Source organism: Mauremys mutica, chromosome 2, assembly GCF_020497125.1.
Source record: "Mauremys mutica isolate MM-2020 ecotype Southern chromosome 2, ASM2049712v1, whole genome shotgun sequence".
Lineage (NCBI taxonomy): Eukaryota > Metazoa > Chordata > Testudines > Geoemydidae > Mauremys > Mauremys mutica.
In genome coordinates this window covers 191348348-191420436 of record NC_059073.1, presented here as the reverse complement: position 1 = coordinate 191420436, position 72089 = coordinate 191348348, and the positions used below count along the sequence as shown (strand labels likewise).

Below are 72089 nucleotides of genomic sequence, written 5' to 3'. Positions count from 1 at the left end.
CTAACCTCCAGACCCCATCTTTCTATTCAAATGCCACATGAAATTATGAAACACGAGAAAGAAGCAAATGATGAATGAGGGAACATGAAACACGGGTCAGCAAGCCTTGTGAACTGACTGAAGCATCACAGTCAAAGAAAGAAGAATAATTTGTTGTGCTTCTTCTGAGAAAGCTTTGATATGTACTAGCACCAGGGTTATTTACTCATTTCTAATAACATAGAAATGAAGAGATTTATTTACATTATTTTTCTGCTGCTACTGAACAAATAAGGTAACATAAACTCTTTAATTTAGTCAACTGTGACATAATTCAATAGTTCTGGTGGAATTTAATTATACAATGGTCTAATTGAGAGTAAATTAAACAAGACTATGACCAAGTGCTGTCACACTAAATTAGAGTTTAAATTGTGCCAGTGACAGGCAGCTCTGTACTGAGATTATGACTTAAGGAGTGTAACATTTTGTTTTCAGGTTAATCAGTAGAGGCTTTGCCAATATTTTGAAGCCATCCTTGATCTATTACAGGCCAAATTAAATCTAAACTCTTGGTAGGAGCTCTACTGGAAAGCAAAGCAGGCATGGCAGTTTGCTATGGAAAAGGGAGATGGGCTTTGAGGGGAAATGTGAAACTATGTGTTTGGAAGTCTTCATAACATTATAAAATGGCTTTTCTTAGTGCGTCCTGCAGTAGACAGGTCAATAACTTTTCTACTGTGCACTTAAAGTATCTGTTTATTTGTGGGTGGGGCATAGCTCCATGCATAGACAGTAGAGGACTGTTGGAGTTTTCTTGTCATATCCAAAATTGGATATTTTAAGTGACAGACTGGTTCTCTTTTGTCTCCCCACTTGGCCTCACTTTTCGCTTCACTGCCAGTAACCTTGACATTATACTTTCCCGATCCTCCCAGATCTTTGTCTGAAAACCCGTGGGCACCACTTCCACCACAATGTCCATGTAAACCATTGCCTTGACTTCACCTCTGATGAAATCATCATGTTTGTCTCTATGTTCTCTTACCTTGATCATTGCAGCTTCCTTTTTTATGGTCTTTTATGGTCTTTGGTCTCTATACATGCAACATGCACTGACCTCCTCTTACACAGAAAGAAACATGGTCTTATCACACTGTTCCTCAAACTACTGTACTGACTCTTCACTCTCTTTATGAGCCAGTTTGAAGTCACTTTCCTTGTTTTTAATCCTTTCTATGAACTCATACCAGCCTAACTAACCAAACATGTCAATCTCTCCTCTCCTTCCTGCTTCTTCATAGGTCAAGAGCCTGCCTCTGCAGAAAATAAGCACTTCACAAATGGAACTGACCAGCTGCTTGCTCCAGGGCTGCATTCTCCTGCTGCTTCAGCAACAGATTTTAATTCCTCTGTCAAAATCACTGCACCAATAACCACCTACATATGTCTTCCATATGTACATGCACAGCTAGTGCCCTTATAGGAGTTTCTGTTGTGCATATTCAGTCCAGCATTTTCAAATGTTCACAATAGTCCATATCATCTCCTCCAACAGAAAAACCTGTGGTAGGAACAAAGGATGCAGAAAACTCCGTTGCAGTGATCCTTGGGGTCCAGCTAAATTCAGTTGTGTGCAGGACTTTCCCTTTGCAACCCTTCTGTTCAAAAGGGATCCAAGAATCTGTTTAGCCACTGACATCAGAAAGAATAGCCTCAGAGCATCTGAAGTTTATAGGATTGTAACAGCCCCTAGAAGCTATTAACATAGCCAGGGACTGATGGCACACCATGAATTCTGGCCCATGCCCCTTTCCTCCCTATGGGGGCAGAGGCACTGAGTGAGGTGTTGTGGAGCTAGCTGTGCTGGCTCTTTGATCAACAAGCTTTCAGGGAAGTAATCCTCAATTTCCCAGTTAAGGGGTAGCTTAGTGGCCACCTAGCATGACCAGAGTAACACAAGGGTGGTATAGTTGGGCCCAGGATCTGATTTGACAAATTTAGCATTACCTTCAGTAGCACTGACTTTTTAAACTGGCTTACACAGTGCACTATATCTTTCTAGAAATAATGTACATAACTTGTTCCCATGGCAAAATTTTGCATAATTTCCCTCCAGAACGCTGAAAGGATTATCATGCTGTTTGATATTAGTACCCGTGGACATAATTTGACCATATTCATACCTGTTGATTTCAATGGGGCTAGGCCCATTATGTCGTAACTGAGATAACTCATGCCAAGTTTACTAACCCATTCTGATATGAAACATAAACTCATGTTTCCCTTGTATGTATAACTCCACCCTGGAGTTTGCATTGATTATAATTAAAGGCAAATAAAGAGCCCAACACTGTAGTCAATTATTTTTAAAATGGAACTTGTTAGAACTGCAACACATTACATTTGAAAAGGTTCTAATATTTCTGAGTCACCAGTTGCTGACACTCTGAGGTCAACTTGTTTCTTTTTTTAAATATGGGTTTTAAGTATGTCACACGTGGATGGCTAAACACAGTTTCGTCTTGGTTAACAAAGACACAGTCAGAGACCATCGGGGAACCAGTCTTCAGTACACATATTTTTTCTGAAAAAATCATACATCTAATGAAAAAAAAAAAGATTGAACTTTTTATTTCCTTTGTTTTTCTATTCATCACTCTACTGTTGCCTTTCTTGGCTCACTGGAGCCAAGACGTACTGAGTAAGTATGTTATATATGGGCATTTGAGACAGGATATCCATTGAAATCTGATGAAGTGGGCTGTAGCCCACGAAAGCTTATGCTCAAATAAATGTGTTAGTCTCTAAGGTGCCACAAGTACTCCTGTTCTTTTTGCTGATACAGACTAACACGGCTGCGACTCTGAAACCTGTCATTGAAATGATGTCATTTCACACAAATTAAAGCCTAAATGCCTGTGAAGAGTTTAAAAAAAAAGTTGGATAGCTTTGTCTTCATTTTAATGTTGAAACGCATTTATGATGTGTAAGAAAATTGGAGAAAAGCTCAATAGCACTCATACTTAAAGGGGGAAATCTATCCCCAGGCTTGTTCCTGTCATGATGGAAATGGTGTCCAAGTGTTTCACTGCTAGTTATGCTTGGTTGTGCTTATCATAAATAATCTCTGAGGTTGGTGGGTCTTGTCTTTGGTGAGCTTGGAAACTTCTGCTTATAGAAAACAATTAAAGCTTTAGGACAAATTCTGCTCTTAAGAGTTATCTCAGTGTTTTGCCATTGCCTTCAATGCAAGCAAAATCGGGCCCTCCATGCATGCTTACTGGAACAGAAGCTGGGCTGGTTCACACTGATATTGATTTTATGTTTTAGGTCCAGTGTGGCGAGAATTGGGTGACTGCAGAAATATTGTGATACATCATTTGAAAGGAAACAGATAATTGAGTAGTATAAAGTGTTGTAAACCCTGCAAGAAAGGGACTTAAGGCTTGATCCAGCCTCCACTGAGGTCTATGGAAAAACTCTCACTGACTTCAGTGATAGTTGGATTGGTCCCCTAAGGGTCTGATATAAATCCTATTGCAGTCAATGAAACTCAATGGGCTTTGGATCAGGCTCTAAATGTCCAGTGAAATATTAGCTAAAGATCATTAATGCAACAAATCTGCAATGGACACAGATGGCTGAAACACATTGAACAATTGGCATTAATGTAAATGTGTGGAGAATGCTCCAATGTATGTTGTGAAACAGGGGAAATAACTGCATAGTACGTGCACTTAAGTGTCATATACCCAGTACCAATGCATGACTCACCAGTAATCACTCATGGAGTAGAAGTATACATAGGTATCTGACTCCCTAGGGTCAGACCTATGTCTGAATTCATTAGTAACATTAATACCTGTTAATGGCTCACATGCTCATCACCCATTGTGTGCTTTGGTGATTCAGAGCAGTATAGTGCCATCTTCATGAGATAATATTTACAAGACTGATATAACATAACTAAGGTACAAGAGCCTGATTTTCTGAACATCTCCATTATACTCTTTTCTTCACTGTAACTCTTGGAAAAATAACATGGGCATTTACTCTTATTATATACACAACATGTGATAATGAAAGAGGAATTAAAACTGTCTACTACACTGGTGTTTGTTTAGCAATTAAAAAACTTGTTAGAGCTGACTGGTTATCAGAAAATTGATTTGTGAAATAAATTACTACAATTGTCAATAAATATTGTTGGGCTCTGTTCGTGTGTAAGCCAGGACTTGCATATATGTATTTGGGTATTTTTGTGCCTCAGCTGAATTTGTGCAAATGTGCACATGCACTTTTGCACGTGCATTTCTAAAACTTCAGCCCTGTGATTGCAAGGATATGGTCCATCAGTACATGTGTGAACTAATTTATGTGGACTGCTGCAGGGAACTGAGTGGTTAATGCTACTTAGTAGCAATTAATAAAGTATTACCATGATGCTTGTTAGATACTGTCAGTTAAGTATGGATGTTTTCCAGTAATCAGGTGTCTCCAGTTTCCCATTAGCATGTGCTTAATGAAAGCAAATTACAAATACAATAGCGATTGATGTCCCAAAAATGTTTTCTTAGTACGATTTATTCCTTTCACTGGTCTGAATCACAAGGTAGTGTTTGCATGTTATATATGTGCTAAATGACAATGAAATGCATAATGTGCCTTGGGCTCTGCTTTGCTTAAAGCTGCTGTTATTGCTTGTTAATGATTCCATTTCTTCCTGATCACTTTGGACAGCTTGATGAGAAGTGCCTCTGAAACATTTTGTGGGAGTATTCCCCTCCTCATCCAAAAGTCGAGATCCTACATGTTTCAGCTATTGGTCTTTCGGCCAAGGAGGACTGCAATGGATCTCATTCCCTTTCAAGCAAGTTGCTGTTGCTAGCTTTGTTTTTGACCAGCTACAATGGCCACTATTGGTACAGATAGTTAATTATCATTGCACAGTCGTAACGAATTTGTGCAAGGACATTGAACCAAGGTATCTTCATTTATGTTCACAAACCTTAAATGTTGCCTTTTGCAAAAATTCATCTGATGAAATATGTTCTGAAAGTGTTCATGGAAACAAATCCTCATATAGAAAATGTTTGTGTGACCATCTTAGAAATCTCTTGGTGGATTTGGGTGGTGGAAAGGCAACAGACAGAGGATGAAGAATAAACTAATACATTAAATGAGTTTAAACAGGGATAAGATGTAGTAGAGGAAGGGCATTGTGAATGTGATCCTGAAAAACTCCCATTGACTTCAATGGTGCAGGATTAGTCCCAGTAGCACCACCTGCTCCAGGAGGAGCAACAGTGGTTTATGCCTCATCTGGAAACACTTCTGGAAGTTGAAACATAGTCATGTACGTGGAGTATGGCTAGAATGTCCGGCAGAGTTAAATTCTTTGGGACTAGTGTCCTTTACACAATGGCACTGAATCATGTCCTGCATAGTATCTTGCATCCTTAGGAGCTGCCAGTGCTCAGGGTACATGGGGCCTCTCAGCCCTCCAAAATGTTGTAAATATCAGTAGCCCAGGAGAGGCTACAATATCTGGACATGATATAAGAGGACCTGCCGTCTGCATTTAACAGCATGTCTGAGGTACAGTTAGTCACTTGATACACTGTGTTTGCTCTCAGTGCCAGGGGGCAAGGATTTGGAGAGCGGGAGAAGCTCTTAAAGAGAGCCAGTAGGACCTTATGAGAGACCAACAGGTGGGGAAAGAGGAACAGTTTTACAAGGGTAGTAGGGTATGCAAAAAGCTCATGTGTGAGGTTTTTCCATTGAATCAAGGAGGTTCAACACTGGCAAATGTAACAGCTGCATTACTTTATTGGTGGAATGAAAGGATTAAAATAAAAAGTTAAAATCTAATATACCCATAGAACAATTTTATCTACAACTATTTTCAACCATATATGTCAGGGAGCAGGCAGTGGAAAACCAGCTTCTGAATTATATGCTCTGTGGCAGGACAGTGAACTACTGCATGGAATGTTGCTAGTGGAGCTGGATGAACAACAACTGACTTTTCTGAGGAAGTGCATTTTGCAGTGCAAACCCTGACACATCAGTCACACTGGAATTTTCTTTTGAGGAGTTGTACTAGGCAACTGCTCATTTAATTCATTCATCAGTTTAACCCTTCATAAACTGAGTGTCTGTAGATTTTGGAAACAGGACATGTAGGGAGCAAGCTAGAAGGTTGGGCCAGGGCTTTTTTCTTGGAGGGAGTCCTAATGTGTTCTGCTTTCCTTCTGCTGGGACATCTCCTTGATCCATGGCATGTGCATCCCATTTTATCTGTCTCTCTCCACTGTTTCCAACCTGTACAAGTGTTGGTCTGTTGGGAGTGCATGTCTACAAGGGTCAGAAAGGAAAGCAGTGGAGTGTATGACAGCTGAGGGTAAGAGTGATCACTGGGTTCAGTCTGGGGGGCTGTGAGGAAAGCTGAGGGTTGCGAGGTGAGAAGGAACAAGTGGGATGCATTTTAATGGGCATGCTGTTATGGGGCATGAGAAAGGATAAAAAGCAGAGAATAAGTATATTTCTCCTCTGAGGTTTATCCCAACTGACAGAAGTGATCCTCCTAATTACAGTGGCAAATGCTAGATGTAAAATACCTTTAATTGAGCAACTGGTTTTATATGATAACATTGACAGCCCCTCTCATATTACAAACCCTCTTCACTCTACTTCCTCATGACACTTCATTACTACAATGCTGACCTTTAATCACTTTGAATAAAACAGAGTAAACCTGGTAATTTATCAACAGCCTATCCAGACAGAGTATGACAAGGTTTTGGAACACTGTAGCACCAACCCATTCTTTATTCTGACTGTGCTGTTACTGAAGTCAGTGGGAGTTTTGCCTGGTTAGGGACTGCTCAGTCATAGCCTTAAAGTTTAGACTTAAAGTGGTCACCAATAAAAAGTCACCATTTTAATCAGATACCCTTCAGTGACCACACTTCTTTCTTTCTCTAAGTAAATCACAATAATAACAACAATGAAGCCTCTAGTCAATGGTTGCAAACCATTCACTGAAATTGCTAGGAAGGTAATATGATCATCCTATCATCTCTTCTTTAATGGAGCAATGTATCAAGATTCATAATCACAGCAAGACCATGAAGAATTATCTAAATGATTAAATAATTGTTTTTTGGCACTTGGTTACTGATGTTAATGTGAACCAGCCTGAGGCTAATGCTGCTTTTACCAATCAGGCTTCTTACAATAAGGAATGCTGATTGATACATTTGGGATACACAAGTAATCTTGTCTCTGATTAGAGTGGTTGTAATTAAACATTCCCTGGAAGTGTGTAAAAGCCATTTGCCATTAAATTGAATGTATTTACATTCCAAGCTGGAACACTGCTTTGGAATTTGAGGGAGTTTGGCTCCAGATCCAACTTTTGCAACTTGGGCTCATGGCTAAAGGGGGAGAGGGAAGCAAAGTAACAGTTTAGAAAGACTTTGCACTATGACAAAGTTCAAATCACAAGCCAAGCTTTGCAGGCATGGCCCATACCTGTGAGGAACAGAGGTCTGACAGTGGAATTACCTAACAATGGTGAATCAGGCCCAGGACTTAATCATTAATTGTTGATATCTGACACATTCAAGTCCATCCACTGAAAAATCTGTTCAATATCTAAGAGAAACTGGATCATGCTTATTATAAATAGAAAATGTGCACTTTGACATCACAGCCCAAATTTCAACCTGGTCGCTACTCTATTTTTTGGTATGCAAAACTGCATGCACACCAGCACAAACACTTCCATGCACAACCAAACAATTTCAACTCCTTCATGTAGAAGTTTTAGAATTCTTGCCTACAAATCTCCAGTGATATTCTCTTTTGGGATGAGTGCAAGTTCTATGTATTATGTATATATGCAGGCTTTAGAATATTTCAAATATGTCTGCAAATGTGTCTGTACCTGCATGATGTGGGTGAACATATCATAAGCGTATGCAGTAATTGTAACATTGTGAGCATACAAAAGTGAAAACAGGAGGTAAGTAATTAGATCCTGTATTCACATCACCACTGTCATTTTTATCCATACACTTACAATTAAAAAAAATCCTATATAATGAGAATTGCATTCTGTCTGTATTTTTAAATCTTGACTTTGAGAAAAATGGATTAGCCATATGGCCAAACAAAAGTGGGGTGGGTTTTTTTTGTTTGTTTTTATGAAATCCCATCAAGCTATTAATTCAGAATAAATTTCCCATTTTCTCATGTTCTGAATCACAAACAAAATATTTTTTATATTGGGGAAAGATATTGAGTTTGACAGTTTTTAAAAATATTGCCTTAGAATTGTTTGTGGCAATGATGACATCTTTAAATCTGACAGATCAACCCATAAGCCCCTGGCTGCAGTAATGTTTGAACAAATAACAGATGGGGACAGTATCAGGGCAAATTATGTCTGTCTGCTTCTGGTAATGTTTCTGCTGCTTGGGAAACAATCACAGTCCTATTACAATGTTAAGAGAAATTGTCTAGTGTTACAAACTTACTTGCAGAATGCCAGTTGGATTAGCTAACAAAGGCAAAATGTGTGAATAGGTCTCTTACATACCTGCCTTCTAGTGTCCACTGAGATAAGTAGTGGGGCTATCATATTCAACAGCATAATCGTTCTGTCTTGCATCAATGCTATTTATAAAGGAGTCTCTCTTAAAATCAACATCTCACGGCTTTTCAGTTTATATGAACCTACATTCATTTAAAAGAAGTATGACCCGAGGTGGCTAGGGCAGCCCACAATAAAAATGCCAAGTCAGGCAAAAAAAAAAAAAAAAAGAGAGCAGATTCTGGTGGTTAACACTATAGTTGGATTCACCAACCAGTCACAAAACTGTACTCCTGATCCCCCACACTGGTTATCAACTCTCTTCTCTTTCTTTTCTTTTGTAATAAAGCCTTTAGTTTTGGATACTAAAGGATTGGCTGGCAGCGTGGTATTTTGAGTAAGATCCAAACTATTATTGATCTGGTAATGTGGCTGGCCCTTTGGGGATCAGAAGAGAGAGATCAGAATAGAGTTTTAAGTAACTTCTCACTTTACTGGACCTATTCGTTGATTGGGAGCCAGAGACTGGAATGCAATAAAGGGGTCTGTGTGATTTCCTTTTTCTAGTTTCTTGCTAATATTATAAATGTTCAGCCATATTCTATACAGCATCACACACAACATCACCAATAACTATAGCACAGCATCCCCAATATCTGTAGAACAAGATAATATTATAAACATTCTTTTATATTGGATGTAATGTGTACAGCATGTTAAAGGGTTTGCAATATGAAGCGAAAATCTGCAGGATAACTGAATAATTTTTGTCCTTATAGTGCATGAATATCATGCAAGATGATTAGAAGAGATGCAAAATATTCTATGGCTGCCACTGTCCTCTTTGAGTTGATTAGCTTTTTTCTTAAAAGCAGTAATTGTTTGATATGGCATAAACACTGAGCTGAGCTAAAATGTTTCAATTTGCCCTGTTAATAAATGTGAATTAAAATCTCATTTTTTACCTTTGCTTCACATGAACTTTCCCAACTATGCCCATTTGTCATGTTGCTAATGCAAGGCTAGAGTCTGATTACCTCACTCAAGCTGAATAGCACATTACTACATGAATGGTCTGATTGGCTTCAATTAGACTACTTGGAGTATAAAGTGCTACCCACTTGTGAGTAAGAGTGACTAGATCTGGCCCATGAGAAGTAGAAAACTTTGGAAGTAAGCTCACAGGTACCAGAGCAGTTTGTTCAATAATATGGAGGTGGTTAAAAAAGAGTCAATATTTTTTAAACAATGGATGTGTTTGAAAAAATATTATAGTTTTTTTTTCTAAATTTGAGTAATGTCAAAGTTTTAAAAATTCATTAGCATTTTTTCAAGTGTTGACAAATGTCAACCAGCTCTACAATGGTCAAAAAAAAACCCCAAAGCCAACTGACAACTTTTAATGACAATGTTTTGCTCTGCAGTGCCCAAAAGCACGGGAGGCTGGAAATTGTGGTAGTAAAACAGGAATAAAATGGAGGAGGTAGAAGCAGAGGGAGCCCACATGGGAAAAAAACACTACTGGAGAAACTTTCTTCCCTACCCACTCCATTTGGGGTATCCTTGTGCATCTGTGGACACTCAGGGCACACAAGGGGCCAAAACAATGTGCCAAGAAAAAAGTTACAGGAAAACAGGCACACTGCCTCTGTCGGCTGGCTCTCTGAACTCAGCAGTGCACTTCAGCAGTGGGGAGGCTGTGGTCACTCCAAAAAGCAAAACTAGGGCCACGTCTATACTTACCCGCCGGGTCGACGTGGCGAGTTCGACTTCTCGGAGTTCGAACTATCACGTCTGATCTAGACGCGATAGTTCGAACTCCGGAAGCGCCGCGGTCGACTCCGGTACTCCACCGCGGCAGGAGGAGTTGCCGGAGTCGACCTTGGAGCCGCGGAGTTCGCTTCCGCGGCGTCTGGACGGTAAGTCATTCGAACTAGGGTAGTTCGAATTCAGCTACGTTATTCACGTAGCTGAATTCGCGTACCCTAGTTCGAACCAGGGGCTGTTTGTAGACCAGGGCTAAGTCACCTTCTTCTCACCCCATAATAGAAAGTGTATGTTAAAGCATCCCTCTCACTCCGCACTCTAGTGTGCCTGTAGCAAATGGAGTTAGCCAGAAAGCCAAAAGGCAATCATGTAGAGGGATAACCCGCATCTGGGCGGAGCAAGAATCAGTATATGCTGCATGGACAAATAGTCATCAAGAAGGGAGGAGGAGACAAGGTGCACACAGGCCTTCTCAGAAACTTTTCTTGCTTAGATTTTTCTCGTATGGATTGCATGCTGGAGATCTGTCTATATCCTTTGCTGTTCATATATTTCAACTGTTACCCATACAATCTACCCTCCTCTTCAGCACCTTTAGCTGGAACGTCCCCTACGTGCAGCTCCCTTCATTGCCTTTACAATTAGTACAAATCACCACCTGAAATGGTGCCAATGTAAAAGCTTTGCTGATTTGGGTTGCCTCTCTGAGCCAACCCAACTAAGCGCTCATCCAGCTTAGTGCTTTTCTGACAGCTAGGGTGACCAGATGTCCCCCCACCCCCTGTCCTGATTTTTCACATCTGCTGTCTGGTCACCCTACTGACAACACTTTGCTATCTCCCTGGCCATGTTGGACAACAGAGCTAGCTGTGCAACTATCTATGTTAAACCTTTTAAGGGGGACATTCACTTGCAAGATCAACTATGTGAGTTTTGTATGATTCCTCCGGCCACCCTTGTGGTCTAGCGTGTTCAGAGCACACTGGGAAGACCTGAGGCAGAGAGTTTCCTTACTGTACCTCTCTAAGTAGGCATGGAGGAATACCGTTACCTAAATTTGAGTGTTCTGGAATCACAAAAGTTAACGGATGCTGTTGAAGTGGCTCATACATTCTCTTTTGATGTTTGCCCTTCTCTGTCTCCTGTTGATGGCTTCTGAAAGTTAAGGCTGTATTAAACAGTATAATAAATGAGAAAGAGGAAAGATAATTTTAAATCCAGTGGATGCTTATAAATGAAAAATGTATAGCTGTGATTAAGTGTGTAAGGTAGGGAAGTAGTATATTGAATGATAGCTGTCACATTTGAACATAAAGGCCACAGCAATGATATACAGACAGGGGTGGCTCTAGCTTTTTTGCCGCCCCAAGCACAGCAGGCAGACTGCGTTTGGTGGCTTGCCTGCGGGAGGTCCCCAGTCACGCAGATTCGGCGGTGTGCCTGAGGGAGGTCCCCGGTTCCGCGGCTTCGGCGTACCCACCACCGAATTGCCACCGAATCCACAGGACCGGCAGACCTCCCGCAGGCAAGTTGCCGAAGGCTCCCTGACTGCCGCCCTCGCAGGGACTGGTAGGGCTCCCCCCACGGCTTGTTGCCCCAGGCACACGTTTGGAGTGCTGGTGCCTGGAGCCGCGGCTGTATACAGAACTTTGCAAAGGAGCTCATTCATCAGCCAAACCACACAACAAAAATCCTGTTTTGTTTGACCCAAAACAGAACATTTTATTTCATTTGAGAGTTGATGAGGTTTTTTTTAGTAAAATTGAAAACAAAAAAATAATTGCAAATCCAAAAATGGAAGTATTTTGTTCCAAAAATGTTGAAATACGTTTCAAATTTTTCAAAAATTTTAACACTAATTCACAAAATGTGTCAGTCAATCCATATCTGCATTTTTACGGTGAAAAAAATGTTTCATCTGAAAAATTTTGCCTAGTGCTAATGACATACTTTGAAAATATACACAACATTTGATACTCAAAGGGAAAGACAGGTAAGAAAAAAATATGTATTAGTGTTGAGAAGCTCCAAAATGTGCATGTTGTTCTCTCTATGAAAGCACAGAAAGGATTGAAGCTGATTTTTGATTCTCTGCTGGGACACCTACATCCTTACATTACAATGAAAACTATTTTTCACACTGTGTTCTACCTTTCCTTTTGGAAGACCCCATGACTCTTTGGTTTACCTCTGGGATGTTCTGTGATATCTTTCAGTCTAGTGGGATGTCCAGAACAGAGTTGTTGTGGTGATAATGATAATAATAAATGATTTATAACTTCCAGTATCACTGATGCTGCTTTTAGTATCAATAATCTTTCTTGAGACGTACAGGTTATGCTTACATAGACAGTTATGGTAAAAAAAAAGTGAGGGGTACTAATAGTAGGGGAAAATATTAACTGAATGTTGAGATAATTGATGTTTTCTCCCGTGCCAAGTTGATGGACACTTTACAATAACCATTTCTCCTTGAAACATCTTTGTGGTGTTTTCCCATGTGAGGACTGGTGGCCTTGGGTGAATGCAAAACCCACTCCACCTCTCCAGCATTTGTTGCAGGGCATAACTCCTTCCCTGCAGTACAGGGCTGAAAATAATATATCCAAATTACTTTTGTTGACCATCCTGTGTGCATGGTGTTAGCTCTGTCAGGGAATTGTGTAACTGCCCCACGTGATAAAACTCAACGAAGCTAGCTCAAATGAATCATGGAACTCTGCACTAACATTTTTGCTGACATCCCAGATTATGTGGGAGGAGAGACGGGGAATGTTGGGACCAAATTTGATTAAATATTTTGCTGATGTGGTTATTTTTAAGGAAATACTGCATATTTACAAATGCTCATGAAAAAGGAGTATTTATCTTAACAGATAGAGGAACTGATCACAGAACTAAAAATTAATGGTAGCTTTGATGCAAGTGATCATGACTAGATTGCCTTTATAATATGCAAGCAGAATAAGATCCAGAAATTGATTTTAATATATCTATATATAGATACACACTTGATACTTTAATAAGGCCAATTTCACAAAGTTGAGTACAATTATGAGTCAAATCAGCTAACAGGAAGTACCTCATCAGAACAAATGTGAATGATACTTGGGAATAATTTAAGAACATCCTATTAAATGCCCCAAAAGCCACAATTGAGGGGAAAGGCCATACTGGATTTTAAAAAAAATAAAAAATCCTGAACTGGTTTAGAGGGGAAGTGAAGGCAGCTATAAAAAATTAAAATATGTATATAACAAATGGAAGAAAGGGAAAGCTGATGATAATGAATATAAATCACAAGATAGGAACTGTAGAAATTTGATAAGGAAAGCAAAAGGACATAAAGTGCACTCTCTGGCCAACAGAGTTAAAGACAAAAAAAGGATTTTTTAAAAATATATTAGGAACAAAAGTATTCTAACAATAGTATTGATCCATTACAAGATGGAAATGGTAGAATTACCAATCATAATGCAAAAGAGGCAGACATGTTCTATAAATACTTCTGTTCTATATTTTGGAGAATAACAAATGATTTAGTCAGATCATATGATGACGATAACAAACTTTCCATTCCACTGGTATCTCTGGAGCATGTTAAATAGCAACTACTAAAGTAAGATATTTTAAAATCAGCAGGTTCACATAGCTGAATCCCAGAGTTTTCAAAGAGCTTTAAACTTGCATCCCAGAATTTTAAAAGAACTGGATCATTCATAGTGATTTCCAATATGTCTTGGTGCACTGGGTAAGATCCAGAAGATTTGAAAGAAAGATAATGGTGTGCCAATTTTTAAAAGAGGGTAATTGGGAGGACTGGGTAATTATAGGCCTGTCAGCCTGACACTGATCTGTGGCAAGATAATGGAGTGGCTGATAAAGGACTTGATTAATAAAGAATTCAAAGAGGGTAATGTAACAAGTGCAAATCAACATGGATTTATGCAAAATCGATCAGGTCAAATTAACATGATAAAGGTAGTAGTGTTGACATAATATACTTAGACTACAGTAAGGAGTTTGACTTGGTACTTTAATCAACATTTTGATTAAAAATCTATAATGATATAAAATTAATATGGCACACTTTAAATGGATTAAAATTGATAGGTGTAATTGTAAATGTTTAACAGCAAACAGGTGTGTTTTCAGTGGGATCCTGCAGGGTTTGGTTCTTGACCATTCATTATGTAATAGAAAATAATTACTGATAAAGTTTGCAGATGACAAAAAATTGGGGGAATGGTAAATAATGAAAAAGATAGGCCATTGATTCAGAGTCATCTGATCACTTGGTAAACTGGATGCAAACCAACACTATGCATTTTAATGCTGCTAAATGTAAACATATACATCTATGAACAAATAATGTAGCCAATACTTACAGGGTCAAGGATTCTATCTTGGGAAGCAGTGACTGAAAAAAGATGAAGGGGTTGTGAATAATGAGCAGAACATGGGCTCCCACTGTGACGCTGTGGGCAAAAAAGCAAATGCAATTTTTAGATCCATAAACAGTGGAATCTCAAGTGGAAGTGGAGAGGTTATTTTTCCTCTATATTTGGCTTTGGCTTGACCACTACTGAAATACTATGTCCAATTCTGGTGTCCACAGTTCAAGAAGGATGTTGATAAATTGGGTTCAAAGAAAAGCCATGAGAATGATTAAAGGATTAAAAAACATGCATTATAATGATAGATTCAAAGAAGTCAATTTACTTAGTTTAACAAAGAGAAGGTTAAGGGGTGACTTGATTACAGTCTATAAGTACCTACATGAGGAATAGATGTTTGACAATGGGCTTTTCAATCTAAGAGAAAAAGATACAGCAGGATCCAGTGCATGGAAGTTAAAGCTAGACAGATTTAGACTGGAAATAAGGTGTAAATTTTTTAACAGTGAGAGTAATTAATTAATTGGAATAATTTAGCAAGGGTTGTGGTGGATTCTCCATTACTGAGAATTTTTAAATCGAGTGGATGTTTTTCTAAATGACATGTTCTAGGAATTATTTTGGAGAACTTCTATGGCCTGCGTTCTACTGAGCGTCAAAATAGATGATCAAAATGGTCCCATTTGGCCTTGGCATCTATGAAGCTATATGTTTTGGCTGTTTTTAATTTCAAGCTGGCTACTTTGCACATCTAAAAATAGGTGGTAAGTATATAGTCATTAATATATAAAACATTCGGAGTCCAACTAATCTAATTACTGACTTTTTGGGAGATCAGCTATTACAGGAGGAATATGTTTAAAATATAGACCAGGAGTTGGTAAATCCTCATTGTTCTTAACATTGTAACTGTGGCATACAAAAAAATGTAACAATTTATATATAACAGAAGCTATATAATTCAAATTTGATATTTTGTTGTTTGTGCCACTTCTATTCCCCGGAGGACACAGTCATATTTTTACATAGTCACAATAAATGTTGCCTCTGGAAAACATTTCAGTATATCTAAGAACATATGAGAAGCAGCTGAAACCCCCTTTGTGTATCATCAACATTATTGCAAGATCTGCCTGAAGTGCTGTAAGGAGTGATGTGCAGGCTAACTCCCAGCAGAGAAAATTAAGACTGAAAGAGAGAAAAGCTGAAAATTGTCAGACAAGATTGCCAGGTCAGGATGTCAAGGCACATCAAGAAATATTAATGCAGATCAGAGATTTCTGTACGAAGTCTAGACTATTGACTTTAGGGGAATTTTGTAGCACTTGAAAGTGATAACACATAAAATCATGCTGAAACAATATGTGGCCCTAGAAGTATAGTACTATCTCACTAGGGATATTTACTAACTGAAAACATAAGTGAATGATATATAGTAGTATGTGCTGTAAGGAAGAAGATACTAAATGTGTAGGTTCATAATATTCACTGCAGTACAAACAATAGTGTGCCATTATGGGAGCATTTTTTCTAGAGGTTCTTTTAAACCTAAACATCAGATGTGAATACCCCCAATGGGGAGCTGGAATCTGAAATAAGATATAGATACAAATTTAGGTAATATTCCCTGTCTTTATAGGTATTGATGCGAAAACCTTAAATCCACTCCCTGATTTCCTCTGAACATGGGATGCACCAAAGGTTCAGCCACCTTGTGTGAGCAAGACAGTCATATTCTGTGCCCAATTTTTCAATCCCTTGGTCATCTTGTCTCTCCAATTTGAGCAACTCTCTATTCTCCAATTGTTCCAAATAGCTCTAATACATTGGAATTCACTATTTTGAGGCATGCCGTTTCAATGGAAGACAGTAGAGTCAAGATAGAGCAGAAGCTGATATGCACCACTTTATTCTGATTTCCAACTATACTGATTTTCAACATAAACCACCTCCTGTTAACCAACCCAATGGGACCTTATTGGTTAAAAAAACAACCAGGTTTAGAGGGGAAGTGAAGGCAGTGATAAAAATTGTGTGTATATATAAAATTATATTGTACCTATCTACAATGATATATATTATATATATAAAACAAATGGAAACAAAGGAAATTTCATAGTAATGAACATAAATCAGAAATTAGGGATTGCAGAAAATTTATAAGGATAACAAAGGGACAGAGAGAGAAATCTCTGGCCAGCAAAGTTAAGAATAATATGTTTTTTGAATATATTAGGAGCAAAAAGTATCCTGACAATAGTAGAGGTCCATTACTAGATAAAAATGGTAGTTATAATTACCAATAATAATACAGAAAAGGCAGAAGTGTTCAATAAATATTTGTTTTGTATTTGGGGAAAAACATACAATATAGTCTCATCATATGTTATGATAACATTCCTTCCATTCCACTAGTATTTCTGGAGGATGTTAAACAGAATCTATTAAAGCAAGACATGTTTAAATCAGCAGGTTCAAACAACGTTCATCCCAGAGTTTTAAAAGAGCTGCTGAGGATTTTGCTGAACTGTTAATATTGATTTTCAATGAGTCTTTGAGCACTGGATAAGTTCCACAAGATTGGAAGAAAGCTGATGTTGTGCCAATTTTTAAAAAGGGTAAACTGGATGACCAGGTAATTATAGGCCTGTCAGCCTGACATTGATCTGGGGCAAGATAATGGAGTGGTTGATAGGCGACTTGATTAATAAAGACTTGCAAGAGGGTAATGTAATTAATGCAAATCAACATAGGTTTATGGAAAATAGATCCGGTCAAATTAATGTGATATCTTTATTTGATGATATTGCAAGTTTGGTAGATAAATATAATAAAGTTGGTGTAATAAGCTTAGGCTTCTGTAACACTTTTGGCTTGGTACCACATGATATTTTGATTAAAAACTAAAATTATATCAAAATAACATGGTACACATTAAATAGATGAAATAAATGGCTAACTGATAGGTCTCAAAATGTAATTGTAAATGGGGAATTGTCATTGATAGAGTGTGTTTGCAGTGGGGTGCCACAGGGACTGGTTCTTGGACCTTTGCTATTTAACATTTTTATCAGTGAACCTGGAAGAAGACATAAAATCATCACTGATAAAGTTTGCAGATGACAAAAAATTGGGGGAGTGATAAATAATGAAGCAGATGGGTCACTGATTCAGAACAAACTGGATCATTTGGTAACTGGGTGCAAATAAACAATATGTGTTTTAATATGGCTAAATGTAAATGTATCCATCTAGGAACAAAGAATGTAGGCAATAATTACAGGATGGTGGATTCTATCCTGGGAAGTAGTGACTCTGAAAAAGATGAAGGGGTTGTAGTGGATAATCAGCTGAACATGGGCTCCCAGTGTGATGCTGTGCCCAAAACAGCAAATGCAATTCTTGGGTACATAAACAGTGGAACCTCAAATAGGAGTGGAGAGGTTATTTTGCCTCTATATTTGGCATGTGTTTGAAAACTTCTGAAATACACTGTCCAGTTCTGGTGCCCACAATTCAAGAAGGTTGTTGATAAATTGGATTCAGAGAAGAGCTATAAGTATGATCAGGTCAGATGAGGGCCATGACTTTGAAAATAGCAGTTGATACAGTGAATGGAATGATGCTATCTTCACAGTTAGGATGGTTAACAAAATATCTGCTCTATGCATGAGCTAGCAAATACTTTTGTGTTCAGAAGTGCTCTGGAAATCCTATGATTATCTCAGGTTGTGATCTGGTAATATCTGTCAAGCTAAACAGCTGTAGCTGAGGTTATACTTGATTGGCATTTGGCTGAGAGATTTCCAAAGAAAATGTTTTTTGCAACAGGGAGTCGTGTTGGTGATTCAGTAGGCAGTATTCAGCATTGAACCAGAAGTCCAGAGTATTACTATGGGACAATGTAGCTGAACAGGCTTTCTAGTGAAGGAGCTATAAAATAAAACTGACCACTTGTGTTATTAAAGATTTCTTTGCACTGTTTACCAGAGTTAGGGGTATTAGCCCTAGTGCGCTATCCAATTTTCAATACAGATAGTTACATTCTTACTTACACTCACCTTGCAGTTGCTATTAGATTCAGTGTTCATCCTCACTTCCTGTGCTAAACTTTATGTTAGCTTTGCTATGTATTGTTAAACATCTACGGATTCTATCCATAGTATTTCTGCATTTCAGTTAGGGTGAGGTGATACTGTACATATACTTTAATGATTTGGGAATCCTTTCAGATGAAATAGGTTATTTAAATCTAAGATGATAATAGTACTATTATTTATTAACAAACAACATTTCCAGGATTAAGACATATTTCTGATAAATAGGAAAATTAAAGGGATGCTAATACATTGCTGAAGAACTGTAAATAAGCAAGTGCGAATGAAAAATGAAAGTTAAATGATGCAGAAGTTCACATCTAGTGCAAACAGCATTTTAGGAGTTTATGTGTAGTAGACAAATGGCAAAAGAAATAAGCAGACATTAAACTATTATATTTGTGCATCACTTAGGGTGAAAAATGATTAGAACAGGAATCCAATTTAGTGCATGGATCAGATTTCTTGAGACTGGATTAGAAGAGAGAGCCTGTCTTAGGTATCTAACCAACTGTACCCTTGAGCAGTCATCTGACATCAAACATTAGGGCCCACATGTCCAGTTCAGGCATCACTAAAAATAATAAAATGTCAAAATGACATTTTTAACCCAGAGTTAAGTTGTCTGATGATGGCTCATTTCCTTTCAGAATGTCAACTTGAGCAAAACTCAAACTTGTGAAAACCAGGACAGAGAGTGGTAAGGTACATACCCACACAACCATAACCCTGCCTCCCTCCACCTCCAGCCTGGATATGGCAATAGTCACTGGGAATTATCTGAGTGCATTCCAGCTGCATTCACATTAGGTGTTGCTGTACTGGATGATGGAGGAATAAGTTGGAGTTGTTTGGAAGAGCCGTGATTATGGTAGGAGGCATATGATTATGGTAGGACTGTGGCCCTCTGTGTGTGTGTAAGCCTCTATGCATGACCCCAGTGTGTGTGATATGTGTATGTTATGGGTTGCAAGTATGTGTTATGGACTTACTGGGTGCATCAAAGAGGGCAGAATTAAGGTTGTATGAGTGTGTACCTTAACTTGGAATTTCCTGGTTTTCACAAGTTTGAGGTTTGCTGAACTCATGGTTTGCTGAACTGGAAGGGCAACTGCTATTGCTGTGCAACCTTAATTCTGGGTTAACAAAGTTTTTTGCCAATCATTTCGAACAGATAGAGAAATGTTGTTGGTAGAAGTTAGTGGTCATTTAGGCAGTTGTAATTATCATGCAGGTGTGCAGTCCAGTTGCTCTTGTGGTCAGGTATTGATGCTAACACCTCGCCCTTGCATAGCACTTTTCATCAGTAGATCTCAAGGACCAAAACGTCATTATTCAGATGGGGAAATTAAGGCACAGAGAGATGAAATAACTAGGTCAAAATCACTCAGCAGACTAGTGGCAGAGCCAATAATTAAGCCCAGGTTATCTGAGTGCCTGTCTGTTGTTCTTTCTGCTAGGTCACATGATTCCTATGTGATTGCTAAGTACCTCCCCACCCCCCACTTCACCATACATTTTGTTGTAATGGAATGGGGATAATGGCCATATTTTGAAATGTTTGCTAACAGAGCCTATGAGAGAAATCTCAGACATGGTCTACATCTCAAGAACTTGACAGTTTTATTAAATGGTGGTTATAATAACCTTAAACATGTGAAAGGAGACTGATGTTTCTTTCTCCTTCCCACACTCCCACTATTTCTCAGAACATATAACCTCTCCCCACCACCATTTCCAACTCACTCACATTCCTGTCCCATGAAGCCATTTGCATTTTAGATGCTAGGTGTGCATTGATGCAATATTGATAGAATCTGTGAATTTGAAGAAAAGGGTTCATTTTATTTTTGTTTTTTTTCAGGGGGCTGTAACTTGGAAACTTCTCAGTCAAGTGACCCCCAGATTTGGATGACTAATCCTATCCCATGTCCCCATAAGGTACATCACATTTCACGATAATCCAGATATGAATGCAGATTTTAGAGCACTTAGAAGAATCATCCTTTAAACAGAAAAATCTTCTTAACCTTAACTGCAGCAGTGTTATTAAATTAATAATAAGCAACTGCTTTGCTATATGCAGATTCCCAGGATGGGATGATCCCCAAAGCATAAAAGGCTCAGAGAGGTTTGTAGTGTCCCATTCATCTCATCTCAGCTGAATTAGAAAATTCCATGGGGATGAATACAGACAAACAATAGCTCTGAGATGTGTGGACTGCTCCATTATGTCAGAAGGTGTCCCCATCCCCACTCTTCACTGCTGGAAAGTGTGTGGTACAGTTCTCAGCTTCTCACCCCAATGTTAGTAGGTTTTTGTTGCATACTCCCAGTATGTCTATTCTCAGTTTCAAACACAAATGGGCAGGGCTTCCCCAGATCCTGGCTCAGATGAGAGGGAGTAGTGAGAGGAGCTTAGATCCCCGCCCCCTCAATAGGGACAAGGTCCCTCAGATCTCAGCTCACATGAGAGGGCTAAAAGGAGGCCATTTTGCAAATGAGTCTTAGAACTGCTAGGCATGTGTCTAGCAGGAGAACCAAACTCTTTTTTCTAATAACATTGTAATCTGATTAACCTCACAGGACTAGTGGGTGGAATGCATTCAGTTTGGGTAACTCACAAGCCTTGGAGTCCCTGGTGTGATGATTTCAGCCTTGGTTTGATCTCAATCTGTGTACAAAAAAAGTTGCAAAAATATGTGAACCATTAGAAAAGCTGTTTTTTTTCCAGGAACCCTTGGTCAAATAACCCCAAATCTGGATCAATATCTGAACCTTGCACTGCCACGTGGCACACTGGACAATCAGAATAATTGTGCCGATTTTAGAGCATTTAGAAGAGTTGTGCTTTAAACAGAAATCTGATTGTAAGTTAACTGTAGCAGAGCTGATGCTCTGCTATAATAAACTAATGGTGTACAAAGCAAAACTTGAGCTGGCAACAGATATGTTTGGGTGGAGGGGGGTGATGTTATTAAACACTGTTTTGTGACATAATGTTTAGATCTTGGATCTAACCTTTCCCAAAATTTAGGAGGTGGTCAGATTGGGATTTTGGCTGGCATTGTCAGATTGGAATAATTGATTGAACTTTTTATGTTGCTCTCCACCAAGATTCATAAAGTTGCCACCTGACCCATTGCACCTCAGGTCAGGAAGTAAAAACTAAACTTGCCCTCAACCCTGGTTATCTGCGTTGGGAACTGATGCTGATATTAGCACAGAGACAAAACTTTAAAAATACATTGTTGCATTAGATACAATGTCCAAAGTGAGCAACAACCCATCCAATGATCGACAACAAACCCACCACTGAATTAGATCACAACATTAGATGCATTCTATGAAAAAGCAGCATGGGATTGCTTTTCCCTATTACTCATTTGATTCTTTGATAGTGCCTTTAATTAACTTCTGCTCAGGCCTTGGTCCCTCTGGCTTGTAAATGAGTATAGGCATGAGACCTCACCATCAAGCCCAAGACAAGAGGTTAAAAAAATTCTAGGGTTTGTAAAAAGAGAATCATTCCATTGACTCCAATAGGCTTTGGATCATGCTTGTAAAGAATAAAAATCAGATGAACTTAAATTTTGGCCTGCAATTGGATAAGTAAAGACATGTGGTATTACTAGTTTTTTTCCCCCTACGGTGACCTGGAATCCTACTTTCACCATTTCCAACTCAAGGAATATTTCCACCACACCACTGAACAGCACACTAACTCACAGAAACCTTCCTACCAATGCTACAAGAAGAAGGATTCTGCATGGACTCCTCCTGACAGTTGAAACAACAAACTGGACTCCTACATAAAGTGCTTCCGCTGATGTGCACGGACTGAAATTATGGAAAAGCATCTTCATTTGCCCCATAACCTCAGCCATGCAGAACACAATGTCATCCACAGCCTATAATGTCAGAAACAACTGTGACATTATAATAAAAAAGGTTGACAACGGAGATGCTGTAGTCATCATGAATAGGTCGGAGTATGAAAGAGAGGCTGCTAGGCAACTCTGACATAACATTCTACAGGCCATTACCCTCTGATATCACTGAGGGGTACCAAAAGAAACTGCACCATCTGCTCAAGAAACTTCCTGAAGAAGCACAGGAACAAATCTGCTCCAATGGGAGCTGCTGGAAGCGGCGAGGGCCGAGAGACGTACTGGCCGCTGCTTCCAGCAGCTCCCATTGGCCTGGAGCAGCGAACCGCTGCCACTGGGAGCTGCAATCGGCCAAATCTGCAGATGTGGCAGGTACACAATCCGGCCCGGCCCGCCAGGGACTTTCCCTGCACAAGCGGCGGAACAAGTTTGGGAACCACTGCTCTAGAGCCCCAACCAGGGGTATTCTATCTGCTACCCAAGATCCATAAACCTGGGAATCGTGGACACCTCATCATCTCAGGCATTGGCACCCTGACAGCAGGATTGTCTGGCTATGTGGACTCTCTCCTCAGGCACTACATTACCAGCACTCCCAGCTATCTTCGAGACACCACTGACTTCCTGAGGAAACTACAATCCATTGCTGATCTTCCAAAAAAACACCATCCTAGCCACTATGGATGTAGAAGCTCTCTACACCAACATTCCACACAGATATGGTCTACAAGCCGTCAGGAACAGTTTCCCCGATCATGTCATAGCAGACCTAGTGGCTGAGCTTTGTGACTTTGTCCTCACCCACAACTATTTCAGATTTGGGGATAATTTATACCTTCAAGTCAGTGGCACTGCTATGGGTACCTGTATGGCCCAACAGTATGCCAACATTTTTATGGATGACTTAGAACAATGTTTCCTCAGGTCTCGTCCCCTATGGCCTCTACTCTACTTGTGCTACACTGATGACATCTTCTGGACCCTTGGGAAGGAGGCCCTTGAGGAACTCCACCAGGATTTCAACAATTTCCACCCCACCATCAACCTCAGACTGGACCAGTCCACACAAGAGATCCACTTCCTGGACACTACAGTGCAAATAAGTGATGGTCACATAAACACCACCCTATACCAGAAACCTACTGACTGCTATACTTACCTCCAGCTTCCATCCAGACCACATCACACGATCCATTGTTTACAGCCAAGCCCTAAGATACAACCACATTTGCTCCAATCCCTCAGACAGAGAGAAACACCTACAGGATCTCTATCAAGCGTTCTTACAACTATAATACCCACCTGGGGAAATGAAGAAACAGATTGAGAGAGCCATAAGGGTACCCAGAAGTCACCTACCACAAGACAGGCCCAACAAAGAAAGTAATAGGACACCACTAGCCATCACCTACAGCCCCCAACTAAAACCTCTCCAGTGCATCATCAAGGATCTACAACCTATCCGGAGGATGATCCCTCACTGTTACAGACCTTGGAGACAGGACAGTCCTCAGTTACAGACAGCACCTCAACCTGAAGCAAATACTCATGAGCAACTACACATCACACAACAGAAACACTAACCCAGGAACCAATCCCTGCAACAAACCCTATTGCCAACTCTGTCCGCATATCTATTCAAGGGACACCGTCATAGGACCTAACCACATCAGCCACACCATCAGGGGCTCATTCACTTGCACATCTACCAATGTGATATATGCCATTATATGCCAGCAATGCCCCTCTGCCATGTACATTGGCCAATCCGGACAGTCTATGCAAAAGAATAAATGGACACAAATCAGACATCAAGAATTGTAACATTCAAAAAACAGTAGGAGAGCACTTCAATCTCCCTGGACACTCAATAACAGACTTAAAAGTCACCATTCTTCAACAAAAAAAAACCTTGAAAAACAGACTTTAATTCAGGCTCTGCAGTTTCTCATTAATTTGCAAACTTGAAACCATCAAATTAGTCCTAAATAAAGACTGGGAGTAGCTGGGTCACTCCAAAAAGTAATTTTCCCTCTCTTGATACTCACACCTTCTTGTCAACTGTTAGGAATGGGCTACATCCACCCTGATTGAATTGGGCTCGTTAGCACTGACCCCACTACTTGGTAAGGCAACTCATCTTTTCATGTGCTGTATACTTATACCTGCCTACTGTATTTTTCACTCCATGCATCTGATGAAGTGGGTTATAGCCCACAAAATTTATGCCCAAATAAATTTGTTAGTCTCTAAGGTCCCACAAGGACTCCTTGTTTTTGCTGATACAGACTAATATGGCTACCCCTCTGAAACCTGTTTTTTTAAAATGAGGCAACAAAAATGTGGATTTTCCTTATTTCAGTTTATGAAGAATGAACATAGTTGAACCTTGTGACATATCTATTGTACTTAATACATAAAGAGGCATAGCTGGTTCATTCCACTGGAATTACTGTTTTCACAGGCTTTTAAATCATCTGTTAACATATAGGGAAAGCCTGCATGAATATGAGATATGACCTGGACTAGAGCTAGTAATGCAATGTTCACCTGCAAGTAACATTTCTGACTGTAGATAAATAGTATGAAGAGTGATGACGTGAGCATCACTGACTACTGTGAGTTCATTACCACTTGCCATTATTTCCAAACACATTCCCTAAGTCAGCTATCACAGTTCTTCCCATTCAAACTCTGATAACATTGCAGCACCATGCTGCCTGCTTTTACCGAGCCTGAAGGAAGCATGAGAATTTCAGAGCAGTGCAAATAAAGTGACAAACCTGAGCAAATGTGGCTGATAGCTAATGAGATTTGTGCATTAACCACCTTTTGTGCAACTTTGATAAACACATCTCCAAAGCTACATGTGCATCACATTAGATCATGCCTGAACCCAGTGCTATTGCCTCCAAAATTTATTATCACAAGGTTTAATTGCCTTCCTTCTATGCAACCAAAAAACCCTTTGGACAGCACACAATATTACTATGAGACTATCAGAGCACATTTTAATCCAGAATATACTCACTACATATAATGCTTAGGTGCTATAAACAGAGTCAGAAAAAATAAGATGGCTTTCACTCCTCTCCTTAAACTCAACCTAGAAAAAAAAATTGTGCATGTGTGAAAATAGTTGATTAATATTGTTTAAGTCTTAAAACAAACCCTGAATATTGGGGATTATGAGAAAACCAGAACCAGGGACATCTTTCTCATAACTGCTGCTGCGGGTTTGCTTTTTTTCCTCTGAAGAGCCTGGCCACTGTTGAAGACAGGATATTGGACTAAATAGACTACAGGTATCATCCAGTATGGTAATTCTTATGGCAATTCTGTCTCCCTAACCCTCCTTCTACATCTCCAAGTTCTGGCAAAGAAGTGCGATGGCTTTAAAAGACCCACATAGGACTGACACAGAGGAGGGGTTGGAGAAGTACTGGGCTGGGAGAGTTCTGCCTATCAGGCACTGCTGAGCATGCTCCTGGGGAAAAGGCCAGTATAAAGAAAGCTCCAGTAGCCCTGGCAAGTGGGGGAGAGACAAAAGCTATTTCTTGGAGGAGTACAGCTCTGACAAGATGAAACCCCTACCAAGGAGCTCTGGCTGTGAGTCTTCCTCCCCAATCCCTTTTCAATGTTACCTTCAAGGAAGGGAAAACCCATGCACAGGGGCACCAGAGGGTCACCTGCATTGGCCCCTAGACTGTGGGGGTTTGACACTGCTACACTTTCAGGGCCTTGGTCGGGGACCCAGTGGAATGGGATGTCCTGGGTCACCCAACCTTCTCCTCCCACCAGGATGGACAGGACCAGGGCTTAATGGCAAGGAAGTTGACCTAGCTGGGACTTCATCCAGAGGAGGTGAGATCCATTGAACTGAAAGAAAGACTGGAATCAGAGGCCCAGCCACTAGGCCTGCTGACCAGGGAAATTATCTCACTACAAGACTGCCAAATATTTTCACAAGGACCTATTCTCACAAGACCTCAGGTCATTCTACTAACTTTGGAGATTCCAGAAATGATTCCCATAAACAGCCAATATTTTGCTCTTGCTGTTACCTGAAATTGGGCCAGCTAGTAAGCTTAGGGAGGACTAATGACCCACCAGAGTTTGGCATAAAGTAGCATGTTTATTATACTGATAGCTAAGCTCAAAAGGAGGGCAGGGGGTCACACTCACACTCGCATACTCATGCTCCCCAGCCAGGCACGGCACTGGAGATGTCAGGATCCTTGAAGGTAAGTATCCCACAGTGCAGTGATGGATAGTGTGATGAAGGTAAGTCTTCCTGAGGCATGATAGAATGCAACTTGGTGGACCACTGGCCAGGCAGTCCAGGCGAAGGGCCTTCACAGGAGATACAGTCTTGTGAGTGCACTCCCGAGCACATGGCCCCTTCCCCTTTTAAGGACCTGCTACTCACGGGCTGCAACTAGAGATGACTTGGCCATGTCTGGTTGGTCACACTCCACCTCGGGCAGTGTCCATACAGTGTCCATACATTGGGCGTGTGATTGCTGCCTAATCAGAGTGCCAGACACCTTGTGTATCTGGGAACTTTTCTGATCTGCCAGCTGCTCAAGCAGCCCATTCACCCCAGAAGTATTCCAGGAGGGAGGGGGAGGAGGAAAGCCACTTCATGGGTATTCAAAGAGGGAGAGGAGACAAAAGGAGGCAGGGGAAGGTGTAACAGACCTTTTGAACCTACAGGTTATATCGAGCATAGTCATACAGAGCATACAGATCACTGCTGCTCCTACAACACTTTCATGGATATGATTTAGATAAGTGTTCTTCTGTTTACCCCTGCATGGCTACCTTGGACCAGGCACAGGTTGAGAGAGGTGGGGTAGGGGGAGTAAGCAAGCACTGTGTTTGCTATCCCAATGAGTAAGCAGGAGCAGTATGGGCAAGCCTTGAATCTAACCCCCTTCCCCAAGGAGCAGGTGGTAATGTCTTACTGTTATGGGCCAATAGCAGATTACTTGCTCCAGGGAAGTAGTAAGTAGCAAGGAAGGAATCATACAACTCTCACAATTCCATCCCTGGGGTGTGACTGGAGGAGCACTGCTCTCCTCTACCACTTACATAGGTCAGATTATATCAGCACAGTCTAGCCAGGTATATATGTTACATTAATACAAACTACTTTTATCTCCAAAGGCCATCCTTTCTTATGAGCACCACATTAAAGGTTTGAGTAGTAGAGACCATGAACTCTGTTTTTTCCTTCACATGTCTTGGTTGACGAGAAATAGAGTTGCATCAGAGCCCTATATGCCATTACCCTGGTCTCACTGTCCATCATGGACATCCTTCTAAATTGGAAGTTAGTAACCCAATACATTTTTAAATTTAATTTTAGGCTGTGACTGGTCTGTGGCTGTATGCCAGCATTTAGTCCAAAGAAAGTATGGTAATAATTTTGATTAAATATAAAGGGCAGCATATTGGAAATATTCTTTACAATGAGACTTTGATTTATGCCACTGGCAATGTGATCTCTTCTAGTAGTGAGTTATTAGCAAATATTTAGTAGCTAAAAATATCCTGAAACCAAACAACTAAATCCATTTATTAAATGTCTTCATATATTTGTGAGGAAGCATTGTTAAATGTCTCATGGCTCAGTTCCTAGCATGTATGGGCCAATGCTGTTTTCTGTACGCATCTCCTCCTATTTTTGCATGTTATATTTTATTAACCCTGCATACAGAATTTTTTGATAGTTTCTAAATTAAAATTTTAAAAAATCTGAATTTTTAAAATATTTTGCTAGATGTTTTGAAGGGCAGACAGTATTATTTTTAATATATTATTGTAAGTGGTGGACCCAGTGCTGTCATTGCTCATTAGCTTCATTGCTCTAGTTGTATCCCCATAATACACTTCTCTTCCAGATGATAATCCATAGTAGTTAACACAGAAACACCGATAATAATACGACTAAATGAATGAAGGCTCTATAAAGAAATTTTCCAACCAGCCCAGATTACCATCTGAAATGAGAACAAGGCTAGAAGGGAAAAGGAAGACTTTATTCCCAGATCTAAACAGAGAAGGAAACATGGTAAGAAGCTGTCATCAGTGGAAAGAGCCGTGGCCTAGGGGGAGAGGTATATGCGCTGCAGAAGAAGACAGCTTTTATAGACATAAGTAGTTATGTAATGTGATGAGATGAAGAAAGGCATTGCTCCTGGGGACAATCATCCTAGCTGCTTGCCTGGTCATGCAAAAACATTTCCAAACAACAAATTAGCCCAACAGGAATTGCAGTTGGAAAGAAAAAGAAAAAAAAGCATGCTCAGCAATAAGCGTATCCTGGCTGAAGCGAAGGGGAAAAAAAACCCAGAATCCAACAACTCACACTTACTCAACATATAGAAACCTCCTAAAGCAGATACAGGAAAAGGCCCATGAATATCTTTGGCATTACAATCTATATTTTCTGTCTTCCTACCCCTTTTTTTCAACCCCACATACCACTCTAAGGTCCCAATCCTGCAAAGATTTATGCAAGTGCTTAACTTTATGCGTGTGTGTAAATCCACTGACTTCAATGGGAGTTCTCAGTACATAATGTTACACATCTTCTAAAGCCTTTGCAGGATCAGAACCTTAGTAAAGAAACCTGCACATGAATCCTTATTTGGAAATAAAATACACAATATACCCAGGGCCTGATTTTTTCAGTATAATTTAGGCGTGATTTTGTGGTATAATAAATAGAGCACTAGACTGGGACTCAGGAGATCTGGATTTAATTCCTGGCTCAGTCACTTACTTATTATGTGACCCTGGCCAAGTCACCTCACATCTCAGTTACTATTTCCCCTCCCAAACTTTATCCATCTTGTATACTTACCTTGTTAGCTCCTCAGGGCAGAGACTATATATCTTACTATGTGTTTGTGACGTTTCTAGCATAACGAGGCCTTTATTTCATAATGGGGCCTTTTATTTGGGTTTCTGGACACTACTGTACTATAAATAATAAGTGTGCACCTACTTTGCACATGCATTACCTAAAGGCTGCATGTAAATCCCTGATTTGCATGTGCATGTGGCTAGATAGGCACCAGAATAGATAATAGTAGAGACCATGAACTCTGTTTCCTCTTTCACATCTCTTGGTTGATGAGAAATAGAGTTGCAGCAGAGCCCTATATGCCATTACCCTGGTCTCACTGTCCATCATGGACGTCCTTCTAAATTGGAAGTTAGTAGCCCAATAAATTTTTTAATTTAATTTTGGGTTGTGTCTGATCTGTGGCTATATGCCAGCATTTAGTCCAAAGAAAGTATGGTAATAATTTTTATTAAATATAAAGGGCAGCATATTGGAAATATTCTTTATAATGAGGCACCAGAATAGATAAAGAGATTTTTGTGTGCTTTTTCATTTGCAAAGTGTACATGCTGTTGCAATATTTTCCTCCTTACCTTCCTGTTTGTCAAAAACCATAAGGGAGACTAACAAGACTCTTTGGTCAAGGTTCTTCAGGGTATTTGTAATAAAAAGTGCAATCTGGCCAGCCTGATCTCTGACATGTCTGCACTTCCCTGTTGTCCATGAGCAGATAAGCCTTACTTGGGGTTCCAGACAGTAGGAGAGTGCAAGGTTGGTACTGATACACAAGTGCACCAGAATCTCTTTTAAATTAACGGATGGGGTATACCCACAGTATCAAGATGTATTTTCAGAAATGAATGGGAGGATTTCTGAGTAAGAACCAAAAGACTGAATGCTTGGGTGGATGTGGGAGATTGTCACGATGAAGTGAACCAAGGAAAAAGTAATAGGAATTGATGATAAATTAAAGTTAAATATGGCTAGCTTAGGGTCCTAAGATGTCCCATAGCTATGTGGGGGAGACAGCAATTTGTAGGTATTTGGCATGTGTAAAGACCAGCGAAAGAGAGAAATTAATTATATTTAGCACAGTAAGAAGCAAGTATTACTGGAAATATTGGGATTAAATTCAAAAGGTTAGGTTGTGTATCAGGGAAAACCTCCTGACAGTGAGATTCATTAAGCTGTATCACCCAGGAGAAATGATGGAAGTCCTGCCTGATGATTAGAATTAGACTAGACAAAGCAGGAAACCTTCTTGCATTAGCACAGAGAGAGAGAGATGTGATCATCTGTACATTCTGTGAATATCAGCCTTGATGCTGTGCACTCCTTTTATATAGTCAAGCCTTCCAGTAGTCCTATGCAAACTGGACCCAAATTCTACTGAAAGATTTCTTGTTTACTCAGGGGTAAGCTATAGTTAATGGCAGCTGGATAGGGATCAACTACTGCCTTTCGCGCCTTGAAAGCAATGGGAGGCATTTGGGGACTGTGGATATGCACTTTAGCTGGTTTTTTGTGTTTGTTTGTTTTTTTGCTAAAATGATCAGCAGTGGAATTGTTAACTGTTAAATAGTCATCCTTAAATTTCAGAGTTAATAATCCAGTAAGAAGAATGGGAGAAGTTCAAATAGTTATGGTGTCAGGCTGTGTGCAGACTCGAAGTCAGCACTACATTGCTTTACACCTGGTTTAGATCCCTAAAGTTTTCTTTGCAGCTATTAGGACTAGAAACATATCTCCTTTTAAAAAAGGATTCTGGAGCACAGTTTTACATTACTGGCTGGACTGTGCAACAAATTTGGCAGCTATAGACTGCACAGACCGTACGCTATTACACTAGTCTTCTTTTTTAATCATTTTGTGACTTCAGTGCTAACGGGCAGTGCCTATTTGACAGGCCTGGAAACTGAAATCCTCTTTACTTACAGATCAGTTACAACAAGGGCAGCAGCAGTGCATGCTTCTCTAGATGTCTTGCCAATGTGCCTCAGCTTATGGCCAGAGTTGATGAACAGTTTGTTCAGCATCTGCATCTACTAATTCTTTGATCTTTCTCTCAAGGATGTCTAACAAGGTGCTGATTATAGTGGTAACTTTTGTGATATGAATATTTAACTACTGGGAACTGGACCAAGACCACTTGTGTACTTCATGCTGGCCACCAAACTTCCATCAAAAGGTAATAAATGTCCCTCACCGCTGTCCTGGGCTGGATTTCAGTCAGCTGTTTTCTGTAGTGGCACAAGACTCAATGTCCGCTATTAATCCCACAAACCACTCTTAAATGTCTCTGCATCTTTTCTTTCTCACACTCAGCATTTTTACCAGGACAGCAGTTTGTATTGTTGTGATTGCAATTTCAGTCAGTGCATTTTTGGAGAGTGCAGTTGAATGCCATATCATATTTCTCATGCCTTTTGATTCCATTTATTTTGAGGGAAACTTTACTTTTTTAAAGCTGAATTTATTATACATGTACAGTTTGTCCAGCAGGGATCTTGAAAAAAAGAATTGCAACAGTTCAATATCTCATACTCTGGGATATTCCTCTCTGTTGGTGCCAAAGTCCAGGTTCTCAGCTGCACTGCTTTTTATAAGCTCCCCACTGTACAGTTCCTCTCCCTGAAAGTTATGATGACCCAGCTATGTTGCTCAGGGGTGTGAAAAATCCACACACTCCCCCATTAGCGATGTAGTTAAGACAATCTAACCCCCGGTGTAGACAGCGCTAGGATTCTTCCTTCAATCTAGCTACTGCCTCTTGGGGAGGTGGATTAACTATGCCAAGAGGGGAACCCCTCCTGTCACTGTAATGAGTGTCTACACTGAAGTGCTACTCCGCCGCTGTAGCATGTGAAGTGGAGACGAGCTCAGAGCTTGTTCAGAGATCCCATTCTCACTCAGTAAGCTTTCCTTGAACTCCTTCCAAGTCATTGTCTGCACATATTGAAGCAGGGCCGCCCAGAAGGGGGGGCAAAGGGGGCAATTTGCCCCGGGCCCCGGGCTCCGCAGGGGCCCCCAAGAGAACAGCGGAGGCTCCCGCCTCCGCCCCTCTCCTGGAGCCTCAGCGCATCAAGTGCCGAGTCTCCAGCGGGGCCCCTGAGCCCCGCCCCGCTCAGAGCCACATGGTGAGGGGGCGGGGCTGGGAGCTCCGGGCTGAACTCAGCTCCCTCCGCTCGGCGTGGAGCTCACAGCCCCGCCCCCTCACCACGCGGCTCTGAGCGGGACGGAGCTCAGGCCCCGCCGGCCGCACGCTGCGGCTGTTCCGGCGAGGCGCTGAGACTCCGGGTGAGGAGGGAGCCGGGGGTAAGAGGCTGGGGCTGGGGCAGGGGGGAAGCGGGACCCGCCACCGAAGCGCAGCCCGGTCTTCGGCGGCGGGGGGCCCCTTCCGTTCCGGGACCTGCCGCCGAAGTGCCCTGAAGACCCGCGGCGGGGACCCCCCCCCGCTGAATTACCGCCGAAGACCGGGCTGCACTTCGGCGGTGGGTCCCGCTTCGGCGGTAATTCGGCAGCGGGGGGCTCCCGCCGCGGGTATTCGGGGCGCTTCGGCGGCGGGTCCCGGAACGGAAGGGCCTCCCGCCGCCGAAGACCCCGGGCCCCCGGAATTCTCTGGGCGGCCCTGTATTGAAGTCAATTATTTAAATGTGTTCAGAGTCTAGCCATGACAAAAATTAATGAGAGGAATTATATTTCTCCATGGCCAGGGTGTTGAGCACAGTTGTAACAAAGAAATGGTACCGCCATTGTTATCACTCTCACCACTAGACTAGCCTAAACTTGAATTTTGGCCCAAATTGCTTGCCCAGGGGCACAAAGTATGTCTACACTATAAAGAAAAACCCTCGGCACTGAGACTCAGATCCCAGGTCAGTTGACTCAGAATCGTGGGGCTTGGGTTGCAGGGCTAAAAATAGCTGTGCAGCTGTTCTAGCCAAGGCTCTGAAACCCCGCAAGTGGGACGAGCGTCTCCCGCCGACATAGCACCGCCAAGGACAATGTGAAGCTTGCGTCACTCTGGGGTGGGGGCTTTTTCAAACCTCTGAGCAACGTAAGTTAGATCATCTTAACCAGTAGTTTAGACCTGCCCCTGGTGCCACAGGTTTTTCTTTGCAGTGTATGTCCTATAGCAGAAACTTGTGGCAAATCTAGGAACAGTACCCAGGGTTTCATTAGTGAAGCAATGTAACAAACAGGCAGAGTTGTAAGAAAACAGAGCTTGAAGAAACATACTGAGAGGCCAGTGTTACATGTAAAGACTCTGTTTATCTCCATACCACAATTGGGAGCAACCCCCCAGGCTTACATTCCTGATCTTATAGCCCCACACCCAACTATCTCTCTCCAGAAACCTGTTCCTCTTTCTCTAGTTCTACTCATCATATTCCAGCCAGGTCTTTTGATGCTCCATCCCTTGTTCCATGCACTGGACCATGCTATCTCTCAGTTGTCATTCATTAAATAAGATTTTAAATTACCAAAAAAGTTTCCCTAATTACATATAATTCACCATAATAAAATTTTAAAGATTGACTCCTTCAGCAAATTGATACTTATGAAAATTTTAACTTAAATAAAATGTTGAACATCTGATGGGAATAAAAGAGTAGCTAAATATTTCATATGTATAAAATGCAAGTTATTTCTGTGAGGTATTGGGATCAAGTGGTCTAATTTCCATGTCTCATTTCTGCATAGAACAAATTTATCTTTATCAAATCACAATATTGTTGCAAAGGTGAAAAGACTATCAATAAACCCTGAAATACTCCCTAAATAGGTGTTTAATTGAGAAATTTGGAAACTCGTTGTAGAAAATGACAGAGTTGCCATGGAAGCAAGCCACCAGAGACAAAGAAAAAAAGGTATGAAAAGGGACCATGTTGTTCATTGTATGTTTCAACAAAAGCACAATCATGTATTAAAAATAAAACTGTGGATTATTATAGTTAGAGTTTTAGAATAATGAAACGAGTCCCTGATTGCTAGGAAACTTTCAGCAGATTAATGATTACTAGCAAAAATTGTAATAAAATCCATAAGTCTGCCTAACCACTTGATAAAATGCTATTAAATATAGTGATTTGAAATGCTTTGTTTTCATTAGCACTTTATCACTTTACTTACATTACAACTTGTGCTTGAAAGAAATTTGGTTTTCGTACTTCAATAAATTGCATAATGAGGAGATCTCCCGATTAAATGGGTCAAAGCCTAAGCTGAATGACTACCTTATTATACTTTTCCTTCAAATTTGCACTTTTGAAATGCTCTAGTAGCTTTTAGTAACACGTGCTAGTTCATAAGGACACTTAATCACAGGAATAACATGTGTGATGGGGCAGTGGTTGATGAAAGATATGATCTTAAACAGTTCTTCAGAAAATGAATGTTGAAAGTTTCATGATTTATGGCAGTCAGCACAAGGTTTACCATCAAAAGTTGCAGGCTATGGCAAGAAACACTGACAGGCTGGTGAAAAGCAGAATTCTCTTCCATTTCTACACTGTTGCATATATGAAGTGGCTAGAAACAAACAGGTTGTGCATTTGCAATGCACTATATAGCTAATCCAAATGGGGTGCGTGAAAACAATTTCTTGTAAAGTAAATTTTTAGTTTAAGTGGCTCACACTTAATATTGACTATATAATTCTTAAACTACAGAGACTTGCTTTCATGCAATTTTTGCTTTGCTAATGAGAGCTCTCAGTTTCACTTAAAAGGTTTTCAGTGGTGCTTTGCCATTATTGAAATTCATGGGAGCAAAAGTGTGCATTTTAAAAGTTATTTTCTTCAGTTAAATTGGGTTAAATCTCATTAACAAAGGCATTACTTCATTGCAAACAGATTCTATAGTACTGGCTAACCTCCTATTCCTTCGAGAGACCCAGACCAAATTGGTTGAAAATGAATGTAGAAACATACCCCTCTTCATTTGAAAAAGCAGCCAAAAGGCTTCATTATTTTACAGTAAACAATCAGTAGTAAAAAATAACCAATGAAACAATTCCAGGTGAATCTGACTGAAACAACAGGGAAAGTATAGTGTTTGCTTCCTGATCCCTTACAGCTGACATCGTAATCTAAAACCAAATATTAATTTTCTTTAACCCTGATGCTAGCACTCATTAAAGACTAAGAGCCATCAATGCTGAAATCCTACCTACAATGGAAAGGTATATTTCTAGAACAATAGAGTGAGTGGCAGATCAGCCTTCCCCTTACGGCCCTGATGTGGTATGCCTGAGCCTGATCCTCCTTAAGCCTGGTGAGTTATCCGAATGCAATTACCTGCAGGTCCTGTGATAGGGCCCATGCTATCCATCCAGAGTTCATCCAATCCACCCATGAGGACCAACCCAGGTGATCCCATGGCAGGGCACTGCTGGGGCGGTCTCAGTGAGTTCCTGCCACACCAACCCCAATCAGGGGAAATCGATTGGGGTGGGTAAATAGCCTAGTTTTGCCTAATCACTGACTGCACCTACCAGCCTCATTAGGCAGGAGCTATAAGGCTGGGAAGAAGTGACTGAAAAGGGGGCAGAGACCAAGCTACTCTGTTGCTGGCTAGGCCTGTGTTAGCCCAAGTTGTTATAAATAGCCTGTATATAGTAGGACGCTGATGGTAGGAAATGGATACAAATAAAGAGCTGGGGAGTTGCACCAGCTTGGGGTATCCTTGAGTCTGTGAGGAGCAGAGCCAAGGGGCTGGATATGCAGGGGCACAACTGTCACCGTTACACAGGTATATAGGGTCCTAAAGGAAGCAGTCTCTCCAGCCTGTTCTGCATCACTATTTGACTAGGGACACTCCTATTGCTAGTAGTTTCAACAGAATGCCCTTGCTGCTACTTCAGCTGCTCCACCTCTAGATGAGCATATTTCAACTCAAGCCAGCCTGTGTTCCACCCTGCATCTGTGCCTAACTCTGACACCAGGCCTGGTTATGTATGATGCTGTAGGAGAAATCTTGGCCCCACTTGAAGTTAATGCAAGTTTGCCATTGATTTCAGTGGACAGGATTTCACCTTGTGTGTAGGGAGGGAGTCTGTAAGTTAGCACACCCTGTGACCTGCATTGTGGGCATTTCAGCCAGACCTCAGGCCCAGAGAACTTAGAAATAGGAAAACAGGAAGGGAGGAATAGCTCAGTGGTTTGAGCATTAGCCTGTTAAACCTAGCATTGTGAGTTCAATCCTTAAGGGGGTCATTTAGGGAAGAGGGGTAAAAAAATCTGTCTGGGGATTGGTTCTGTTTGAGTAGGGGGTTGGACTAGATGATCTCCTGAGGTCCCTTCCAACCTTGATATTCTATGAAACACAAGTGTATGTAGAACTCAGTAATTCTGAGGTGGAGTGGTTACTAATGGAAATAGTAAAATGCTTTGGCCCAAGTTACTGAAAATAATCTATTATTACTATTAGGTACATTTGCACACCCACTACCATAGTGTCTGGTCATAATTTATGTACCTTGAACAACAGACAGACACATTTCCCCAAATATAGCGGGTGATCCAAAGCTGACTGAAATCAAAGGAAAGATTCCTTGGGTGAAATGCTGGTCCCATTTAGGTAAATGGCAAACTCCCACTGACTTCAATGGGGCCAGGATTACTTACACACACACACACTCTTACACACGCTCACTTGGCAGGTTTTCACTGCAATGTAGTGCTAAACTCCCAGTTTGGTTTGGAAAAAAAATGTTTATAAGGATTTATTATAGGCAGGCAAAGTGTAGGACATTAAATTATAAACATGTGCATTCAAGGAGGCAGATAAGGATATTAACTCTTATGGGAGTTATCCACTTCACTGAGGAAGCTAATATAGCTTTCAAGAATGTTATGTAAGGAAAGAGAAGTTATGATCCTGTGATGAACACGCTGCCTTTAACTACCCTCAAAGTCAGTGGGAGTTGAGAAGGCTCAGAATTTTCAGGATCAGGCCCAGAAATGGGGAGAAAATAGCAATGGGACGTCTGTGCAGCCATTCTAGGGTAGTACTGGGGCCATATTGTATGCCAGGCACTTTTAACATATTGCAGCTGTGTAAAAAACCTGCCTTCAAAAAGATGGGGCCTTGGATCTGTGTGGGGACCTTGACATAAAAGGATCAAAGTAAATGTGATTGCTAATTACTGGTGATCTTATTTAAAGTTTGGTAAAGCTTCCCAGTGCTGTGTTTATGCATTTGTGCTATTAAATTCTGTAAGCTCAGTGTTGACCGTTCCACATTGTTTCTTGATGGCTGGCTATCTTGTCATCTTCATCTTCCAAGCATGAATATCCTGCAAAGCATTTTCTGACATGCTGAATAACTGAATAACTATTTTTGGTTCATTTTCCTCTAATTAATTTATTGGCGTCCACACATTAGTAACAGCGTATCTTCTAAAAACATGGAGACGAATTTAAGCATTTTGGGAATGTGTACAGTTACATGAGGAGGGGTAAATATTTTCCACATAGTTTTATTTTTTTGATTGGCATCTGAGCAGTGGAAAGTTTTGCAAAGCTTGATCACTAATTAAAATCAAATTTCACCAGTGTTTGCTGTCCACATATCATATATTAGTTTTTCAGTTGCCATATATTCATTTAATTACAATTTTGTAGTAATGTTCAGTCTAGAACTACATGTATTAACCTACAATTTCTTAACCTAAGCTCCTTTGCTGGAGACTTTCAATAGGTAGTTGGATAGCCATCTGGGTTGGATAACTGAGACACAACACTTCCTTCATCTGGGCAGGGGGTTAGACTAGATGACCCTTGTGGTCACTTCTAACCCCGTGATTCTATTATTCTAACCTCCAAAGACTTGAAATTTAGATTTTATGTAGATAAGCACCCAACAAAAGTTTGGATATGTATCTGGAGTTTATCTGAACTCTTTGACCCTCTTGCATCTGCATAATTACATGGGAAATCTTAATAGAGCAGACTTAGTTATGATATTTCTAGTATGAATTGATCAGCATGAAACTACCATGGGTGAATTCCTGGTCTCACTGAAGTCAGTGGGATTTTGCCACTGACTTCAATAGAGCCAGGATTCTCCAACTATCTCTTCCAGAGGTGTTTCAGGATTTGTGCTTCCACCCCATCCCAGAAATATAGTGGTGTGGAATAATAATTAAAATAATCTTTACACACTTCATCATTTTGTTTTGAGTTTGGTTTGAGTTTTGTATAGATAGAGTCAGCCCTTATTTTATCTGACATATTTCATCCTGGCCTTTATCTCCAGTAGAGCTGTGTGAATAGTGGATTTTTTTTGGAGGACTGAAAATTTATTTTAAAAAAAGGGGTGTGTGTGACTAGGTTTAATTATTTTTTGGAAATGTTTGGCAAATAATTTTTTAAAAATGTTTCAGGTTGAACAAAATGTTTCATTTAAATGTTGACATTTTAAAAAACTTTTTTGATTTTTTTTAAATAAAGGAAATGATGAAGTAAAATCATTTCTAACTGAAAAATCAACACATTTCAGTTTTGAGGAAATTTTGTTTAGGAGTTTTTTTCAACTGAAACTATTCGGCGAAACCAGCACAAAATCGGAAAACATTTCAGTGTTACTGAATCTGCATTTTTAGTCAGAAAAAGTTTTGTCCAAAAAATTTGGCCCAGCTCTAACCTGAAGCCTTTCCATTCTAATGAATGCTGCTGGTAAGTATTGTGATCAAATATCAAGCGCTGGGTTTTGGAATCTAGTAAAGCTGAATTTGGAGGCCATCCATAATCTTTGCTGATTAGTATCAGATTGTGATCATTATCAGATTGCTTCCCTTCCTCCAACCTTAGTCTAGTCTGAGTGCTTATCATTCAATGTAGCCTGTAATGGAGGCCAACTCACAATCTCTGCCACATATATTGTCCATTACTAAAAAAAAAACAGCTCTTATTGTACAACATAGTACCTTTTTATCATTCAGTTCATTGCCAAAGTTGGATGGCCACACCAGGCAGCCTTCAGAAAGAAGGAGGATTAAAACTGTGTTTAAAAATAAAGTTGGGCTGAATGTAAGCATCCATTACCTGCCAGCAGCTAAAATGGCCATCCCTGTTAGTTACACAATTGGAGGAATGTCAAAGAAGGTAATGATGGGCGTGGCATTAATATGATAGACAACCAACATTTTGGAGGCTATAATGATTTCATCTCTGGAAGTGCCACTCTTTTGGCTTATGCAGTACTTCAGGGTATTTGTAACATGTCACTTGTTCTCAGTGTCACAGCCAGTCAAGTTATCTATAGTGAATAATGGATACAAAGAATTTTGGCACTTTGATGAGCTAGTGAACTCATTGTCAAATAGACTGATAGATACTAAGATGATTGCTTTCCTTATTTGGTTAGCTCTGTTCAGTTGGCCTGATTCATCACTGTGCTAGTCTGTGGAGTTACAATGAACTAATTCAGTGGTGAACCAGGACAGATACCTTCATTTTCAGAGATACCAATACTTCTGTGGGCTGTTGGACCCTACTATATCTTTATAGTGATGCATGAGGTTTGGGTGGGATTTTCAAAAGCACTCAGTATTAGCCTGACTCTGCTCACCTGACTCTGCTCACTCTGAAATCAGAGGGCATGTCTACACTATGAACTTATGTCAACTTAAGTTGACATCTAGCTGCCGCAGTAATGAAGTCAGTTGTGCATATCCACACCATGGTCCTTGTCAGTGAAGCACGACCTCACTAGCAGTGCTTGCATCGATGCAGAGAGCAGTGCACCATGGGTAGTTATCCCACAGTGCAACTTGCCCCAGGGAGCTTTGGGGGAAGACTTGCAGTGTCTCATGGGACCAAAACATTCTCACAGGGGTGACTAGGAACATGGCTTCAATGTTCATAGATGCAGTTTTCTCTCTCCTCTGATTTCATCTGCAACCCATAATATTTCACATCTTTTTTTAAAAAAGCTGGCATACGCCATCTGCAGAGAAGCATGGACCCTGCTCAGTTGTACTAGTCTGTACTGTGATGAGTGTTGCAAACACCATGTGCCCTATCCTGTAGTATTTCCTGCAAGAGGAACCACCGTGCTGATAACGGCAATGTCCTTCAAGTAGCCCTGCTGGAAGCCATGGAATGAAACAATTCCTGGTTGCCGTTGGCAGTTGTGCAGCAGATGAATACAGTGGAGTGCTGGTTCTTGCCCCGAGAAACAAGCACTGAATAGTGGGATCATATCATTATGCAAGTATGGGATAATGAGCAGTGGCTGCAGAACTTTTGTATGCACAAAGCAACTTTCCAGGAACTGTTTGCGGAGCTCTACCCAGCCCTGCAGCACAGCAACACTACAATGAGACCTGCTCTGAGAGTGGAGACGCGAGTGGCGATTGCTGTGTGGAAGCTTGCAATGCCAGACTGCTACCGATCAGTGGGAAATCAATTTGGAGTTGGTAAGTCGACCACGAGGGTTGCTGTGATCCAAGTATGCAGGGCCATTAATTACCTTTTACTAAGAATGGTTGTGACTCTGGGCAATGTGCAGGACATACTGGATGGTTTTGCCGCTATGGGTTCCCCTAATTGTTGTGGGGAGATAGGGATATGCATGCTATCTATCTTGGCACCAGACCACCTTGCCAAAGAATACCTTACCAGAAAAGGATACTTTTCTATGGTGTTGTAAGCGCTGGTGGATCACCAGGGGCATTTTACTGACATCAGTGTGCGATGGTCCTGGAAAGTGCATGACGCCTGCATCTTTAAGAACACAGATCTGTTCAGAAAGGTGCAAGCAGGGACTTTCTTTCCAGAGTGCAGAACCACCATTGGTGACATTGAAATGCCAACCATGATGCGGGAGACCCAACCCCCCCCTTGCTCCTATAACTTATGAAGCTGTACACCAGATACCTGGATAGCAACAAGTTCAGCAATAGGCTCAGTAAGTGCAGAACAGTGACTGAATATGCCTTTGGCCATTTGAAGGGTAACTAACCTAGTGAGCAAACTGCACCAGACCTCAGTGAAAAAAAATATCCACATGGTTATAGCTGCCTGCTGTATGCTTCATAATATCTGTGAGCCAAAGGGAGAGAAGTTTCCACAGGGGTGGGGTTTGGAGGTGGATAGGCTGTCTGCTAATTTTGAGCAGCCAGATACCAGGGTTATAAGAAGAGCTCAGCATGGGACAATGTGTCTCAGAGAGGCTTTAGTAATGACCCAGAGTAATGTGAGCTATTTTTCTATATTATGCTTACCCGTAGTCTGAATGTTGCTGAGACTGCTGGGTTGCTTTCTCATGCACATTCTCCCCACTGCCTCTGTTTCCCTATCCTCCCTCCCCTGCTTTGAATTAATAAAGATTTAATTTTCAAAATATGGACTTTTATTGCACACAGATATAGACACTGAAAGATCTGACAAAGAATTAAACCTTGGAAAGAATAAACCTTGGAATAAAACCGAGAGGGGGAAAACATTCATCTTGTCTTTAAAAGCTCAGTGGCCTTGCTTGTCGTACATCAGTGCATGTAGGCTGTTATTCTTGGCATCCTCTCCTGGGGTTGAGTGCAAGGGATATTGCATTGGCCCCCCTCACCTACTGGAATGTTTCGGAGGGGGAACATGGAGAGGTTGGAATGCCATTCTGCATGGGCTGCAGAGGAAGTCTAGCCTCAAATTGTTTCTTCTGAAGGTCAACCAGATGCCTCAACATGTCTTTTTGTTCCTTCAGAATTCCCAGCATCTCCTGTGTGCCATGCTCCTTCTCCTGGGCTGTTCTCCTGCTCATAATGTCCATGTGTCCACTGTCCCAGAGGCATTCGTTATCTCATGAAACATATTACACGTTCTCTTTCACCTTCATGTCATCTGAGAGACCCTCTCCGCCAGTGTAAAAGAAGAGCTGAAGGCCATGCTTATAGCTGTAGACCATGCAAAGCAAAAAGGACCCATTGTCAGTGCAGAACCATGGTGTAGTGCAGAGTTGCTAAATAAAAATCACTCCCCTGAATCCATGCAAGTGTAAAGCAGAGCATTTTCATTTCTACTAGATATACATTGAGCCGGTTTGCTGTCCTAGCCATGGTGTGTATAGCCTGGGGGCACCAGACCATCTGCAGTTATCGGGTGGGCAACCTGCAGTGGAACTGGAGGTGGTCAGGGAGCCATGCCACCTCCCCTTTGTAACATCGACATTGTTTGGACGTCAACGACCAGTGTTCCCCTTCCAAACTGCAAGCCTTGGCTGAGGCAGCAACGGGGGGAATGCCTGAAATGGCATGTGGCCACCACAATGTTTTCCTTCCCCTCCACCATCCCCTCCATTGTTGTGGCTGTTCTCCAGCTCCAAGGCTTGCAGTTTCTGAGGTCAATGCTGACCTCTGCCACCCAAACTATGACCATGTTTTGTAAAGCATGGGTGAAAGGAAATATCACACTTGGGGGGAGGGGAGCTACAGCCACTATTGTTTGTGGTTTGAGCAATTTAAATTAAAACTACCACCATCTTTTGAGGGTAACAGAGGACACAAGGGAACAGCTGCTGCAAATATCCAGGTACAGACTGGGTTCTTATGCTGCTATGCTGTGTATTGCGATGATGCCAGCCAAATTAATACTGGATTGGTATGGGAAAGTGTCCTACCATGGTAGAAGAAATAAGCAAGCCTTCTCCAGAAACCTGCAATGGATTGCAGAGTACCTCCATGAATGTTTCCTGGGGATCTCTCTGGAGGATTCCAGGGACATCCCTGGGTGCATAAACAATCTTTTTTGCAGGGAAACCTTTGCCCCACTGGTGTGGCCTCTGGGAAGCAGACAGCCATGCTAACTCAACTGGTTTTTAAAAATAAAATATAGCATATAAGAACATGACAAGACCCCAAAATATTGCTGTTGTGCTGCGACTGGCTGGACTGCTCTGTGGTTACAAACAGCTCCTGCTCTCTGGGACAATGGATCCCCCACTCACCTGTTTCCTATTCTCCTCTTCGGTGTTGCCTGCAGTGGCCTGGGACTCTGACTCCTCAGAGGTATCCACACTGCTCTTGAGGGGTCATGGTGGGTTCACCACTGAGAATAGCATGCAGCTTCTTGTAAAAAAAAAAAGTGGCAAGTCTGCAGTGCTGAAGCAGAGTGACTGTTCATGTCCCTTGCCATCTGGTACTCCTCACGCAGTTCTTTGATTTTCACACAGCACTGCTGCATGTCTCTGGTGTTGCCCTTCTCCCCCCAAGCCCTGAGTAATCTGCTCATATATGTCTACATTTCTACATGAAGGGTTAAAATCCATGTGCATTTTATTTAACAACCTGGTATATGGATTGTGCCATCTCTTTTCCAGACCCAAAGTCCAGCGTTTGATCAAGAGACCAGAGGTCTTGCAAATAATGATTAGCTAAGAGAAAAGCTAGGGTAAACAGATAACATTGCCTTTGCTAAGATATGCTCGGTCAGTAGAAATGCCAGATGTTCAAGCAATAACTGAATAATTATGTTTCATTCAATGTTTCAAATTGAACAAAGGATCCTGTTCCTATTGTGTCTCTCCTGTAGGGAAACATTCTTCCCACAGATCCAACCTTGAGTTTATGAAAAATTGGCACGTCAGTATAAAATATGGCATCCTTCCACCTCCCTTCCCAAGGACCAATGTTTGCCTTAAGACCTAAAGGAGACAAACTGTATTGTCATATACTTTCACTGTTTCTTTGCTTTAACCCCTAGGAATGTACCTGTTGGACAATCAAAGGAGTTACTCCATTCCGATGGACCCCAAATCAGAATTCAACATATATGTTTTATATTAATAACATTTTATCAAAGTATTAATTAAATGATAACTTGCTAACTTGAGACCATGGGCGGAGACATCATGTAACCTTTTAACCATTGGCTAATGTGCTATCTTGTCTTGCTGCAAAACCTATCCTGGGGTGTAGAACTGCCTACCCCGTCACTTTCCCCTGCCCATGGAAAATCTATATATTCTATTGTAATCAATTGATTGACAGTGTCTCTGAGCCTAATAAGCAAGGTGACACTCCGCCAGCTCTGTGTGGAATAAACTCCTATGCTTGACCTCTACACGGTGTGGATTTATGTCCTTCACTACAGTTAGATCAGATCTATGCCTGTCCCACCTCTTCTCCCCACTGACCCAGAAGATCCACCACCTTCTTTGTACGCCAGGCAGGAGTGCGTCTGGAACATTAAGCCAGCATGAGCATCTGGGCAGGGAAGCGCTCCAGACCAAACAAACAGGAAATGGAAAAGTTCCCAGTCTTTTAACAGTTGAGGGGCTGTTTCCTGTGTATCTGGCTGTTGGGCAGCAGAGTTGAGAACAGTAACCAAAGCAGGACACCTCCTGGAGGCCAGTTAAGTCAACATAAGCAACACAGTGTCTATCCCATGACTACTTTGACCTAACTATGCTGAATTCAGCACTATGCCTCTTGCAGAGGTGGAGTAATTAAGTCGACGGAGCAGGTGATTTACATCGGTGGAAGGGACCTGGTAGTTAGGGTGACCAGATGTCCCGCTTGTATAGGGACAGTCCTGATAGTTGGGGATTTTTCTTATATAGGCACCTATTACCCCACACTCTCTGTCCCGATTTTTCACACTTGCTATCTGGTCACCCTACTGGTAGTGTAGACACAGACATTGTTAGGTCAATAAGGCAGCTTATGTTGACCTAACTGTGTGATATAGTCAGAAGTAAAACTGCCATGGGATTCAATGGAAGTAGAGTCGGGTCAACTTTTCCAAATCTCGCTCTCTTTAGAGATCCAGTATTGCATGGTTAAGCCTGGGAAAGGGCCAAGTTTGTGAACATAACAAGAAATGCTTGCCTTCTGGTAACATCTTTTATAAAAATACGTTTAGTGGCTATGAAAAGTACTAGAATGACAGGCATAGAAGCTGAAGTTCTCTATTTATCACAGACCTGATACATCATAGGCAATGCAAGCTTCCTACAGACCCACAACTGTGCTTCAACTCCTTTATAATAACTAATAACAATATATAATATGCAGGTATATCATGCTTTTTAGCACAGATCTCAATGTTCTTGCCAGAGGTGAATAAGTATTATTATCCCCACTATGCAGATAGGGAAACTGAAGCACAGAGGAGTGCTGTGCTCAAAGACACAGTGAGTCACGGCCATAGTCAGGAATAGAACTCAGATCTCGCAAATTCCATCCCTCCCCATTAAATCCCACCTGACTCTTATAGTGTTTGCTCACACTACTACTTGAGATGCAGACCCTTGCTTTGGCAGAAAATTCACTGATGCCTCTGATTTATAACTGAATTGCAAGGTCATAATGGCTTTCAGTTACCACAGCCCAGAGCCTGATTTGAATCGGTGACCTAAGGGAGATACAAGACAGTTACCATGGTTCTGTTGAAAAGTCAAGTCTCTTCCTACTGATCACAATGAATGTTGCAAAGCATGGGGGCACACCTTCTGGGATCCAGGGAGCTATTGTGCATGGATGAGTGGAGTTCCAATACCTTTTTGGTGTGTTTGATTGTAAACAGAATGATAAATGTGAAGAATCACCTGCTCCTAGAAAAACCCAATATCAAGCATTGATAAGGAATTGGGGGGAAGGGAAGAGAAATGATTTCAGAGTTTTGTCCATTATTAATGTTGTTGGTTATTTTTATCAGTGCTTTACAAGATCTTTGTTGTGCTTTTACTTTTAAAACAAAATACAACCACCAGGCTTTCCGCAGACAAAGTAAGGACTCTGTGTGCCTTTAAGGCCTAGCCCCATCATAAGGGTAGTGGAAAGACACACAACACCAGTAGGATCCCCTGAAAGTCCTGTGTCTGGGTTGGGCACAATGTCAAAGGGGCCACTGCACTCTCTCTTCCAAAGTTTTATGGTTTGCTTTCTCACCAATAGCCATTCCTGCTTCTCCTCTCACCTGCCCTAGGGAGGTTTGCACTAGTATCCTGGTGAACCCCAGGAGGTCTGGGTGCAACCCAACCCTGCAGTAAAAAGTGTAGCTTGCTTCAGCTAAAACTGAGTTCCAAGACTAAGCTAGACATCTGTTATAGTGTTCAGGGAGAATTAATTAGTACCCTACAGCTGTCCAACCATCTACCTGGCATTCAGGACAGGCCATTGTGCTGTTTTCTCCAGAAAGAGAGGGAGAGGTTTAACCCCTCCCCTGTTAACCAGTGGATGAGGACTATGCATCCTCTTGCAATGCAACATTACTTGTTGAGCAAAGCAAATGATATTTTCCCGAATATATATGGTTGTAAATTCTACTGAAAATCTTGTCCCTAATTAGAACACATTTATAAGGGAAAAAGTGGGCTTTTTCTCTGAGGGTTTATATAATAATTAAATCTAAGCTTCCAGATGTGTTGCCCTTGATCTCTCCTGGAGGAGGGAAATAATAACTTACTGAGAGGAAAGGACACTTTAAAAATCTGCAATATTTAATGGACTAGAAAATAATTGAAATGCTTCTCATGTGCAGATGGGCTGCTGACCTTGTAAATCCCATGAATTTTAACAGAAGATGCATTATGCACATTTTCAGGTATTATTTCACAAGACCATGCCATTTTAGCTTCTAAAAATGGTGCAGACTGATCACAAATTCTATTCTCACTAACAGTTTAGCTGTATCTTTACCAAATGCTGATGATAATGCCTGGCTACTAAATTCAAGAACATGCCTGACTTTGTTTTCTATTTGGGGCTCTGAGGAGAAACCCAAATGATAGTCTCCGTTCATTGGCTGTTGCTAATGCATTCATTAAGAACAAACTGAGGACATTAGCTGCGGTAATAATATTGACAGATGTCAACAAGAACCCTCTTTTGAGATGTGGCAAATCAGAAGTACCGGTCTATTAGCTATTCAATTTACCCAGTAGCCAGGATCCTGCATCCATAAATACTGCATTGTGAACAACAAAAAACCGGTCACAGAAGTGTAGGTGAAAGTCAAAAGAAATGTGTGCAAAGTGAACCATAGTTTGCTATCAGATTAAGGGTATGTTTACACAGCAAAGAAAAACCTGCAGATTCGGAGGGTCCCAGAGCCCAGGCTCCAGCGGGAGCCCAGAAATCTACACAGCACCGAAACAGCCCCACAGTCCGAGTCCAAGTTTTTCTGTGCTGTGTATACATACCCTTATACTCTTGTACAGGTTTTTATTATTTACTTGCCATGCCATGGCCTAAACAAAACATTTTGAAACAAAATTCGTAGCATTTTTTAATGTATTCCACATCCCAAGAATGGGCTTTTGGGGATACTTCTGCAACCAATCTTGATTTCTTCTACAGGGTTCAAAATAACAGGAACATGCTGAGTGTCTGGGTAGAGGGATCTTTGAATAAGATTGCATTGCAACACTTTTTAATGCTGTGCTGCTTATTCACACCTTTTTTAATATTCAGCATTTGCTGCTTTTTCACTGTATTATATATTTTTAAAAGTAGCTGTAAATGAGCAGAATTAAAATTTGCAAAACTCCTAAACAAGACTAGTATTTTGCTTTGTTCTATACTCATGAGTTCATTAACAACTGTTCAATTTCTAGAAAAGATACTATTTAGTTGTTAGAGTGGAAAGGTTTTATCTCCTTCTCAATTCAGCCAATCTTCTAATGAAGTATCTTACACAAACAAAACCAGTGGTCTGCTCCTGAAAACGTTCATTCTCCTAATTCTTTGGAATTTGGTTTGCATTTGTTTAAGCTCTCCAGTTTTCTTTTTGAGATTTCCCAGGACATTAAAGAACTGCACCACGATGTCAACAACACTAAGCAAGGGATGATAATAGCAATGTTGAACTTATGAATTACTCAAAACAATCAGTGTAAATATTGAAATAGGGTTCCCCTGTTTTGTGATTTTGTTGTTGTTCTTTCTACTAAGGAATAGAATAAAACAGGATTATTTCACCCTCATTATTTTACTTATCATTAATTGATGCTGTTGCAGATGCCGTTTTGCTTTGTCTTAGATTTTTATCACTTTCTAATAAATAAAAATATACTTTGCAGTCCTAGTGTGTAGCATCTTTCATCTGATTTTCTAAAAGCAGTCTACAATCACTTATTAATGAAGCAGCACATCTTCTCTAGGTGTAAATATTATTATAGCTAATAATAAAATAATATTAAATACAATAAATTAATTACAGAGATGGTAAGTCCACTGTTGAGTTTGGAACAAAACCTGGCATTCTTGTCTCTCATTTCTTTGCTGAAAGACAGCTGATGTTCTTTTATCACTGCTTATTACGCTAATCGTAACAGTCTCACTGTTACCTTGCACTCTGCTGTCTGTCTTGTTGTATCCCTCTATTGTGTCTGACTTTAGCCTTACATCCCCAGTCTGTCTTAACCATGAGCTTTTTTGTGACTAGGGCTGTGTAGCAGGGTGGACCCTGCTCCTGCTGTGAAGGGGCTTTTGGCTGGGCTGATTGGGGAAGCCAGAAGCAGACAGTCTCTCTCTGCCTGTAGAGAGAGATGGGCCTGGCTGCAGGGAGCTAGACCAAGTACCTGAGGGAAGCAGGGCTGGGGACAGGCTAAGGAGCTGGGGAGCTGTGGCCTGGAAAGCCCCAGGCTGCGGCCTAGCAGAGGGCTAAAGGTACTGGGGGTTGCAAGGGGCAACCTAGGGGTAAGCAGGTCCAAACCCCCTTTGCCGATGATGAGTACTGGATACTGCAGTCTGCCCCAGCGAATGGGGGCTAGATAGAGACTGGGCAGTAGCCACTACTGAGGCGAAGTGGGGATAGTAGGGTGGGGGTTTCCCGAGGCAGGGGAAACCCAGAGAGAAAAGGGGTTACTGTTGGGGGCAGCACCCCATGTGAAAGGGCACTGGGGTCCAGGGAGGGACTTGGGCCAGAGGACAGGCAGATCACCGGCCTGCAGAGGGCGCTCCAAACGCTGGACTGAGCTAATTCCCGAAGTGACCAGCAGGAGGCGCCGCGGGGGTGAGTCCGACCCGTTTACAGGCTGTCTTTCTTTTTATATTTTCACAGTGTTTGTCCCACTGGGGGCTCTACAGCAAAACAAATAATATATAAAAGACATCACCACCTTCTCGAATAACAACTTCCAGATGCAAACATGGGACAAATTGAAAAGAGCTAATACCAGATCAAATGCTTCTTGATATACTCATGCCAATATCAGGGGTGGCTCCAGGCACCAGCGCTCCAAGCATGTCCCTGGGGTGGCATGCCGTAGGGGGCGCTATGCCGGTCGCTGCTAGGGTGGCAGGTAGGGTGCCTTCGGCGGCATGCCTGCAGAGGGTCCGCTGGTCCCGCGGCTTCGGCGGACCTCCCATAGGCGTGCCTGTGGGAGGTCCGCCGAAGCCGCGGGACCAGCGGACCCTCTGTGCTTGGGGCGGCAAAATGTCTAGAGCCGCCCCTGGCCAACATCCTCATTGCAATCAATAGGATTACACACACAAGTAAAATGAGCAGGATTCAGACCATCATTATGATTGTCTCTAATGGGACTACTCACATGTATAAAGCTAAGCCTGTGTGTAAGTGCTTTGCTGGATCAGAGGCAGTATTTTACTTGCAGGAATTACAGAACCAAAGAAGAAACAGCAAATTCTGGACTAAGTGCTGACTGACTGAAAATAAAGAATGTTTCTAGGGGATCACTGTGGTTTCAGGGTTCCTTGGTCAAAAGTTGTGCCAGAAGGATGGGTAATCAGCCTGGGGATGGATATCCTTTTTTTTTTTTTTTTAGATAGAATCTATAGCTCAAATAGAAGTTACAGGCTTGATGCAGAAATTATTGGGTGAAGTTTTTGGGTCTGTTATTCAGGAGGTCAGACTCGATCATAATAGTCCCTTCTGATTGTAAAATCCATAAACATATGAATCAAGCATAAGGGCCTATGACTCGGCCAGCAGGCTGGGCCATGCAAACAGAATCATTGCTGAGGAAGTTCTGAGAGGCAGAAGTTGGAGTTGACATGTCAAAAATGAAGAGATTCTCTTAAAGAACAAATTAATACTTGGCTAAAACTATGAAAATATATTCACAAAAATAATGTGTTTGCACTCAGATTTAATTTGGACACATTAGAGGACTGTTATGGTTCAGGGCTGAGCTATACCTGTAATCTGTCGCTGTCTCCGCACAGATACTTTGAAGTGACAGGTTTACACCTGCACTTCTCTCAGAGTGAAAGCCTGCAATTTACCTCACTTTTGCCTGGACCACCGGGCTATAAATGCCTACTGCTTTTCCAACTGTATTATCTCCAGCAGAGTCTTTCAGTCAGTATGTGTCTCTGAGTTCACAAGAAATCTTTTAACCATGTCAAGGTACCACTGTCCGTCTTTGGGGCCCTGGCCCTGGTCCAAACTGGTTTATGCATCTTCACCAGAATGGTAGAGGTAGTCTTCATAGAAAACACTTGGAATCCACTCTATTAGAGCACCAGAAAACTGGACTCTGTCTAAAGTCATTGTTTTGGGTTCCTGTGGGGCTTACCCTTTGCTACCTTTCAGACAGCAATACAATAACCCCCAAACCTTGCCAACCAATGATCAATCAGAAAAAATGATGCTATTAAGTGGCTTGTCAAATACATAGCACTCATAAGCAAAATTCTGAAATTTAGTTTCTGGAAGGTACATCTAGCAGGTTGCAGAGCACCAGAGACATGGATGAAAATCACCACTGTGCAAAGAGCCAGCCCAAGGTTTATATACCATTTAATCCTATATAAACCATAGTGGGTGTGACCTTGCACACCATATGTTTTATGGAAATATGCTTATGAGTGTGAATATGATGTAACTGGAATATGCTTTATGCAAAAGGTGTCTTGTAAGGTATCATTACAAAGCTTATAATCTACTGAGTGTGTTCATCCTATGCATGTATCATTCTTGTATCTGAAGCTAGAAATATGAAGTATAACTCTGAGGGTCTACTGTAATTATGCAAAGTGTGGGCCATTAATGGTGGCTTAGAATTTTGATGGTAACTAGGATAATTGGTTGTGAATGGGTTTATTTACCTGCAAGCCTTCCTGTGTATGGCCAGCCCATGGATAATGAAGAATGAGGTCTCTCAGGACATGTGATCATGTCACCTGATACTGGAATCCATCTTAAATCTGGTGCTTTTCCATTTAGAAGGAGGGGGGGCGACCCAGAGAGACAAGAGATTCCCATCTTGTGCCAAAGCTATAAAAGGGGGTGGGACAAAACAAAGGGGGCTGCCAGTCATGGAAAAAAACCCTGGTTTCCACTTAAGATGTCTGCGGGAACTAACAATTACTCTACGAGGGGAAAGGATTGGGCCCAGACTAGGAAAGAGTCTAGTCTGTGAAAGAAGCTTATTGGAACATCTCTGAGGGTGAGATTTAACCTGTAATCAGTTTCTTAATGTATTAGGCTTAGATGTGCATGTTTTTGCTTTATTTTGCTTGGTGACTTACTTTGTTCTGTCTGTTATTACTTGAAACCACTTAAATCCTACTTTTTATATTTAATAAAATCACTTTTGTTTATTAATAAACCCAGAATAAGTGATTAATACCTGGGGGAGCAAACAGCTGTGCATATCTCTCTATCAGTTTATTGAGGGCAGACAATTTCTGAGTTTACCCTGTATAAACTTTATACAGAGTAAAATGGATTTATTTGGGGTTTGGATCCCTTTGGGAACTGGGTGTCTGAGTGCTGGAGATAGGTGACCTGCTGAGCAGTTTTTGGTTAAAGTCTGCAGCTTAGGGGGCATGGACCAGACCTGGGTCTATGTTGCAGAAGGCTAGCATGTCTGACTCAACAAGGCAGGGTTCTGGAGTCCCAAGCTGGCAGGAAAAACAGGCTCAGATGTAATTCTAGCACATCAGGTGACAGTCCCAAGGGGATCTCTGTGACTGAACCCATCACAGTGCGGTCTAAGTAGTCTAATATTTGTGCTGGCACTCTGCACAGGGTGAATTTCACATATGCATGACTGTAACACCTCTATAAAAATGATGTGATTATTTCAAATCTTGAATGGCTATCATTTACTGCTACTTTACCCATTCATTGGTTTACTTGGATCTCACTGATTAGTTACCATGGAATTATTCCTTACTCCTGACTTTCACCTTTGTAAGTGGGAAGAGAATCAGGCACTGTACATGTAAATGACATTGATTTAAAGAAAAAGCTCCAAACAAATATTTCTATGTATTTAAAATTATTAAAGCACACACACAATTTTAGGTTCTTTTCTTCTTTTACAATGCAAGAGATTTCCCTATGATTCAGTATCAATCTTGTTAATCCCTGTCAAGCTGACAAACTGTGAAATTCATCCTTACTACCATGATATAGTCATGAAATGCTTCATCTGCGTCCATGATCTACACAAGGCAGTGATTATAAGAATTAATTAATATTAGAGTTGCATTGAGCTATTTGAATCTTTGCCAGATTCACTCCTGGACATATGTGAAAAAAGAAGAGTGAGTTCCTGCACACCATTCACCCATTGAGTGTGTGCTCTAGAATAATGCTTCTTTGAAATGTCTTATTGCTTAGCTGAGTAAGACAGACAGACAGGTGCTCACTTTAGCCAAGTCCCACTCTGAAATTTCTGGTTAAAATGAATAATACTATTACTTTTAAAGCAGCCATCTAGCCTGCCATCATCATAATAATAAAAATGGAATATTAAAATTTACCTTAATGCATAATAAAATCACCACCCTCATTAATGTTAATAATTCAAACAGATTTGATGGGTGTGGCAGGAGGATTCCATCTGTAAGCAAAAAGGAAGAATAAAAATAAAAATAAAACATTTGAGTCCAAGGATGGAATACTAAAATAAAAATAAAATCCTTTAGGTGGGAGGAAGGTTTTAGGTACCCTTTCCAAGTGAGGAAACTTTTCTTCTTCAAACTTAGTACCTATGTATGCATGTGCTATTGCTCAAATGGAGTGAAATTCATCCCTTCTGCAGTCTCAGACTATGTTGCACTTAAATCCTACTTAAGCTGTATTTTGAGAGCTTAAGTTGTTTTTAAGGCCTTTGTGGGCTCTCCATATAGAGGTGAACTTCACCCACAGTGTGCATGCATACAAATGCAGGCCACAGTTACAAAAACTGTGTCCCATAAAGTTTATTAGACCCATTGAATTAATAAGACCAATGAATAAATTGACTAAGTATTAATTATATTAATATTGTAGCTAACACCAGCTCTGTTTGAAGAGCTTTATAATAAGAGTTTGTCTTTCTTTGACATCAAAGATGTTAAATTTTGGTACAGGAGTTTTACAACTTAATTTATTAATTCTTAAGTTGTAAATGGCTTTGTATTCCCAGTTGGAAGATACCATGCATGTATAAAGTATTATTATTAAGCATATAACAAGTCACACATATACATATTTAAGACTAGAAATTAAACCAGTTGTATATGGTGTTTATCCTGGAGAATTAAAAGCACCACCTGGCTCTCTCTCACTATTAAAAACATCGCAGAAATAGAAATCCCATAGAATATGTGACAGATTCATTTTTACTGCCTCTGAGTTTACCATCTGGTGTCCTTTATTTCATTAAGCTGTTGTTTAAAGGCAGAGGATTAATGTAAAACAATTCCAGTAAAATGTATTACTTCTGATTTGTCAACTAGATAGTGAACTCCACCGATAATGTGCCAAGAGATAGCACCCTTGCTGTCCAGAATAATGTGTGAGCTACTTCACACAGATTCCACAGACTAAATTGCACTAACACAATTGCTATTTAATGGCAAAGCCCAAATCTGCTTCCTATTCATCTCTTTTCTTCCTTCCACCACAACCAGGCCTTTCTTCCTGTGATGGGTTCGGTCACAGTAATTCCCTTGGGACTGCCACCTGATGTGCTGAGACTACCTCTAAGCCCGCTTTCCCTGGAAGCTTGGGACTTCAGTACCCTGCCTTGTTTGAGCCAGACACACTTGCCTGCTGCAAATACAGATCCAACTCTGAACCACGTCCCCCACATGCTGCAGGCTTAACTGAAAACAGTTTAAGAAGTGTTCCTGTCTCCAGCACCCAGATACCCAGCTCCCAATGGGGTCTAAACCCCAATAAATCTGTTTTGCCCTGTAGAAAGCTTATACTGGGTAAACTCATACATTGTTCACCCTCTATAACATTGATAGAGAGATATGCACAGCTGTTTGCTCACCCAGGAATTAATTACTTGCCCTGGGTTAATTAATAAGTAAAACGTGATTTTTTTAAAGTATAAAAAGTAGGATTTAAGTGGTTCCAAGTAATAACAGACAGAACAAAGTAAATTACCAAGCAAAATAAAACAAAAACACAAAAGTCTAAGCCTAATACAGTAGGAAACTAAATGCAGGTAAATCTCACCCTCAGAGATGTTCCAATAAGCTTCTTTGACAGACTAGACTCCTTCCTAGTCTGGGTCCAGCAATCACTCACACTCCCATATGTACTCTCCTTTGTTCCAGTGTCTTTCAGGCATCTCTTTGGGGTGGAGAGGCTATCTCTTGAGCCAGCTGAAGACAAAATGGAGGGATTTCCAGGGGCTTATATAGTCTTACTCTTGTCCCACATCACAGCCACAAGATGGGATCTCTAGCCACCCGGGCAAGTCACATGTCTATGAATGATTCAGCTTTTTGCAGGTCGATGCCATTGTTTACATGTTAGTTTGAATGTTCCCAGGAAAGCTCAGATGTGGATTGACATCTCCCAAGTCCATTGCTAGTTAAGTACTCCCAATTACTTGAATAATCCAACTCCTTCACACTATGTTGACCAAATCTGTCTTATGTGCTTCCTCCAGCAAACACTTAAAATACAAGCATAGAGCCAACACTCATAACTTCAGATCTAAAAATGATACATGCATACAAAAAGGATGAATATGTTCAGTAGATCATAACCTTTGCAAAGATATGTTACATGGCATATCTAACATAAAACATATTTGTTATGTCATATTTACACCCATAAGCATATTTCTATAAAGCATTATGGGGTGCAAAGTCACACACCCTTCAGTACCAGCCTTGCATTCCCTTGATAATTGCCTCTTATTGAATCACCAATAAGACCACTTTCTTTCACTATCCTAATTCTTTTTCCTGATCCAAAAGACGTCAACAGGCCAACACATACACTCCTATAGGCCCTGTAAGACACTGATGCCCCGTAGGCCCTCTCTGGCCCCCAACAGGCTGTTAGATTTGCTTATATCACATGCTCAAGTGCATTGTATCTAGATGTCTATTCTACTAAAATCTCAGCTATATGCAAGAGTCCTTCTATGTTCAGTGATATCACAGAATGCATCTACCCTCCTTCTCCATTCCTACACCAGGGAAAAGCCCACAGTTACAAAATTTAATCATCAGCCCAGTAGACAGCTGAAACTGAGAGCTCAACTCCCTGCAAAATAAGCAGCCTGTTAGGGAGCTCAGAGAAAGGCATGAGTCTACTTAATGGTTTAGATTCAGTTTGTTTCAAGTTTTTAACTGAGGTTCTGGTCTGTTCTTATTGTACTCTGAACAGGCTCATCCTTCATTGATAGAAATGTTGGAAGCAAAATACCACATTTGATATATAAGATATTAAATCAGCTTGTTCCTGTATTTTATTATGGTGACAGAGGATGTGGTGACCAATCACAAGGGTACAGAACTCATCTTGCTATCTTGATAGTAATTATTAATGTCTTTATTTTTGCTCTGTCATTGTTGGCCATTAAATGTTGAATCTATCGTGAAGAACATCACCTTTAAAACTGGAAATTAACCAATCTGGCTATCATAAATTCATTACAGATACCTATAGATATTGAGACTAAGCTCTTTCCTTTACAGATTTTGCAATACTAGTGCACATTCTCTAAGCCAAGCACGTCATCATCTGTGTTCCTCCAAGTGATGGCAAATTAGTCATGAAATGCCAGAATGACTAATTTTTCTGCACAACCGCTCCAGCCACAGTACAACAAGCTAATGCTTTTTTAATACACTACTGCTGTTATAAAAACTCAAGCCAGTCATTAACTGTCTGTAACAATTTGTATGGATTTATTGCTTAATTAGATTTTTACCTTTTTTTGACAGGGGTTATTGAATATATCTTATATTCTTCCTATAAAGTCAGTGTAAAAGTCTAAGTAAGTTTTTATATGAGCTTATATTAAAATGCAATACAGTGATACAATAAAATACATTAACCCACTTCAGATGGTTTTAATAGGGCCCCTTTTAACACAAAGTTATTTACATATTTGCATAATTTTCCCGGTCATTTTGCTAATTACCAAAGATATGTTTGTAAGGTTTAATGAGGATTTTTCTCCTTTGCAGCCCATCCGCTCTTCCTTTGTAATGCTGCAATTGAGCTATAATTTTGAATTTGAAGTATTGTGGCAACTTCCAAAATAAAAGGCAGCAGGTTTCAACCATAGAGACCTCTCACTTCCATTCTAGGGCCAAACAGAAGGTGAAGCTATGTTTAGTCATATATCTTCAGTATTTAATCATAAGGATAGGAAGAAAATAAAAAAAAAACTCATGAATATTAGAGCTACCTTTTTGAGATATATTTCCAAAGCAGAGCAAATTTGATCCTTAATTTAACTACATTGACTTTTGTATGTGGAATTTAAATATAGCTTCATTTTCATAATTGTACTCAGGGCTAAATCCTGATTTCCTTATTTGGGTAGCACCATTAAAAAAAATGGCAAGCAGACTTGGTCCTTTGTGTTCACACTTCTCCATCCTCTGTGCAATCTCCTGGCACATCTCCTGTGCTCATTGTATGTGACCCTACCACGGAATTAATCCAAAACTTTTGCAGCAGATTTAACATTAGCCCACTGCACTGTCATTGAGCACTGCATTAAAATCACTCACATTCACATTCAGCAGTCATTTCAGGCCTGGAATGTGGGAGAAGAAACACAAGTCTCATAAGCATTTCTAGGTCTCCTGAGATCATTATAGCCAATCAAAGGTTGCGGAACTACATTGCTATCTATTAAAATGGAGTGCCTTTCAAATGGATTTTATTTGCACCATTGTAAATAACTGTTAATAAAACTCCAGAGAGGATAAAACCTATAAGCAGTAACATAAGTATCATTGATATAAAGCATTGCAAATCTTCAAAGAGGCCCATATTCCCAGACTCTGAGGAAAATTCATCCCTGCACAGAGAGCCAATAAAAGCTTATTCACCACTTAAGTCTTATATTGAGGGTTTATGAAAAAAATTAACTAATTCTATGTAAAAAAAGATACTGCAAGTTAGGCTCCTTTGAAAATCCTGGCCTAAGTAAATAATTCTACAAAATGTCAACAGAAATATTGACTATGAGCATGACTCTGCTCCCATTGAACCTGTAGCTGTGATTAGACATATATGAAAAAAGGGAAAGGTGGCTATAGCTAACCAGTGAGCAGATTTTTCAGGGAAATGCTGTGAAGAATCAGGAATCACACCTTTCAGATAACTATGGAAATGAGATGAAAACTGGTAACATTTTCAACAGTTTTCCAAGTTTATTCAGCTTGGCAGGGATTTCCAGGAGTAGAAAACAACTAAGAAACTGCTACTGTTATAAAAAGGTCTAAGGATATGCCGGACTAGGGCACAAACAATGAGATCAGTCCATTTACCTTCAGTAACCATAGCAATTTAAAAGATTAGATGAGAAAGCTTGCAGACAACAAGGAGTCCAGAAGAGAACCTATGTCTGCCTGCAATAGGGTAAGATTATTTCAGAGTTATTAACCTACCATAAATAATATTATAAGGAATATCTGACTGATTTCCCATTTCTGAGCTGATTTGCCATTTCCCAGCAAGAATCTCCTCGGTGATCTCTTCCATATTGGTCCTGTGTGAAGTGGGATTGGTCCACTAATACCATGGTCTAGGTTGCTATGTATCTCTCCATACTTGAAGAAGCCTAGAAAGCCAGGGCCATCAATGGGAAGACCCTGCACCTCCATAGGTCCTCTGGTTCCAGTTGAGTAAAGCTGTGCAAATAACTGATTTTTTTAGTTTGCTGGCAAGTTTTTGCCACTGGAAAATGCAGATTCAGGTCAATTTCACCAAATTATTTGAATCAGAAACAAAACAAAACAACAAAAAATTCTAAAATTCTAAATTAAAAAAAATCCCTGGGAGCATGGCTCCAATATTTTTCTAGGAATTTAAATGGGGGATAAAGTGTATTCCACCCATTTCTGCCATTGGGCCATCCTCCATACCCTTCCCAAGCACTGAGCTTGGACCTATACAATGGTCACCATGAAGTCCAGAGGAAGGATAGATGGTGTTGCAAAGGAAGAAGCTCCATGAATGGAGGGTCCCATTGTGTTGGTGGGAAGATAATCCCACCCTATGTATGTGTTTATGTTCTCAAATGGTATCTCTGCTCCTATTTTAATTCAGTGGAACTTTACTCACATGTGCAAATATTTGCAATCCTAAATGACACAAGGATACTGTGGAACGCAATCGCACATGCTAATATAATTAAGGACTTGACTGAAAAAGCATTTAGAGGAGGGGATGGAGGTAAGGTTCCATTTGCAACATAAGATAATTTTAACTTTCCTAGTCTTTTCAGTGATTCTCTTTGCCACTTTCACATTCTACCATTCAGTATAATCTATTATTTTGTTTGAAAAATTTTATTCATTTATCTGGAATGAGCAGATTTCAGAGGATGCCAGTGGATCATTTTTTTATGTTTAGATTTTTGAAAATAAAGTTCAAAAGGGGCCCCATTTTTTTAATGTGATTTTCACTCTATTCTTAATAACCCGTTTTACTGTGAACCATGTGGTTTAAATTAATAAACTCATCAAAAACGCATAGTCTACTAAGTATCAGAGGGGTAGCCGTGTTAGTCTGGTTCTGTAGAAGCAGCAAAGAATCCTGTGGCACCTTATAGACTAACAGACGTTTTGCAGCATGAGCTTTCGTGGGTGAATACCCACTTCTTCAGATGCAAGTCATCTGAAGAAGTGGGTATTCACCCACGAAAGCTCATGCTGCAAAACGTCTGTTAGTCTATAAGGTGCCACAGGATTCTTTGCTGCTTCTATAGTCTACTAAGAACTGTTGCACCAGCCAGACTGACCCTGGTTGATGGCGTCATACCAGACATCATGTAGTCAAGCTCCCAGATCTGGCTCAGTTCTGTGAATCCATGAATCTGTGGGGCAGCCCCACAGGTGGCACCAGGTAGGGTAAAAGTTTGTATCCCTTTGTGTGGCAGTGGAGCGTTTGAGAGCACAGTGTGCCAGTGTGTTTTTGTCCCTCTTGGTGACATGGCTGAAGAATATGCAACCCGGCTTTTCAATATAATGAGTGACTGAAAGCAGGCCAGATCTTCACAACACTATGACATTTCACACAAAGTCAAGCCACTTTATGCTCAGGATTTGGCGCTGACAGCACATAAGGAATGCCTCTAGTTGCTTCAAGTCTGCCTGCAAGAGGACCCACGTTTCTGAACCATATAGCAGAACACAGTACACAGATATACAGTACACAGATTTGATAAATCCTGAACTGTGTCTCAGAGCAAAGACTTTTTTGTGTCCATGGGAGACATGGAGGCAATGAGACATCTTCATTGAAGAACTTCTGGTTTTCTGCGACCATTTGAACTCTGCTTGCAGCCTAGGTAGAGAACTTGTCAATACTCTCTGAGGCACTTGACCCCCTCAGATGCACCGGGAGTTCTAGTAACCGAGCTCCAATGTTCTGGACATTGGTCTTCTTTCATGAGATGTTCAACCCCATAGTGGTTTAAATTTCTGCATGAGAATTTCATACAAACTCTTTTGGCATACAGCATTTGACCTCTATGAAGAGATCATAAAGGAAAGGTATCTGGAGTCCAACTCCAACTGGATTTGCCATCAACAAGGCATAGACTTAGAGTTCCTCTTCAAGAAAATGTAAATATAACAGAGGTCTAATCCAAATGATGCATAGGAAATGCATAAAGACCAGAAACAAGAACTAAGAATAAGGTAACAATTTCTGCAAATGAAGCCCTCCTAGTCTTCATTCAAGAAAATAAACACTGCACAACTTTCGTATTGGATTAGCTTGGTTTCCTATTCAAACATGCTATATTCCAGTTATTTGTAGCATAGAAAAAAATTCAGTGAATAATTTACTGAATTAATTTAACATGTTTTTTCTGCTCATGGAATGTCTATAAGAATACTAATTTCTAGCAATGTACTTATTGGAAGATACTTGGCATATTTTTGCAAATATTTTCTTAATCTCTGGATTGTGAATAGGTAAATGGGAATAGCTGATAGTCAAAACTGAAGCTATATTGATTTGTTGTAAGTAGTTACATAATCCACATGGTATTATTTCTGTTCCCTGATTGGCTGAGTGCAATTTATAATCAGGGGAGGCTTCAGGGAGCCAATGGAACAGTGAATATCTTAAAGAGGGATAGCAGAAAAGCAACAATAGAATTTCTTTTTGAAAAAGTTATATCTTTTCCTTTTCATTTCATGTAGCTCTTGCCACAGGAATAATTCCTAGAAAAAATAGCCTTTTGCAAAATTTATTGGCTAAGTTAGAAATTTAAATTTAATTTTGTCTCATCATATTCTTGCAAGGTAATTGTGCATGCCTGGTCCTAATTGCAAGGATGAGGTCCGATGCTTGTCTGATTCATTTAGTTGTCAGAGCCATGGAATACTGAAAAGGGGCTTTAGAAACCCTGTGCCCCTGCCGTTTTAGGAAGGATCTGAAAATGAGTTTCAGGGCACGTGAGATTAAAATTCACTATCAGTGAGCAGGTGTATATGAAAGTTTAAATTTGCACCCTGTGCCCTATCTATTATTTAACTATTTATATTTTAGAGGAAGGTGCATACAAATTAGATGCGAGTGTAACACATCTTTTCTGTTCTATTAAGAATACACTTCAAGGTTATCATATCATTTCTTAGTCTTTTCTTTTCCAGAGAATACAATCCTACTTTCTCTAGTATTTTAACATAACTACATTAAGACAATCCTTAAATAATTTGAGTTGCCATCTGCTGAGCCTTCTACTTCTCCATAATGTCATCTTTATTTGCAGTATAATAAAGCAGCCTGAAATCAACTTATTTTAAATGTGGCCTCAATAGCTCCCTCATTTAGAGTCAGAAAAACTTCCTGCAACTTGTATTCAGCACTTCTCATTATACCTTCCAGAATTATGTTTCTCTTGTTTTACTGCTTCTAAGCGTTGTGCTGATTTTGATTGTTGTCACTCTAATCCCGTAATCCTTAGCCTGCTCTGTGATTTAAAGCTATGATTTTTCAGTGTATATTTATTTTATTTGTCCCCAGATTTATTACTTTGTTTGCTACAATGAATTGCATAAGTAGCTTACTCCTCTCATACTTTCCAGTCTTGCTTTTTCTGAATCCTTTCTGTTGATTCTTCTGGACCTTCTTAGTTGTATTTTGCATCACATTTGTAGTCATAGGCCGGAAGAACAAAATTAATTATACTTGTGACTTCCATCATTCACCTACCCACAAACTCACTGTTTCTATACATCAGCACTAGAACTTGTTGAAAATTTTCCATCAAAATATTTTTCAATGGAAAAATTGGTTGGTTTTTTTATTAAATAATTATTTTTCCCCACAAAGAGTGTCTGCTTTAAAGAATCACTGGATCATAGAAATGTAGGGCTGGTAGGGACCTTGAGTGGTCATCAAGTCTAGCCCCTGCACTGAGGCATGACCAAGTAAATCCAGACCATCCCTGACAGTTGTTTGTCCAACTTGTTCTTAAAAACCTCCTAAGATGAGTGCCCTATAACCTCCCTTGGAAATCTATTCAAGAATTCAACTACCCTTATAGTTTAAAAGTTTCCCCTAATATCTAACCTAAATCTCTCTTGCCACAAATTAAGCCTATTATTTCTTGTCCTACCTTCAGTGGGCATGGAGAACAATTGATCACAGTCCTCTTTAGAACAACCCTTAACATATTTGAAGGCTATCAGGTCCTCCTCAGTCTTCTTTTCTAAAGACTAAACATTTTAACCTTTTCTCATAGATCAGGTTTTCTAAACTTTTTATCATTTTTGTGGCTTTCCTATGGACTCTTTCCAATTTGTCCACCTCTTTCCTAAGGTGTGGCACCCAGAATTGGACACAATATTCCAGCTGAGACCTCATCTTTGTTGAGCAATGCAGGGACAATTGCTTCCTGTTCCTTATATATAATTCTTCTGTTAATACATCCCAGGATGATATTAGCCTTGTTTGCAACTGTGTCACATTGTTGATTCATATTCAGTTTGTGATAATCCCCAGATCCTTTTCAGCAGTACTACCAATTAGCTGGTTATGCCACGTTTTGTAGTTCTGTTAGTTATATTGTTAGTTATATAGTTATATTGTAGTTTGTAGTTATATTGTTCCTTCATAAATGTGTACTTTGCACTTATTTGTATTGAATTTCATCTTGTTGATTTCAGACCAATCCTCCAATTTATCAAGGTCGTTTTGAATTCTAATCATGTCCTCCAAAGTGTTTGCAACCTCTCCGAGATGGGTGGCATATGCAGATTTTATAAGCACACTCTCTACTCCATTATCCAAGTCATTAATGAAAATATTGAATAGTACCAGACCCTACACTGACTCCTGTGGGACCCCACAAGATACGCCCTTCCAGTTTGACAGCGAATCATTGATAACTACTCTTTGAGTACGGTCTTTCAACCAGTTGTGCGCCTACTTTCTAGTAATTTCATCTAAACCACATTTCCCTAATTTGCTTATGAAACTTTATGTGGGACTATATTAAAAGACTTACTATGGCAAATGAAATGCTTTCATCAATATCTTTCAATTTTTGTTCAAAATTTTGTTCACATTGTATCATATTCATTGTAATATCATACAAACAAACAAACAAAACAAAGCAAACAAAATTAATTTCAACATGTGATTCTCCACCTACCTATAAACTCACTGTTTCTGCTCATAAGTAAATTTTTCTCTGGTCTCCACTCTCCTGGCCAGTTCTTCTTCCATTAATGCATCTCATCTTCTCTGCCATTCACTGTTCCAGTAAACCTAGTAAACTAATAAAAGTAATTACCACTTTGTTTTTCAAACACCCTGTACAAACCTTACCTAATTAATCCTTACAACATCCTGCTGTACATGGTAATAGTGAAAAGACTGGTTTATTTCAGTTAGATAAGCAGTTAGTACTCAAAAGTTTAAATGTTGAGGATTTATCCACCTTTCTTTATTTCTGCCCCCTCCTTCAAAGTCCTCTTTCTTCCTCTCAGTTTCTTACAGTGCTGTGACCACCTATTACTGTCTTCTAATTCCCTATCCTCCTCTACTTCTTCCAACACATCTGCTACTGACAGACTACCCACTCTTCATGCCAGGAGATCTATGACTTTTCCGCTGTTCCTCCATTATGCTAGAAATTTCCTTTTCCCCTACCACCTGAAGCTGCTTTCCAGACCTATCCCTTCATTTTTTTTATCATGTCACACACATGTCCATAGACCCAATACCTTGGGGGAGTTGCATGCTTGGGGGTTTTGCTCATCTTCAGAAGAATCCAAGAATGTATGGAGAAACTTTGACTGTGAAATTTGAAAGGGGAGACAACTTCAGATCCAGATTTCATAGGCTTGTCTGAACTCATAGGTCAATTTATTGGCTGTGCTGCCTCATGCAAGATAGAGAGAGAGAAAGAAGGGATAAGCTTACTAGGTTGACAAGGAATGAAAGGAAGGAAGGAAGGATCGGAAGGCCTAGTTGAAACACAAAGGAAAGCAGAAGAGGTATAGTCCTATTGTCCAAAATAATACTGTATCAGCCATTGTTAAGAGGTCAAGGATTGATGGGAGTCAAAATCCCTTTCTTAGTAACAGTAGGGAATTTTTTGCTCATCGTGATTTCCCCATTCCTTGGATTGAGTGCAGGGATTTTTCTGTTTCTGTTGACTTGCTTGTAAGTTTGGTTTAATTAAAATGCTTTTATCTTCCTCAAACACACAAAAATGTAAATAGTTTAATTTTAATTTTTGTAAAGTCATATATATAGACAATGACATCAGACATGAATAATCCACTGTCTGCTTCTAGCACTATATAACCTTGATACAATCTGAAAAATGGTTAATGATATTATTACTGTTTGTTTTCAAGTTAATTAGCTCATCAAATTCAAGTTGTAATATTCTTAGAACATGTGTGAATATAATGAATTAAGGCTATAAATTCTCGCCTTCATTTTGGGAAATAATTCCCCAAAAAGTTTAGTATACAGTAGTCAATTTGTTTGGTATCTTTTCCATTTGGAAATTTATGCAGTTCTAGATCAGATCTCAAATTGGCATAAATCAATGAAGCTCCATGCAGCTCATGCCTACAATAGAGCTACAAGAATTTAAACCAGTTGAGGATCTGGCCTATTGTTTTTAATCAAAGTGTATTGTATCCCCCTACCTATTCCTCTAACTGTGTCTGATCTCTTTTGTAGTCTCTGTTGCCCAGTGAATAAATATTTAACAATTGGAATGCTTTTAATTCCATTCCCTTATGTGTTAACAGGGGCGGCTCTAGAATTTCACCACCCCAAGCATGGCAGCACGCCGCGGGGGGTGCTCTGGCGGTCGCCGGTCCCGCGGCTCTGGTGGACCTCCTGCAGACGTGCCTGCGGAGGGTCCGCTGGTCCCACGGCTCCGGTGGACCTCCCGCAGGCGTGCCTGCGGATGCTCCACCGAAGCCGCGGGACCAGTGGACCCTCCGCAGGCACACCTGCGGGAGGTCCACCAGAGCCGCCTGCCGCCCTCCCGGTGACAGGCAAAGCGCCCCCCGCGGCATGCCGCCCCAAGCACGCGCTTGGCGCACTGGGGTCTGGAGCCGGCCCTGTGTGTTAAACCAGTTGTTTTAGTAGAAGAACAACATTCCTTCTAGCTACCTTCAGTTTGAGCCCTGTATATCTTTAAATATTAAAGGTGAAACCCTGGCCCCATTGAGGTTAATGGCAAAACTCTCATCAGTCTCAATAGGGCCAGGACTTCACCCTAAAATGGCACCAGTGGTTTTCTTGTTGCCCAGTTCTGTACTATAATGTGAATTGCACTGCATTAAAGTTAGACACCTGCAGCTGAGCAGCACCATCAGGAAACACTAACTGCCCTCCTTTGTTATATTTTTTTTGGCCCTCTGGCCCCTGGGATGTTTGTATATTACCTGTTGATTCTGAGGTTCTTTCATACCAGGACACATGGCTCTCTCCAATGGAATACCTACTCTTCACATGTTAAATATCTCTTTAAATAACATATACGGCTTCTTCTTTTCCCTTTTATCCACAATCCAAATGATCTAAAATGGTGATATATATAAATCTGATTGAATACTGTTGAACAAATTCATTATTTGATTAACGTTACTTTTCATCAAATCATTTATGCAGGGAATACATTTTTCTGGTGTTCCAACAACTTGAATTTTTCCGGGTTTTCTTGAATAATTTATTCCAAGACTCTTTTTTATTTTCTCATCAGCCAGTGATGCAGTCATTTCTAACATCTATGTATAGAAGTACATATTTTCCCCAAATACCATGATAAGGTCCTAAACTCCTATTCTGAATCTCTCATGAAAAGGAACCCATGTGTTATTAGCTCTGGATTGCCTTGCTTTTGTGGATGTCTGTCACGACCTTAATATATTTTTATTGTTAGTGCATTGAATTAAAATTGTAATCAGTACAGTTTAATTGGCTTATTCAGACACTATATGATCAATGAAGTGCTGCTGCCTTTAATATACTGCCATTACAGGAGCCCTATGTAACCACATCAGTATAACTGAATAGCATTTATTCCAACTCAATTTCTCTTGTCAGCGTTATTTACTGAGATATGACAGGAAAAAAAAATCCCAAAAGGTCAACTGCAGTTCTGTGTAACATCGTGTTACATTGGCAATATAGAACAGCCATATTTGTAGTAAACTGGCATACATGGAAATAGATACAGAAAAAAAAAGTTAGGACAGAGAAATATAGAACAGATGAGCTCTATCGGCAGGGTGATGCTGGCCCCACATATGTTACATTCATCTTTGATATATAAGAATAGACAGTGAAGAGAAGTAGGTTATAAATATTATGGGCATTATTTCCATGTTAGCTTTTAGCCATGAGCAGCATATCTAGTGGTTCAATCTAAATGCATCGACTAACAAAGAAGTTTGGAAACTAAGTCCAGTCAAATTGCAGACAAAGGTCCTGTCTTTACACTGGATTTACACCAGAGTAAGTCTAGTAACTTCAGTGGAGTTTTTCCTGATTTACACTGATGTGGGATCAGCAGCAAGCCCAAACTGGGTAAGGATTGATAACGAGTAATGAATGTACCTATATTAAATTATTGAGCAAACTCAGTGTCAACTGGATGTTTCCAGGACTCCAAATGAGAGGACTGCTTATATACACAATCAAAGTCTCCCCTGAGAATCCTGACTCCTTGTTATTCAATATTACTAACGGCACATTCATCATGGTTATAGAAATGATGCAGAGGCTCAGATCTCTTTTCAATAGTAGCAAATACTGCTCTAAACATCACAGTTATCAGTATGGCATTTCTAGTTCTTAACAGAGGAATGACAAACCAGGGAGATGTAAATGAGCCAAGCTACTCATAGTAAATACAGAAGGAAAAGATACATTATGCCACCTTGTCCATCCTGTCCCAATACAGCTCTCTTCTCTACAGTGTATTCTCCAGTGCTCTCATATTAAGGTCTGGGTTAAGGCAATTGGCTGCATTTCTGGGTATTAAACCTATTTAATTGCAGTGATTTTTACTCTTAGTTAATAGAGATTGAATGGTTCTTAATAAATACAGTGCTGGGGAAGAGTCCAAAAGAGCCAAATTAGTTATTTCTCAATGGAATATTCTGCAATGTTACCAGGTTTGCTGCTATACATATTCTGGACTTTATACATTAACTGGGTTTCAAATTATGTTTATCTTTATTTTTTTCCCAATTTTGGATTCTGTTTACTTTTTCACAACACTCCAATTTAAAAATTGATGACCAAGACGGATATAAAATGAACATGGTCCCAACACACTATATGAGTAAGGTCCTATCATATTCATGGTCTATTTTGATCAATTTCATGGCCAAGGGGTTTTAAAATTGGTCAGTTGCATGATTTCAGATGTTTACATCTGAAATTTCATGGTGTTGTAACTCTAGGGGTCACAACCCAAAAGGGGGTTTTGGGCAGGGGGGGATCACAAAACTTTTTCAGGGGTATTGCAAGATTGCTACCTTCTCTTCTTTGCTGCCTTCAGAGCCCAGTTCTTAAGGCAGTAGCCATGGAGTTTCTTGCAGCAGGAGGCTCCTGGAGGTGGAAGTGAGTCTGATCTCCCAGTGCTGCTGAGAGCACCCCAGCCAAGGGCTCCTTGTTGCTAGTCCTGGCTGGCTGAGGAGGGACAGGACTTACCCATCCCCTGCACGGCCCCTCTCAGATTTGTTATAGAGGAATGCCTTTGCATATCCTGCCCAAATGGTAAGTGTGTTAATAAATATAACCAACATTTTCAAAAGTGATCAGTCATTTTGAGTGCCTCAGGTTTGGGATGCCCAATTTGAGACACTATAAAGAGGCTTGATATTCAGTGGGTATATATTCCCCTCACCTGTTGGTGGTCATTGTTTCAAACTCTTACAACATTTGGAGAGCCAGAAATTCACACAGGAATTTGCTCTAATGAACTGATCTAAGGGTGGGAATTTACAGGACTCAGAGTGTGGGGATGACCAAAAGCACCCCTGTATTCACACCTTACACACTCTTGTAGTAAACATTTTGCAAAATATGCCTTGTGAGGTATCATTTAAAAACTAATAACAGAGATCATCAATATTTGTGTGTAATGTATATACTATGCATATTAAGAGTTATGAGCATAAGCTGAAATTATGACTGGAATGTGTTTACCAGCCAAGACTGGGGAAGGGGTAAACTGCTTTCTCAAAGACAAAGGACAAGCTGATGCCTCCAACCAAGTGCCATTGAAGTTGATTGGCCATGTGGCTCTTCTTTGGCAATGAAGGGAGGCAGGAAAGATCATAGAATATGAAGGGACCTCAGGAGGTCAGCTAGTTCAACCCCCTGCTCAAAGCAGGACCAGGTCCAATCCCCAGACAAAGTTTTACCACAGTTCCCTAAATGGCCCCCTCAAGGATTGAACTCATAGCCCTGGGTTTAGCAAACCACTGAACTATCCCTTGCCCCCAGTTTACATTTTAGCAAGCAACAGCACAGAACCCCTTTCACCACTAGACTCCATGTTTCCATCTTCACAACTGGCATGAACTTTATCTAGGGGTAACCCTCAGGAAAATGCATTTCAAAAGGTGACGGGACTATAAAAGTGAGGTCAAAACCACCCCAGGTTCTCTCTCTCTCTCTCTCTCTCTCTCTCTTTCACCTAAGACAACAAAGGAACTAACCCTTTGACTTTGTGAGGAGATCCTGACCTGAGAATTTGGTCAGCCCTGTTGCTGGGAACACATGGTAAGGATTTTACTTTGAATCAAATCTAGCTCATTAAATTTTAGCAGTTAGATAGAAATAAAGGTAAAATGCTCTTGTAACCATTTCTGACTTTAATACCCTGTATTTGTACTGACTTAAAATCTCTTTGTAGTTAAATAAACTTGTTTTATTTTTAATCTAAACAAAGCCAGTGTTGTGTTTAAAATAAATTGTTTGGTAATCCAGTTACAGTAGCGAATGGTTCAATATTGGCCCTTTAGAGGGCAATAAACCTTTAAGTTCTGAACTGTCCAGGAGAGGGTTGGACAGTGCAGAACACATGTTTTTGGGAAAATTCAGGACTGGGAGTGTGTTGGGGTCACCCTGAAAGTAGTAACCAAGGCTGATGAAAGCCAGAGTGTGGCTGGTGTGTTGCTGACAGGCTGCTGTGGTCAGAGCTGCTGGACAGGGCATCTACCTTTACACAGACACTCAGGATGTGACCTGCATGTTGTTTGGTGGTTTGTGAGTGGCCCAGGTTGGGAGCTACAACAGCAAAGCATTGTGAGGCACCCAAGGTTGTGGGCCAAGTCGTAACACAAACCCTCACTGGTCTTATTACACCCAGAATGTGAGAGGGTATATATGGAAAGGCCACTTTCTTCTCCAGTCAAGGCTCTGGGGGCAGGGGAAACCTTCGGAACCCCACTTAATTTCCACACTGAAATCCTCACACAGCAATATGTGATGGTAGTAAGAGAGGAGCAGGGAAGTGGACCCCTATTACTGTTCTGAGAGTGCTCCATAAAAAAAAAAGCTGTATACATGTAGCTAGAGCATATGAAAGAATGCTGTGTATTGGTTCATATGATTATGTAGCATTGTCTATGAGTTAGTAGGTTCAAGAAAGTTGTGGTTGTTATTAGGTGAGCAGCAGATGCCATCAATTTGGTTGACTTAATGTACCCTCTCTACACACCTACACATCATACCCTACACATCATACTTCATTTGAAAGCTTATTATGTCTATTAAGATGAGGTCTGCTGTGGAGCTCTCAAGTGGTCCTCTTGCCATAGAAAAAAGGATAAACAATGACACTGTCAACATGTTAAAATGACTACTTTGAAATATTTGCATTTGTTTCTGTTAGAGTCATTAAATTATGTATTATTTCAAGACATAAAATCGGATTTCTTTGTAACCCCAAAGCATAACAACAATACTAACAAAATGTAGTAATGAATTTGTACAGGCACCATTGAAATATAATAGTGCTGGTGCCATTTCTAGTACACATTATTATCATCATGTTGTTCATCGTTATGATCTCTGTGTGAGTGCGTGGGTTACCACAGCCTTCATTGCCTTGGCATGTATACAATTCTTTGCAGGGAAGATTGTTCTGACTACAGACACAGTTGATTGTGAAGCAACCTACATTGATACTGGCACAAATAAGGTCTTGTAGAGGCTCAGATGCCTTTGGGCCTTTGAAGAATACAAGAAGTAGTTTATCATCCACATTTTTCCATCCATGTTGCAATGGTGGTCCCATATCTGGTGTGAAGACCTCCAAATCTTAATGTGCTAAGATGATCTTTGAGCATGCTCTTCAAAATTGTTGTCACATGGTGGGAGTTTGGCCAGTGACTTGTCCTTTTTGATGATTAGAATGAGGCACAAGCAATTCAGGTCTCTGTGGGTGTCCTTTTATTTTTTTTTTCTCCCCACTCTGGTCATACATCACTGCTACCAAATTCCTTGCTGAAGAAAATGCAGCTTATCCAGCACTCTCTCCCAATTTTGCAAAATCTCCGAAGTGGTAAGCTCTCTCTATTTTGAGAGCACAAAACACAGATTTTTCCCCAATACCAAATAGGGAAGACAGAAGATAGCATGTTGCTGACATAAGTTGTAGCAGGTAGGAGTGAGTATGTCACAAATTGCATGCAAGGTATGCTTGTCAGTTTTGGTGGTAATGGTGCCTGTTTCAATTCACATATAGTCTATGTGTTACATTTTTGGGAAATAGTGGACAGCAAGGATCAAAACATCTGTATCCTGTGACCTAATTACCATGATTCTTTTGACACCAAGAGACCCAAAAGCCATATTAGCATGTACAGCATAAGAACATAAGAACGGCCATACTGGGTCAGACCAATGATCCATCTAGCCCAGTATACTGTCTTCCAACATAGGCCAATTCCAGATGCTTAAAAGAGAATGAAGAGAAGGGCAATCAAGTGATCCATTCCCTGTTGTCTAGTCCCAGCCTCAGGTAGTCAGAGGCTTGCAGAAGCTGCAGAAACATCCTTGTGTCTAGTTCTTCTTGAGTACTGTACAAGTCTTGCGCTTTAGTTTGCCACTGGAAAAGTCTTCAGCAAGGAGTTTGTGTGTTGGGTGTGTTTCTACACTCCTAGGTGCATTTTGAACCCTATATTCACAGAGGAATTTTACAAGTCACTACTTGTTCGATGCCAGATTTAGAAACTTTTTTCTAAATTAACGCTATTTCTTGCATCCAACCTTACATCCTGTCCGACACTGTCTTTCTGCAGTTTTCCAAGAGTTACAGTTGTCATTTCTGTCAGAGTATTGGATTACAGAATTAGCATTGTCAGATACTTTTAGGACGTGCCTCAAGTACTCAGCAGCCAATTCATCAAATGTGTGGAATTTGTCACCAGTTATCGTTTGTATGACAGCCACAGCATCTCTGGTGTACACTGTTGCATGCTTTTAGCTCATGGATTCTTTCTGCTTGAACTTCCAGCTGATCCCCTAATTCAGCTTTGTCTGTTCTTCAAATTGGGCAGGTCCACACTACTGCATATGTCAATGTGATTTATGTCACTTGGGGGTATGAAAAAGCCACCCTCCTGAGTGATGCAAGTTACAGTGACCTAAGCACTAT

The 72089-nt window shown here is 40.5% G+C and overlaps 2 long non-coding RNA genes across 2 annotated transcripts; one reads left to right on the top strand and one right to left on the bottom strand.

The window, feature by feature from the left end:
* Window positions 1–26924: 26924 nt before the first annotated feature.
* LOC123362733 lies at window positions 26925–44349 on the top strand. The gene is made up of 5 exons (XR_006576540.1): window positions 26925–26976; window positions 31659–31776; window positions 34375–34459; window positions 40528–41013; window positions 44291–44349. It is a non-coding gene; the product is annotated as an uncharacterized LOC123362733 (long non-coding RNA).
* A 12541-nt stretch (window positions 44350–56890) lies between these two features.
* Window positions 56891–65154, bottom strand: LOC123362734. Its single transcript, XR_006576541.1, has 3 exons — window positions 65107–65154; window positions 63594–63717; window positions 56891–57050 (listed from the first exon to the last, which is right to left on the bottom strand). It is a non-coding gene; the product is annotated as an uncharacterized LOC123362734 (long non-coding RNA).
* Window positions 65155–72089: the final 6935 nt, after the last annotated feature.